The 72,089-nt window shown below is 40.0% G+C and overlaps 2 protein-coding genes across 2 annotated transcripts; one reads left to right on the top strand and one right to left on the bottom strand.

The window, feature by feature from the left end:
- Positions 1 to 3,560: 3,560 nt before the first annotated feature.
- On the bottom strand, positions 3,561 to 4,367 carry LOC309796746 (protein BEX2-like). Its single transcript, XM_082610060.1, has 2 exons — positions 4,351 to 4,367; positions 3,561 to 4,026 (listed from the first exon to the last, which is right to left on the bottom strand). Exon 2 carries the CDS (start codon positions 4,019 to 4,021, stop codon positions 3,635 to 3,637), a length of 387 nt encoding a protein of 128 aa, XP_082466186.1. The 5' UTR covers positions 4,022 to 4,026; positions 4,351 to 4,367; the 3' UTR covers positions 3,561 to 3,634.
- On the top strand, positions 4,282 to 49,332 carry LOC309796258 (AFG1-like ATPase; the record flags this gene model as incomplete). Its single annotated transcript, XM_082609304.1, is given in 5 exon segments — positions 4,282 to 4,542; positions 4,779 to 5,132; positions 48,246 to 48,293; positions 48,295 to 48,573; positions 48,577 to 49,332. Coding segments are annotated over 5 exon segments (1,698 nt in total).
- Positions 49,333 to 72,089: the final 22,757 nt, after the last annotated feature.

Raw genomic sequence — 72,089 nt, forward strand, 5'->3', positions numbered from 1 at the left:
CCTTTGGTTTTGTAAATTCTGTTATTTCCTGGAACCCAAACTTTTACATTAACTCCCTAGCTTATTACATTGATTCATAATGTGTATGGTGAATTTTAGTTCTTTGACATTCAGAAGACAACTTTATTTTCCAGTTATGCATGAAATGAAATTCTCTTTAAAAAGAGATCTATTTTTAGTACCTTGACTATGCATTAATTGATATCTTTTCTGAATATATTTCGTCACTGGGACAGCTGGATATTATGGTCAGAACCCCCTTCAGCTCATTTTGCTTTACTTTTTGCCCTGTTTTTGCATGTTTCCTTCTCTCTTATGGCACATTTATGCCATCTATTTCATAGTTTTTTCCCTTAAAATCTTCTAAAATGTTCCTTGGACTTCTACCTGTTTTAACCTCAAGTCTCTTAAAGGATTTCCAAGACCTTGATTCTTATGGGCATATTATTATTATTTTCCTTCCTGGAGCATTTCCATGTTCCTGCTTTCATTGGACAATTCCCAAATGATGCTGGTTGGAATACTAGATCTTCACAACCTTTTTAGTATCACATTCACAGATAATTTCTTGTGTTATTCACAGAGATGGAAAGCCATGTTCATTATCTATCAGATTTATCCATTTAGAACTCTCAGAGGGCATCCTCATTTTCAAGATTTGAGGTCCTGGGGACCCACAAATTATATCCTCCATGTTCTTATCTTTTTTCTTTTTTGGATGCACCATGCAGCTTGTGGGATCTTAGTTCCCTGACCAGGGATTGAACCCGGCCCCAGTAGTGAAAGTGCCAAGGCCTGACCACTGGACCACAAGGGAATTCCTATCCTCCATGTATTTACATTAGTCCTCTGAATTTTGTGTTTCTTGGAAAAAAAAGACTTCTTAAAAACATACTCCATGCCTTATTCAATCAAACTAGATGATAAAATGGTTTCATATACCTGCTTGTTCATCCTGTTATCTCAGTCCTACGTTTCCTCTAACCGTAAGAGCACTTTTCTTGTAGGTATTTACTCAACCACAGGAATGATTAGTAATATGATGATTTATACCTGCATCTTTCCAACATTGCCAGGCTGACAGCCACTTTTTCTATCCAATGCTTTTCTTTCTGGAGTTAAACAGATTATTTTGGCAAATTTGATTAAATATAACTGTTTTCCAATACTTCTGCAAAATGCAGGTGTCAGAATCTCAAATGACTGTTTTGGGTTATGAAGTTGTCTGTGTAATGCCCCTTCCTGACCCTGACTCTACACTATATTTTCATTGTATAGAACAGACTAGTTTCTCTCTTAACATTTTCTAGATTTTCAGAATCTGTGGCTTCAGGTCTATGTTGGATATGAGACTCTTTTTCAAACACACACTCTTGTCAGATTCCCAGTAGAAAACTTTACATTAGGTTGTTCCTGTTATTTGCAACCTGACAAGGCCAAAATTGTTGGGCCAATTTATTTTTTGTTAACATACAGTTTGTGGTTAAAATTTCATTGTTTGTTAGTTTATATAGTTTGGGGTTAAAAAATAGGAGACCACTGGAAATTTGAACAATGACTGGATATTAAATAATTGTTTCCCATATTTGTTTGTGATTATGGTACTGTGATTATGTTTTAAAAGCATAATTATCCTTTAGAAATACATACTGTATCAGCTAACCATTCTTGTGTAACAAATTACCCCAAAATTTAGCAACTTAAAACCACACATATTTATTATCCTAGAGATTCTGTGAATCAGAAGTCTGGGTGTGGCTAATCTGTGTCTTCTGCCTCGGGGTCTTTTACAAATCTGCAATCAATTTGTTGGCCAGGGTCAGGGTCTTATCTGAAGGCTTGAGTTGGGAAGCATCTGCTTCCAAACTCACTTATGTTTTTTGGCAAGATTCACTCCCTCAAGAGCTATAGAACTGAGAGTCTTAGTTCCTCACTGCCTGTTGGCTGTAAGACTCTCAGGTTTTTGCCATATGGGCCTCTCCAACATGGCAGCTTGTTTCATCAAAGCCAGCAAGGGGGTAGGGGACAGGGAGAGAGCCTCCTAGCAAGAGAGAAGTCATAATCTTCTGTAAGGCAATTACAGAAGTGACAACACATCACTTTTGCTGTATTGATTATAAGTAAGACAGTGATTTTGCCTACATTCAATAGGAGAGAAAATTAAACCGAGGCATGAACACCATAGCCATAAGTAATTTGAAATCTACATATCTTCCTGTCAATGAGAATGTTTTAAGTGCCTCCATTGCATTTATAAACTCACTGAAGAGTTCTTTGGATCTGGATCTATTATTGGCTTTTATTTCTTTTTTGCACAAGTAATCCATATTCCTTAAGAAAAATGTAGTTCAGTACAAAGAAAAAAAATCACCCAATATCCCTCAAGAGATAACCACTGTTAACTTTTTAGTGTATACACTTTAAATTTTTATGTAGTAAATCTAAAGGTCTTTAAATTTTTCTCATCTTTTGCATTTTAATGCTTCTCTCCATTGAATTCATATATTCACCTTTATGTTCTTCTAATTATTCTTGTTCCTATTGAAGAATTGAGATCATAGTAAGTATATACACACCAGTAGCCTTTTAAATGTTAATGTGCATCAGAATCACCAGGGAAGTTTGTTAAAAACAAAAGTTCTGGAGCTCCATTCAGTAGATTTGGAGTGGGACATTTTCAAGAAACTCCTCAGGTGATTCTCACACAGGTGGCTGATCAGCATACTTTTAGAAACACTAGGACATTATTAAATAAATTCAGTGTTCCGTTAGAAATTGCAGGTAATCTCCTCTAGAGAACTGAAGTTACATATCTAAAGTTATTTTATTCAGGGATGGAATGAGACAAGAACTCAGAGCTCCTGATTCAATCATTATTAATCGTAGTTTGTTAAGTTTTTGTCAGGCAGAAATCACACCTTGACTAGCAGAAATTGCAGCCCTGAAGGGGAAGAGGGATGCTGTATTGGGTAGATCTATCTTTGGGGACTCTGCTAAATATTTGAAGGGAAAACTTGAGGGGAGGGGGTTCTTGCCTAATATGTGGGGATGGGGGCAAAAATAGGGAAACACGGCTCACACACTCCTGACCTTGTTTCACAGTCATGTAAAGCAAATATAGTTCCTAATTTATAAAGAATTCCTGGGTTTATTCATCTGGCTAAAAGATCCAAATTTAGGGACCAAGTATTTATTGTAACCCTATGGCTCTCATAAAGTCATTAAAAATAGTTTGCATATCTTCTCAAACTAAATTATAAAAGAAAACACATCAAACCATCTCACAGAATTGAGTCCCTGTATTAATCTTTTGGTACATTTAATTTCAGCAGTTTTCTCCTCATGTATTAGATAAATATGAGATTTGAAATTAAAAAGAATACATAGATTGCTTTTTAAAACTGCTTTATTAACTTCACAGTATATAATAAGCATCTTGTCATGCAATAAGTAAAATTCTTCTGCTAACAGAATCTTACAGACTGGGTCAAAAACACATTCAACTAGAAGCTGGTAATATGAGACCCACCAGAAATGAGTGGCATCAACAGGTTTACAACAAAGGTACATCATGAATATGTAAGTTTAGGAAGCAGGTGTGTCTCCCTATTAACTTCAGGGAGAACATCAGGATTTAAGGCATAAGGCAAAACTCATCATGATGGTCATGGTGAGGGGGGTCAGTGCTAACTGCCCGCAGACTATGACTCGATTGCTTTTCCCTCAGCTTTTCCATCAGCTGCCTCACCTCCTCCCCAATCCTTTCCATATTCTCCTCTCTCATCCTTGCCTGTGGCTCTTCAAGCCTCTGAGTCATGTTCCATCTATACTGCAGGATGGGCTGCCTAACATGGAACCACCTATGATTTCCTCCAGGTACACAATATTCACTGGATCCCGAAAGTAGGGCCAAAGGCTCTCCTTTATTAGCAACTTGCTCGTTTTCATCCTTTTTATCATTTTCCTCGTTGGCATTTTCCATGTTGATATTTTTCATCACTTGTTCCTCTTTGGACGCCATTGCTCCTAGGAGACAAAAGACAAGAAAAAGGGCTGCATTTTTCGTGGATAGATCAGCACCAAGGACAGAGGCCTGGATAGCATGGGTTATTATTATTTTTTAATTTCATTTTCCCACGTGAAGGCTTCATGAGCCCTCTAGGGGGCCCCCAGTCCGAGCCCTCCCCCGCTCAGTTATTTCCCTCCCTCCTCCCAAACCCACCATTTTCCCTACAGATCCCTCCCCCAGGCCTCTTCAAACAACAAAGTGGAGGACGGGGCATGGGGAAGTGGGGGGGGGAGTATGACGGGGCTCTGCACCCACCCACACACACCGTCCCCCGCACCGACCTGGGCCTATCCTTAATGTCTCCTCCTCCTCCCGATCTCGCTGCAAGTGCGTCGCCGCAACACTTGACACTTAGATCCGCAGACCTGCAGAAGGCAGGGATGGAGGGAGCGAGTACTGTCGCCAAGCTCTCGGCGCCGAACCACCGCCCCTCACCGCCCACGCCCCGCCGCCACCCCCGACCTGCGTCCACCGCCCCCTTCCCGGGTTCACCATTGCCCTGCAGGAACTCAGGGATAATTTCCCATTGCTCTTAAGTTGCTTTGCGGCCTGGAACCCTGCTGCCCCTGCAACCCTCACCCCAAGGGGCCCCTATTTCTGTTCCCAAGAAAGCAAGGGTGTGGAGAGAGCTCACCGGGACCCGCCGCGGTGATCCCCTGCGCTGAACCCATGCACCGGCCTCTGGGGTTGGCTGGCCGCTGCCGCCCAGGCGTCAGCGCGTGGGCCCCAGGGCCCTTACCTGCTCCGCTTCCCCCGGGCCCGATGCCAGCCCGCCGTGCGCAGGGCAGCGGGGAGCTGGTACCCAGACACGAGTGACGACTGCACCGAAGGCTGCGTCGCTCTGCAGCTCGCGGTCACGTGTGGGCTTCGCGTCACCGTGGACCTCGCCCTCAGATCCTCCTTCCCACCCACCCGGGCCGACGCTGAGTTCAACAGGACCCTCCCCTCCACCTCCGCACGCAAGATCTCCCCCTACACGCAGCTGTGCGCTAGGTCCGGTTCCTCAGCTTGGTCCTTTCCGATCCGAGGGCACACAGGTTGCCTCACTGCCCTTATGTTTGGGGTTTGACCTTCTCTGGTTACCAGGGAGAGTCTGCATCTCCCTTCCCACCACTCCAAGGTCTTGGTATTGACTTTGGCCCTTTCTGCTTTTTTCTCCTGTTCTCACTAGCTGTATATTATTTGCTTCCTAGTAATTTCTCTTTATTTCCTTCTTAAAAATCAGTATGCCTCTAAAAAACCTGAAAATTAGAAATTTTCGTTTTTTGAAAGACATGCTTCAAGCTGGGGAAGTAAAAAAAAAAAAAGAAAACTCATTGTTTATGTTCTCTTGCACCACACAGAAAGTATTTTCTTTGGGCTCCACACAACTTCATTTTTAGAATATTCTAGCTTGTTTCAGAATTTTATGGAATTAAAAAAATGGGGGAAATCTTTCTAAACACAGTCGCGATGTTTTGAAAATTATCTGTGAAGTTAATATTCACGGAGAAGTCTGATTGTCAAATATTGGCTATGTTATGTAAATAATCTACCTTTATATTCCTTCTGGGACAGATTTCAAGTTTTATTAATAAACATTTATATTTTATTCTACTATAATAAACATTCATTAAATATGGAAAGGCATTTGCTGGCAACTGAAGTGGTCTGCTTAAATTTAATGGCTATTATTATAGTTGGTTTTGAAGACCTAAGCAAAGGGAAGACCTATGAGGCTGATGCAGGTTGAGGGATGCAGAGATAATCGGATCACCCCTGCCCTATCGAGAGGTTGGGAAGGGGCTGGTCTTCCTGCTGCCACATTCCAGAGCCTCTTATTTCCTACGTTCAGGCTCCTGATTGTTTCTTACTCCAAAAATATAGATGGACAGGTGACCAAGGTCTTGACCTGAGTAAATTCCTTTGGTTCCTTCCCTCCATTTCTTCTCCAAAATCCTACCTAGTGACTTATCTCCCAGATAGATGAGGGGTTTATTCTCATACTCAAAACCAGATGGGGCTCTTCTACACCTCTGTGGTGGGGGATTACAAGAATTGTAGAAAAGTAATTGCTTCAGAAAGAGCCTCCCAGGTCTTCCTGCTCTCTCGTTTTCTTCACGTTGTCCATGTGGAAACCTCTTTGGGACCTTTCTGCTATCTCTCACATGGCTTGGGAAGTGCAGAGAGTTGAGATCCTCACCCTTACCTCCTCACCTCCAGTACACTCAGGAAGAACCCAGCCTTGCTGCAGGGTCACTATCTGCCAGTCCATACCCACCCTGATACTCCCTCACTTATGCCAGGATCCAAGGAACATTCTCTGCTGACAATCCTGAGTAACCTTATATTAGGCTTGCAAACATGGAAGTCTGTGGAACACCTTAAATGTTATTCAAAATTATCTGTATGGGGGTGATTATATATTCACATTTTTGTGGGAAGAGAGGCTATAATTTTTAGAAGATTCTCAAAAGAGGCTGTGGTTCTTTGCCCCTAAAAAAGGTTAAAAGTGTCTATATATGCCGTCTCACTAACTCTAGTCATTTATTCTCACCTAAGACTGCTTCTTTTCCCTTTGTTTTCTGCCTTAGTATCCACCCATTGACCAACTCAGAACCAGGCCATCATCCTTGAATCCTTCTTCATTGTCTCTCATATTCAATTAATAACCAAATCGGGCTAAGACTCTATTTATGTCTTTTAATAACAGCATCATGGAGCTCTAATCCACATATCATACGATATCCATTTAAAGTGTACACTTACATGATGTTTACTTTATTCACAGGTATGTACAACCATCACCATAGTCAATTTTAGAACATTTTCATCACCTCAAAAAAAAACTCAGAAAGCACTCTTTAACTATCACTCTCCTATCCTCCCATCCTCTCCAGGTCAAAGCAAGCATACAAAGCAAACGTACTTTCTATCTCTGTAGATTTCCCCATTCTGAACATTTCATATAAATGAAACCATATACAATATGTGTTCTTTTGGGGCTCACTTTTTGATTTAGCATAATGTTTTCATACTTCATGACAACAATATGATTAATCATTTGAGGAACTGCCAAACTCTTTTCCACAGTGTTGACCCTTTTACATACCTACCCATACTGTATGAGAGTTCTGAATTTGCCACAACCTCACCATTTGTTATTATATGAAATTTTGATTCTACTCATATTAGTGGGCATGAATTGTTGACTGAAAAACAGTTCACAGCATGATAACTGTCAGTTCAGTTTTATTTGGGGACTTACTGAGGACTGTAGCCTGAGAGACAGCCTCTCAGATAGCTCTGAGGAACTGCTCCAAAGAGGTCAGGGGAGAGGTCAGTGTATATATACATAATTTTGGTGAATGGAGTATGTGCAATCAAGCACACATCTCAGTAGAAGGTTGCTGCTAGTCATGGGAAGGTTGCTGCTACTCACGAGGACCAGATGTCTCTGTTAATGATTTTAAGTGCTTTTCTAGGTATGAGAAGATGCAAAAACTTGGGTTCATAAAATTTTCTTCTGAAAATATTTAATTATCTGATGGATTTGAATGCCTGTTCTGCCAGATTTCCCAGAGCACAGAGTGCCTCATTCGTGATCTCTGCCCTGATCTCCTTTCAGGGTGTGTTAAAAGTCTATAACTTCAGTGGGTAAGTGACTTCATTCTTATAGAACCAGGTGGCAATTGCCGTATTTTTGTAGTCAGGCCCCCCCCAATGCTCCCTCCCCCGCTCCATGGTCATAAAATTGACCATGTTTTGGGAGGCATTTCATGACCATTTTGTCCCACAGTACTAGGAATGTTCATTCCTAGGTCAGGCTAAGATTTCATTGATAGACCATTCAATGTGGTATTACTGGACTAGGCCCCGTTAACAGTAGCCAAAAGTCTTTGGACCATCTGACTTACTAGTTTGATATGGTCCAAGAAATGATTCCCTCTTATTGCTTCCTCCCATATCTAGAGTTACACTATTACAATCAATTGATCTTATAGAACTATGTATTTGGTGAACCGTTTCAAGTCACCTAGTCATCATTTTATCAGAGGCACAGTCATACATTTGGTAATATAAGAAGCAACAATCTTGTAAAATGGGCAGAATACAAGTAATATAGATAGTAACATTAGTAAGGTCATAAGTCAGAATTTAAGCCAAGAACTTCCATTAGGTGCAGCCCAGTATATCCCCAGGTCATCTGATTTAGTCTGTTCTGTACCAATCCTTGTCTTTAAGGGAAATGATATATTGGCATTGTTCATAAGGCACCTAGCCCAATTTCCTAGTGTTATTAAACTTATTATCCTTAGTATGGTTTAATTGTTCCCAACACAAGGGAGGTCTTTAAACTTAAATGACTGTGGTCTGGTGTTAACCATATAAATCAATCCCATAACAGGGAGCTTATATTCTTTGACTGAAATTTAGCTCTTTGCTCTGATTGAGCTTAAGTAACTTTAAAAGAAAATTCGTATTTATTATTATAGTCAGAGCAAGTAGATTGATTGTCCAAGTGAGGGCCTCCCATCTAGTAATATCAATAGTAGCCTGAACAAAACTGTAACTTCTTTCTTCTAGAATAAATTTCCTAAGGGCCATCCAATTAGAGCCTTGGAAAGGAGAAGTCCACCAAGGTAACCCAGAAGTACTGAATGTAGGTAATTGAACATAAACCCAACAATTGGATTGGTTTCTTTTTTTTTTTTTTTTTGAAACTTACATATGATTGAACCCAAGAAAGAAATACATTTGGTTCATAAGCAAAAGTGTGAGCAGTTATCAAAGTAATTGGTATACAGGCCTGGTCTGGCATCTTGGGTCAGCTGGCTACTTCAGATGTCATCTTCTTCTCACTTTGGTCTCTTAGTTTCTCCTCTGTTTGAGTGTTGTTTTAAGGTGAATTTGAGGTCAACAGCCTTCTCTATAGACCAGTCCAGTGCAAGGGCCTTTTCTAAGTGGGAAATATGAATCCAAGAGTTAATTCCCTTCAGTTTTGCTGCACATGAGCTAGTTAAGAGCACTTGATAAGTTTCTTTCAATCTAGGTTGGAGCTAGTCCTTTAAATGATGTCTTTTCCAGTATGCATAACCTCCTGGTTGCAGGTCATGGAGCAGCTGATCTCCATCCAAAGATAGTCTAAGCTTCAGAAACAAGCTTAGACTATTTGCAGTAGCTAAAATATGGAAGCAACCTAAATGTCTAGGCAGATGAATGGATAAAGAAGATGTGGGGTGTGTGTGTGTGTGTGTGTGTGTGTGTGTGTATACACACAATGGAATAGACTCAGTGGTAAAAAAGAATGAAATAATGCCATTTGCAGCAACATGGATGGACCTAGAGATAATCATACTAAGTGAAGTAAGTCAGACAGAGAAAGACAAATATCATATGATATCACTTATATGTGAAATCTAAAAAAATGATAGAAATGAACTTACTTATAAAACAGAAATCGACTCTCAGACATAGAAAACAAACTTACGGTTACCAACGGGGCAGGGGGGCAGGGATAAATTAGGAATTTGGGATTAATAGATACACACTACTATATATAAAATAGATAAACAACAAGGACCTACTGTATAGCATAGGGAACTATAGTCAATATTTTGTAATAACCTATAATGGAAAAGAATCTGAAAAATAATATATATATAATGTATATATTATATATATATATATATAAAACTGAATCACTTTGCTGTACACCTGAAACATTGTAAATGAACTGTACTTCAATTAAAAATGTATAAATAGAAAAAAGAAACAAACTTAGAATGTCCTTTTAATAATTCAATTAAACTTTACAATAATGTAACATAGTAATGAGGAATAATGAGTGAGTAATAAGGAAGTGAGTCAGACAAACAACATTAGAATTTAATATCCACAGAGGTGTACTGCTGAAACATAAATTTTTTCTCTCTACAATTACCTGCATTTCCACCAAATATAAATATAGCCAAATTAAGATGAATTTGTTTGCAAATAATTCTGGTTTCAATACACTTGGCCTGACTACTTACATAAGTGTAGTTGATCATACAGGCTCTTTAAAAACTGTCTTTCCATCAGATTCTGCCTGCAATATCTATAGATTTGGGTGAATTCCTCTCTTCCTGAGATTCCAAAAATATCTTGAGATTCTTGCACCTGTCGGGAGGTGTACTGCTTTACTTACCTGATAAGGCAGCTGGGAACCTAAGAGTTTCCAATCTATGGAGGGATCAGGTAGAGAGAAAAGATAAATTTTTAAATTCTGCTTACAAAAGAATAATTTACCAAATTGCTGTAAGTCGTAATTAGCTTGAGGGGAAGTGTTTCTTAATAGCTGGAAAACACAGATTAAAAGCCATTAACATTTCAGACAGAAAGCATAAAAATTATAACAATATTCATAGTTCAGTCTTATGTAACTAATCCTTGATCTCTTGTTAACAGTTTTATAAAGCCATCAGGGTTTCCATTAGAATTCCTTAATGTTTTATCCAGTTCAGCGGTATGATTTGAAAGTTATCAGAAACCTGTACTTGTCAAAAAGTCCTTTCTATGAATCTTCCTGAAGATGAAGCATTTTTGCAAAGACATCAAAGTAAAACTATAACTGTCTATGAATGACAAAAGACTTAAGAAGGCATGGTTAAAGAACTGATTACAGTGCAATTGACAAAGAAACTCAGTTACTGTTGTGACATACATTTTAAAATAATAACTAGATTATGACCAATAACATTTTATCAGGCCATATTTAATTTTTAGAAATTCCATATAATTTCTAGAATATTTAAAATAACATTTACCCATACCATACAACATCGAAAGGTTTCTTACTCATTTGACAGTGCTTCCCATGTAATTCAACATATCAAATGAACCTAATTAGTTTAATATCTCTCATTGGGATGTTTCATGGGCCCTTTGAAGCATTCCAAAGTTAGCTAGAGGGCCAAGGAACTTCATTGGAATTTGATTTGGGAAGTTTGTCAAAAAATATCAAAAGGCTTTCAAACACTTGGTCAAATAGGATCATATGCCACTGTGAAACAATACTTATTCACTTAACCAAAGTGACAATAAAAATATTTCAAAGGCAAATACAGAAAGTTGTAGCAGATTACCAGTTAAAGGTAAAGAAACTTTATAATCTGTTATCAAAAGCAGATCAATAGTTAAAGAAAACTATGCCCTCTTAACAGAGAGAGAAACCAAATTCAGGTTTGCACCACTTTACCTTTAATATTAGAACTCAATTAAATTTATTCTAATCTTAGTCAGTTCTGACTGCACATAGAATACCATTATAAATATTTTTTTTCTTTCCCAGGAACCTTCTACAAATTTCTATGTCCATATTAATTTGACCCTTATTTTCTTTCTTATTTAGAAATAACCAGCATCGAGACAAAATTACTTTCTTTCCCTTAACAAAATGTAATTTCAGGGGCTTCCCTGGCGGTGCAGTGGTTGAGAGTCTGCCTGCCGATGCAGGGGACACGGGATCGTGCCCTGGTCCAGGATATGCCGCGGAGTGGCTGGGCCCGTGAGCCATGGCCGCTGGGCCTGCGCATCCGGAGCCTGTGCTCCGCAACGGGAGAGGCCACAACAGTGAGAGGCCCGCGTACCGCAAAAAAAAAAAAAAATGCAATTTCATTCCTCATACCTTCTTTTTTTTAGATTTATTTTACTTGTTTGTTTGTTTATTTATTTATTTATTTTTGGCTATGTTGGGTCTTCGTTGCTGCGTGCAGACTTTCTCTAGTTGTGGCAAGTGGGGGCTACCCTTCATTGTGGTATGGGGGCTTCTCATTGTGATGGCTTCTCTTGTTGCAGACCATGGTCTCTAGGCGCGTGGGCTTCAGTAGTTGTGGCACATGGGCTTCAGCAGTTGTGGCTCACAGGCTCTAGAATGTAGGCTCCGTAGATGTGGCGCGTGGGCTTAGTTGCTCCGCAGCATGTGAGATCTTCCCGGACCAGGGCTCGAACCCGTGTCCCCTGCATTGACAGGTGGATTCTTAACCACTGCGCCACCAGGGAAGCCCCTCATACTTTCTTATACTGAAAACACACATCCTACTTTCCTTGTATACTGAAATATTTCCCTTATTATTTCTAGTAGCTTTAATTATAGATTTAAATTAGAATTCTCAGTTCTTAAAAACCTTAATTTCTAATAAAAAGTAAGAAGTAAGCAGTTGTGAACTGTCTTTTACATTAGCATTCTGTAGATTGGCAAACATATAAATACCAATAATAATTTCTAAAATTATGTGCTTTCTTATAGAAAATGTCTCAGTGCGGCACCAAACATATTCATCTTCAGTTTCTCTGTAAAAGGAAGACAAAATTCAGTAATTAATGTTTCAGTATATTACTTTATTTGGGAATGACTTTTAGTTATTCAATAAAATTTCACCATTTAACTTAATTTAGCAAAACTCTAAAGTTTCAAGTTACCAAAGTCTGGAGCGATTATTTTACAGTAGATATTCTTAAACCATAATTATTCCTAAAACGTTTACCTAAAAGTGCTTTCATTTACATTTAATTTATTTATAAAAATTTCATCATACCAAGTTATTTTTCTTGCTGACAAATTTGCAGCAGATATAATAAGATCTTATTTGATGTCTAGTAAACCTAGGTACAATTAAAGTATTATACTTAATATTGATGACTCTAAAGACAAGTCTGTATTAATTAAACCAACTAACTTAAACTAGCTTTATTATCAAATATTAACTTAATACTGAGTCTTTCCTTGTTCATGTGAACCTGAAATTTATTTGGGTTGGTTTTAATACCATCCAAAAGTAAAGATATACTTATGCACACATAGACATATAGACAGGCAAAACCAGAGATCTCAGCTTCATTTTAAAACTTAGTCATGAATCAAGTATTACAATATAAAACTCACTAGTTTACAGTAGGAATAAATTTTTAAATTAAATCTTAAAAGTCTTCCCCCCCCCTTTTCTTCCCTCAGTCTCAGGAATTAGAGATGGTCTAGATAAGACAGTGCTCCTGAGAGCCCTGATAGAACATTTACATCTCAAGGCACAGGGAGAGAAAAGCAACTTCCCCTAGAAGGATTTGTTCCATTAGGGTCAGAATTCTAAAAAGGTGTTTGTTTTATCAAGCTGGCTTTCTCAAACTTAACTGTGTATGCAATAAATGACCCCCATATGGCCATTTTCAGGGCATGATTTCCTTTAATTCCAAATTAAGTAAGTACTTGTAATTAAGTTTTGTACTTACATAAACCTGGTTGGGGTGTTAGTTGGAAGCTGGCTTTATGATGCCCCTCATTTCTCTGCTTGAGAGACTCTGTTTCCCATTTTAAAATTGAATTTGTTGAGAATAAAATTTACTAATGAAATTGTTTAGTGGTCCCATGTGCTGCTTGTGAGCTTAACTCCTCTGGGTGTCACCCTAGAGTCATTTCAGCTCTGTTACATGTCTCCATTTCTCCCTCCAGCAGTCTAAAACCACCATGGGTGCTTGGATCACTGAATGGCCAATTCTTACATCTGATCACCGGATGAGCAACTCTTTTAATTAATGAGAGAGTTTCCCTATGGGATCACTACATGGTATGAGGACTCTGCCTCCACCACTCCCATAAATTTCTCAGTTGCCTGAGAAAGCTGTAACTGACCAGGAGGAGTCTTGTCCCTCTTCTTCGGAGCAAATCTCTCATGCAATATCTTCATTTTAATCCTGACAAATTCTGTTAAGGTAGCTGAATTGAGGAAAGATGTCAGGTCAGCCTCCTATCTAAACACTCATCCCAGACTGCTCAGTGTCTTTCAACTGAGCAAATCCCAGTATCTTTCACCTGGGGGGCCAAGTACATGTTGTATACCACCAAATAAAACTCAAGATCATCAACCAGCAATTGGGAGATCCAAGAACCAGAAGACACCCAAATTAGTCTGGACTCTGAGCAGGTAAATGGGCACAGAAGGCCTTGCTAGTACCAAGGCTCCAGATCCTCGTAGACTTCATGTGAAGGAGAGAAGTCTGCTCTGGGTCCCTTTGTTGGTCACCAAAACTGTCCAATGAAAAAAATGCACAATGTGAGAGCTGTAAGTTCAGTTTTATTTGGGGACTTAGGATTATAGCCTGGGAGATAGCCTCTCAGATAACTCTGAGGAACTGCTCCAAAGAGAGGTCAGTGTGTGTGTGTGTGTGTGTGTGTGTGTGTGTGTGTGTGTGTGTATTTATTTATATTTATATATAATTTCAGTGAAGGGAGTATGTGCAATCAAGCACACATCTCAGTAGAAAGTATCTGCTACTCATGAGGAGGTTGCTGCTATTCACAAGGAGCAGATGCTTCTAATAATGATTTTAGTGATTTTCTAGGTATGAGAAGATGCAAGAAATTGGATTCATAAAATTTTCTCTTGAAAATAGCTATCTGAAAGCCTGTTCTGCCAGTTTGCCCAGAGCACAGAGTGCTTCATTCCTTATCTCCACCTTGAACTCCTTTCAGGGTATGTTAAAGGTCAGTGACTGCAGTGGCTTAGTGACTTCATTCTTATAAAACCAGATGGTGAGTGACATGTTTTTGTTATTGAAAGTGATATCTCATGATGGTTTTGATTTGCATTTCCCAGATAAAAAATGATGTTGAGCATCTTTTCATGTTATAATTCTGCTCTTATTCCAATCTGTCGGTCTTTCCCCATATATCCAAGCAATTCTTCAATACCAGTTGTGTGTCCTACAGTTCAACTCAATTCTGACACTATCTATGTAGAGATGGTATCAGATTCCACAGGTTAAGGATTCAGTCCCACTAGGCAGCCCTCCTCTTCAGATGCCAGCCTCAGTTCTAGGTTGTTACCTGTGCTTCTGACCGACTGTCTATAACTGAGAGGTTCCCAGAACCCTTTCTTTAGGTTCAATTAATTTGATAGAAGGCTCACAGAACTCAGGAAACCAGTTTACTCATTAGATTACCAGTTTATTACAAATGATATTAAAGGATACAAATTAACAGTCAAATGAAGACATACATAAGTCCATGTCCCCAAAAAGATCTGTCTCTGTGGAGTTTGCAACCTGGCATGGTGACACATGGAAACATTCTGGTTTACCAACCTGGAAGCTCTCTGAACCCAGTACTTTTGGGTTTTTATGAGGCTTTATTACATCAGCATGATTGATTAACTCATTGGCCATTGATGATTGATTCAACCTCCAGCCCCTCTCCCCTCCATGGAAATCAGGGGGTGGGACTGAAAGTTTCAACCCTCTAATCAAAGTTGGTTCCCCTGGCAACAAGATCCCCCATATTTAGGAAATATCCCAAAGTCATCTCATTAACTTAAACAAAATTGTGGTTGAAAAGGGCTTGTTATGAACAAGACACCCATTTTGTTTTTATGGTTCTGAAGTGATTTCAGTAACTGAGGACAAAAGACCAATATTAGAGCAAAAGATGCTCCTATTGCTTTTCTCTCTTATGAAACTCCACGGGTTTGGGGAGCTCTGTTCCAGGAACAAGGATGAAGAACAAATATATATTTCTCATTATAAATCACAGTATCACACATGTACTTATCAGCCACTTGTATATCTTCCTTGGAGGAATATTTGTTTGGATCCTTTGCCCAGATATTTTTCATGCCTGTAGCTTAAAAGTTTCCATTTCCCCACATCCTCCACAACCCAAGCATTATCAATCTTTTACATCTTTGCCAATCTGATAGATTATAATTAAAATTTTATTTTATTTTTATTTCTTTGTTAATGTACTTGAGAATATTTTCTCATGATTATGACATTCATTTTCATTTGTAACTTGACTCTTTTGTGTTTTTTGCTCATTTTTTAAGTGGTGTGATTTGCTTTGGCCATTGGGATATAAAACAGTCACATGTTGAGTAAGGAAAAATGCACAACCTAAAAGTTACAAGTTAAGTTTTATTCAGGGATCTTACTGAGGATTATAACCTGGGAGACAGCCTCTCAGATGGCTCTGAGGGACTGTTCTGAAGAAGTAAGGGAAGAGCCAGGATATAGAGGAGATTTTGCTGGAAACAATAACATGTAGTAGAACATCAGAAAATAACTGCTAATTGCAAAGAAAAGACATCTCAAGTTAATGATTTTAGCAATTTTCTATGTATGGGAAGATGCAAGGATCTGGGTTCACTGAAATTATTCCTTAAATATCTAGGGCCAATATCCAAAGCACAGAATGCTTCCTGTTTTTCTCCATCCCTGAATTCTCACAGTCAGTGGGAAGCTGCAGTGGCTAATGGTTTGATACTTGTATAACTGGGATGGTGGGCTACATTCTTTGTTTACTGGAATGGCAGACAACATTCCCTGTCCACACACATTTACTTGGATCATATATTTTACCTTTTTTCTGATATTTTATGTTTTCTGAATCTCTTTCTTTTTTCTTGTTCATTTTCCTCTTCCCTGACTTTTGCTTTATTTTTAAAATTTTATTTATTTTATTTATTTATTTTTGGGTGCATTGGGTCTTTGTTGCTGCACACGGGCTTTCTCTAGCTGTGGTGAGTGGGGGCTACTCTTTGTTGTGGTGTGCATGCTTCTCATTGCGGTGGTTTCTCTTGTTGCAGAGCACAGGCCCTAGGCACATGGGCTTCAGTAGTTGTGGCTCATGGGCTCTAGAGCGCAGGCTCAGTAGTTGTGGCACACGGGCTTAGTTGCTCCATTGCATGTGGGATCTTCCCAGACCAGGGATTGAACCCGTGTCCCCTGCATTGGCAGGTGGATTCTTAACCACTGCACCACCAGGGATGTCCTGACTTTTGCTTTATTAATCAAGTTTTGTATTAGTTTTTGTTACTCTAGTTTCTATTTTTTTTCTTTTTTGAGAAGTGGGAAATACTGCAGTTCATTAGATGTCTAACTTTTCCAAAAATTTAGAATTTACTTTACAATACAATTAAGTACAATATTTCAAGAAGATGATTCATTTAAAATTATTTAATGCTGGTCTTGTTTATTCACAAAAACTCTTACTAGATTAATAAATTATAAAATAGACTGTCAGTGAGGAAGAAAACTTCTTTACCCTTCTAGGTTCTTCTGGATGATCTAACAATTAAATTTACATGAGACAGATGTCATGAGATAAAATTAATCAATAGTAAATCTAAGAAAGAAATGGAAAATTTTATTCAAGCCTGAGGATTATAACTCAGAAGACAGTCTCTCAGAGAGCTCTGAGAACTGTTCTGAAGAGATAAAGGGGGAGGCTAGTATATATGTGATTTTGGCAAAGGGGATACATGCAATCAAACACACAGCTCAGTAGAAGATTGCTGCTAGTCACGAGAAACAGACATCTTAGTTGTCTGATCAGTCTGTTCTGCACCACTTGCTATCCTTAAAGGAAATGATATATTGGCATTGTACATAAAGTTCAGCAAAGATGTCTACACATACAAGGTGAGTGGTGAGTCATTGTGACCCCTTACAGGATTGAGAAAAGAATGTTATCTTCTAAGGAGTTACATGGCTGTCTCCAGAAGTAGAAAAAATGATCTTTATGGTTGAGCAGGTTATTTCTGCCATTGGGGAGGTCTGGTTAATGCATAAAGCAGGTGCACACTAGAAGGAAAGGAGGAAGCCAAAGGACAGAGAAAATGTTTTACGTTTAAGATATTCCCAGATAAGAAAAAACTGAGAGTTCATTACCATTAGATCTGCCCTACAAGAAATGTTTATGGGAGTCATTCAAGTTGAAATGAAAGGATGCAAGACAGTAACTCAAATCCATACAAAAATATAAAGTTCTCTAAGAAAGGTAAAAACATGTGAAAATAGAAAACCAGTATGATAATAATTTGGAGTCAAAAATTCAGTTTTTTATTCTTCTACAGAATTTAGAAGACAAAAGCATAAAAACTAATAATAAATCTATGTTAATGGGTACACAATAAAAAAGAAGTAATTCGTGATATCAGTAATGTAAATTGGGGGAGACAGAGTTGGAAAGTTGTAGAGTTTTGTATGAATTGAAGCTAAGTTGGTATTGGTTTAAAATAGATTGTTAAACTTTGGATGTTTTATGTAATCTTAATGATAACCACAGAGTATATCTACAGAATATACAAAAAAAAGGAAATTAGAAGGGAATCCAAATGTGTCACTACAAAAATAATCAACTAAACATAAAGGAAGGCAATCATGGAGAAAATGAGGGACAAAAAAACTATGAGACACACAGAAGACAATCAACAAAGTGGCAACAGAAGTTCTTCCTTATCAGTAATTGTTCTAAATGTAAATGGATCAATCTTCACAATCAAAAGACATATATGGGTAGAATGGATTTAAAAAACATGATCCAAAAATATGCTGTCTACAAGAGATTCACTTTAAATATAAAGACGTATATAGGTTGTCTTTCTGACTGAAACCATAATGAATGTATTTGTATGTAAATCTCTGGGTGTACCTGATTATCTCCTTAGGATAAATTCTTTTTTTTAATTTTTATTTTATATCGGAGCATAGTTGATTAACAATGTTGTGTTAGTTTCAGGGGTACAGCAAAGTAATACAGTTATACATATACATGTATCTATTCTTTTTCAAATTCTTTTCCCATTTAGGTTGTTACAGAATATTGAACAGGGTTCCCTATGCTATAAAGTAGGTCCTTGTTAGAAAGGCAAAAAACTGGAAACAACATAAATGTTCACTATGGGGGGGCTGGTTAAATGATGGTACATCTAGACAAGGGCTGCCATATACTTATGAAAATTATTGTTTTAGAAGAATATTTAATGACACAGGAAAATGCTTTACATTGTATGTTAAGTGAAAAAATCAGGATGCAAAACTGAATATACATTATGAAGCCAGTTTAACAAAAAGTAGAGTCTTTCTTTTTATCTAAAATAAACAACAAAATGTTCATGGTTTAAAAAAAGATGTATATAGGTTGAAAGTGAAAGGATGGTAAAAGATATTCTGTGCAAATATTAACCAAAAGAGAAGAGAAGTGGCTATACTAATATCAGATAAAATAGTTTTAATTCTAAAACCATTACAAGAGGCAAAGAATGATTTATATAATGATAAAACTGTCACCAAGATAATATAAACACATATATGCCAATCATGACTGCTCCTAAATATATGAAGCAGACATTGATAGAATTGAGCAGATAAATAAACTGTATTCCAATACTAGAAAGAGCTTTCAATGCCCCATTCTCATTAATTGATAGACTAACCAGACAGAAGGTCAGTAAGGAAATTGAGGACATGAAAAACACTATAGACTAATTGGACCTATCAGACATATACAGAACACTCCATCCAACAACAGGAGAATACCCATTTTTTTCAAGTGCTCATGGAATATTATCCAGGATAGACTATGTTAGGTCACAAAGAAAATCTTAATAAACTTTAAAGAAATCATACAAAGTATCATTTCTGATCACAATGGAATGAAAATAGAAATCAATAGAAGGAAAACTGGAAATCAAATAGCATTCTTAAATAACTAATAAGTCAAAGAAAATATTGCAAGGGAAATTGGAAAATATCTTGAGACAAATGGAAAGGAAAACCCAACATATTAAAACTTAGAGGTTACATGAAAGCAGTGCCAAGAAGGAAATCTGTAGCTGTAAACACATTTAAAAAACATTTTGAATCAACAAACTAACTTTATACCTTAAAGAACTTTGCACCTTAAAGAAAAAGGAAAACAAACTAAACACAAAGCTATCAGAAGGAAGGAAATAATAATTAGAGAAGAGATAAATAAGAGAGAGAGAGTAGAAAAACAGTTGAGAAAATTCACAAAAGCAAGAGTTGGTTCTTTGAAGATATTTTAAAAATAACAAAACTTGGGCTAGGCTGGCCCCCAAAAAGAGAGAAAACTCAAATAGCTAAAACAAGAAAAGAAAGAAAAGACATTACTATCGATTTTAAAGAAGCAAAAAGGATTATAGAAGACTACTATGAATAATTGTACCATCAAATTGGATAACCTAGATGAAATGAACAAATTGCTAGGAACACACAACCTATCAAGACTGAATCATAAACAGAAAATCTGAACTGATCTATGACTTGTAAGGAGACTGAATTACTAAAAACCTACCAACAAGAGAAAGCCTAGGTATAGATGACTTCACTGGTGGATCCAACCAAACATTTAAAGAAAAATTAATACAAATTCTTCTCAAATTTTTCCAAAATTTGGAGAGGAAACACTTCCCAACTTATTCTATAAGACTAGCATTACCCTGATTTCAAAGCCAGAGAAAGATATTAAAAGAAAACTACAGAACAATATCTCTTACGAACGTTGATGCAAAAATCCTCAACAAAATACTAGCAAAGCAAATTCAATAGGATATTAAAATAATTTTATACCACGATCAAGTGGGATTTGTTCCTGGAATGCAAGAGTTGTTCAAAATTTTAAAAAATCAAGCAATGTAATGCACCACATTAACAGAATGAAAGGAGAAAGAAAAAGATCATCTCGATTTAGAAAAATTATCTGACAAAATTCAACATCCTTTCATGATAAAAACACTCAGTAAACTAGGAATAGAAGAAAACTACCTCAACATAACAAAGGCCCTAAAAACATACAAGAAGAGCTAACATTATACTCAATGGGGAAACACTGAAAATTCTTCCTCTAAGATCAGGCACAAGACAAGGATCCCCACTTTCACCACTTGTTTTCAATAAAATACTGGATGCTCTAGCTGAAGCAATTAGGCAAGAAAGAGAAATAAAAGGCATCCATATTGGAAAAGAAGTAAAATTACCTCTGTTTTTAGATGAAATAATCTTTTAGGTAGAAAATCCTAAAGATTCTCCAAAACTCTTTTAGAATTAGTAAATTCAGCAACACTTATGGATAAAAAAAATCAGCAAACAAAATCATGTGCATTTCTATACACTAATAATAAACAATCTAAAAGGATATTTAAAAGACAGTTCCATTTATAGCAGTATCAAAAAGAATAAAATAATTAATAATAAGCGTTACCAAGGATTTGAAAGATTGGACATTGAAAACTACAAAATCTTCCTGAAAAAAAATTAAGGATACACAAATAATTGAAAAGACATTCTGTGTTCATGGATTGGAAGACTCAATACTGCTAAAATGTCAGTAATACCCAACAAGATCTATGGATTCAATACAATCGCTATCAAAATCAAAATCCCAATGATTTTGTGTTTTTTTGCAGAAATAGAAAAACCCATTCTATTTTTCATATGGCATCTCAAGAGATCCTGATTAGTCAAAACAGTCTTGAGAAGAACAAAGTTGAGGGTCTCTCACTTCCTCATTTCAAACTTAAGACAAATTTACAGTGATAAAAACAGTGTGATACTGGCAGAAGACAGGCATATAGATGAATGTAATAGAACAGGAAATCCAGAAACAAACTCTGGCATAAATGGTCAAATGTTTTTCAACAACTGTATCAAGACCATTCAATGGGAAAAGTACCGTCTTTCCACAAATATGAGGAAAATAGATATCCACATGGGAAATAATGAATTAATAGTCTTACATTAAACCACGTGCAAAAATTTAACTCAAAATGGATGAAAGACCTAAACACGAGAGTTAAAGTATAAAACTCTTAAAATAAAACATAAGAGACAAGCTTCATGACATTGGATCTGGCAATGATTTCTTGAGCATGACACCAAAGCTCAGGCAACAATGGAAAATAATAGATTAGACTACATCAAAATTAAAAATTTTGTACATCAGAAGTCACTATCAACAGACTAAAAAGGGAAAATATTTGCAAATAAGATACCAAATAAGGGATTAATATCCAGAATATATAAAGAACTACAATTCAACAACAACAAAAAACCCAATTCAAAAATGGATAAAGGACTTATATAGACATTTCTCCAAAGAAGATATACAAATAGTAATAATCATATGAAAAGAAAAGATACTCAACATTATTAATCACTTGGGAAATGCAAATCAAAACCACAATGAAATACCACCTCACACCCATTAGAATGACCACTATAAAAAACAAAACAAAATAAAACAATCAAAAACCCAGAAAATAACAAATGGTGACAAGGATGTGGAGAAATTGAAACCCTACTACGTGGCTAATGGGAATGTAAAATGATGTATCTGTGGAACACAGTATAGCAACTCCTCAAAAAATTAAGTGTAGAGCTACCATATGATACATCAATTCCACTTCTGGCTATATACACAAAAGAATCTGTCAGATATTTGTACACCTATGTTCATAGCATTATTAGTCACAATAGCCTAAAAGTGAAAATAGCCAAGATGTCCATTTGATAGATTAATGTATAAGTAAAATGTGGTGTGTATATATATATATATATATATATATATATATATATATATATACACACACATATATATATATGTATATGTATATATATATATATACACATGCACACAAAATGGAACATTATTCATCCTTAAAATAGAAAGATATTGTGATACAAGCTACAATATGGATGACCTTTGAAGAAATTTTTCTGAGTGAAATAAGATAGTCACAAAGGACAAATATCATATGATTCAATTTATATGAGGTACCTACATTGGTCAGATAAGTAGAGACAGAAAGTGGAATGATGGTTGCCAGAATCTGGGGGAGGGGAGAAGGGAGAGTTATTATTTAATGTGTACAGAGTTTCAGTTTGGAAAGATAAAAATGTTCTAGAGCTGGAAAGCAGTGATGGTTACACAACAATGTGAATATTCTTAATGCCACTGAACTGTATGCTTAAAATGGTTAAAATGGTAAGATTTTGTATTGTGTATATTTCACCACAATTTTTAAAACCTGAAATACTTAGGTGTAAATTTTACAAAACATGTACAAGGCTTGTATGCTGAAAATTACAAAATAATTATAAAGGAAATAAAAATGATCTAAATAAATGGAGAGACATACTGTGCTAATAGGCTAGAAGACACAACATAATAAAGACACCAGGTGGTGGGAAGAAAATTCTATGAATAAGACAGAAACTTCTAACACCAGATGTGGATGGGTGTAGCTCATAACATGTGATGTGAATTGAGTTTGCTGGCCAACATTTGAGGTCTGTGGGTTTTTCCTTACCAGGTATTCATACGTGGTTTAATTCTGCTGACTACAGTTTATTTCACCTAGCATTCCTCACATGGCATTTTGAAAGCAAGCTTGTTAAAAAACACACTTTGAGAGTAACACACTCATAGATAAAAACTGTAAGCTAATTTCTAGCCTAGAAATTTCAGTTTCCATCATAGAGGATAACATTAAACAAGAGAACACCCCAAAGATGATCTAGAAAGGCGGTAGGTATCTCTTTTTTTTTACATCTTTATTGGAGTTTAATTTCTTTACAGTGGTGTGTTAGTTTTGCTATATAACAAAGTGAATCAGCTATACATATACATATATCCCCATATCTCCTCCATCTTGCGTCTCCCTCACACCCTCCCTATCCCACACCTATACGTGGTCACAAAGCACCGAGCTGATCTCCCTGTGCTATGTGGCTGCTTCCCACTAGCTATCTATTTTACATTTGGTAGTATATATATGTACATGCTACTTGCTCACTTCGTTCCAGCTTACCATTCCCCCTCCCTGTGTCCTCGATCCCATTCTTTATGTCTGTGTCTTTATTCCTGTCCTGCCCCTAGGTTCTTCAGAACCTTTTTTTCCTTTTTAGATTCCATATATATGTGTTAGCATACGGTATTTGTTTTCCTCTTTCTGACTTACTTCACTCTGTATGACAGACTCTAGGTCCATCCACCTCAATACAAATAACTCAGTTTCATTCCTTCTTATGGCTGAGTAATGTTCCATTGTATATACGTGCCACATCTTTATCCATTCATTTGTCGATGGACACTTAGGTTGCTTCCATGTCCTGGCTATTGTAAATAGATCTGCAATGAACATTGTGTTCCATGACTCTTTTAGAATTATGGTTTTCTCAGGGTATATGCCCAGGAGTGTGATTGCTGGGTCATATGGTAGTTCTATTTTTAGGTTTTTAGGGAACCTCCATACTGTTCTTGATAGTGGCTGTAACAATTTACATTCCCACCAACAGTGCAAGAGGGTTCCCTTTTCTCCACACCCTCTCCAGCATTTATTGTGTATACATTTTTTGATGATGGACGTTCTGACTGGTGTGAGGTGATACCTTATTGTAGTTTTGATTTTCATTTCTCTAATAATTAGTGATGTTGAGCATCCTTTCATGTGTTTGCTGGTAATCTGTATATCTTCTTTGGAGAAAAGTCTATGTCTTCTGCTCATTTTTGGATTGGGTTTTTTGTTTTTTTGACATTGAACTGCATGGACTGCTTGTAAATTTTAGAGATTAATCCTTTGTCAGTTGCTGCATTTGAAAATATTTTCTCCCATGCTGAGAGTTGTCTTTTCATCTTTTTACATTTTCCTTTGCTGTGCAAAAGCTTTTAAGTTTCATTAGGTCTCATTTGTTTATTTTTGTTTTTATTCCATTTCTCTAGGAGATTGGTCAAAAAGGATCTTGCTGTGATGTATGCCATAGAGTATTCTGCCTATGTTTTCCTCTAAGAGTTTTATAGTGTCTGCCCTTAAATTTAGGTCTTTAATCCATTTTGAGTTTATTTTTGTGTATGGTGTTAGGGAGTGTTCTAATTTCATTATTTTACATGTAGCTATGCAGTTTTCCCAGCACCACTTATTGCAGAGGCTGTCTTGTCTCCACTGTATATTCTTGCCTCCTTTATCAAAGATAAGGTGAGCATATGTGCATGGGTTTATCTCTTGGCTTTCTATCCTGTTCCATTGATCTATATTTCTGTTTCTGTGACAGTACCATACTGTCTTGATTACTGTAACTTTGAAGTATAGTCTGAAGTCCAGGAGCCTGATTCCTCCAGCTCCATATTTCTTTCTCAAGATTGCTTAGTTTATTTGGGGTCTTTTGTGTTTCCATGCAAATCGTGAAATTTTTTGTTCTAGTTCTGTGAAAAATGCCATTGGTAGACTGATCAGGATTGCACTGAATCTGTAGATTGCTTTGGGGAGTATAGTTATTTTCACAATGTTGATTCTTCCAATCCAAGAACATGGTGTATGTCTCCATCTGTTTGTATCATCTTTAATTTCTTTCATCAGTCTTATAGTTTTCGGCATAAAGGTCTTTTTTCTCACTATGTAGGTTTATTCCTAGTTATGTTATTCTTTATGTTGCAATGGTAAATGGGAGTGTTTCCTTAGTTTCTCTTTCAGAGATTTCATCATTAGTGTATAGGAATGCAAGAGATTTCTGTGCATTAATTTTGTATCCTGCTACTTTACCAAATTCATTGATTAGCTGTAGTAGTTTTCTGGTGGCATCTTTAGGATTTTCTATGTATAGTAGCATGTCATCTGCAAACAGTGACAGATTTACTTCTTCTTTTCCAATTTGTATTCCTTTTATTTATTTTTCTTCTTTTATTGCTGTGGCTAAAACTTCCAAAACTATGTTGAATAAGACTGGTGAGAGTGGGCACACTTGTCTTCTTCCTGATCTTAGTGGAAATGGTTTCAGGTTTTCACCATTGAGAATGATGTTGGCTGTGGGTTTCTCATATTTGGCTTTTATTATATTGATGTAGGTTCCCTCTATGCCCACTTTCTGGAGAGTTTTTATCATAAGCTGGTGTTGAATTTTGTCAAAAGCTTCTTCTGTATCTATTGAGATGGCCATATGGTTTTTATCCTTCAATTTGTTAGTATGGTGTATCACATTGATTGATTTGCATATATTGAAGAATCCTTGCATTCCTGGGATAAACCCCACTTGATCACGATGTATAATTCTTTTTTTTTTTTTTTTTTTTTTCTTTTTGCGGTATGCGGGCCTCTCACTGTTGTGGCCTCTCCCGTTGCGGAGCACAGGCTCCGGACGCGCAGGCCCAGCGGCCATGGCTCACGGGCCCAGCCGCTCCGCGGCATATGGGATCCTCCCAGACCGGGGCACGAACCCGTATCCCCTGCATCGGCAGGCGGACTCTCAACCACTGCGCCACCAGGGAGGCCCGATGTATAATTCTTTTAATGTGCTGTCGGATTCTGTTTGCTACTATTTTGTTGAGGATTTTTGCATCTGTGTTCATCAGTGGTATTGGCCTGTAGTTTTCTTTTTTGTGATATCTTTGTCTGGTTTTGGTATCAGGGTGATCGTGGCCTCATAGAATGAATTTGCGAGTGTTCCTCCCTCTGCCATATTTTGGAGTTTGAGAAGGATAGGTGTTAGCTCTTCTCTAAATGTTTGATAGAATTCACCTGTGAATCCATCAGGCCCAATATATGTACCAAATATATGTAACAAATATATATATATAACAAATATATATACAAATATATATATAACAAAATATATATATAACAATATATATGTAACAAATATATGTTTGTTGGAAGATTTTTACTAACAGTTTCAATTTCAGTGCTTGTGATTAATCTGTTCATATTTTCTATTTCTTCCTGGTTCAGTCTTGGAGCATTGTGCTTTTCTAAGAATTTGTCCATTTCTTCCAGGTTGTCCATTTTATCGGCATATAGTTGCTTGTAGTAGTCCCTCATGATCCTTTTATTTCTGCAGTGTCAGTTGTTACTTCTCCTTTTTCATTTCTAATTCTGTTGATTTGAGTCTTCTCCCATTTTTCCTGATAAGTCTGGCTAATGGTTTATCAATTTCCTTTATCTTCTCAAAGAACCAGCCTTTAGTTTTATTGATCTTTTCTATTGTTTTCTTCATTTGTTTTTCATTTATTTCTGATCTGATCTTTATGATTTCTTTCTTTCTGCTAAATTTGGAGGTTTTTTGTTCTTCTTTCTCTAATTGCTTTAGGTGTAAGGTTAGGTTGTTTATTTGAGATGTTTCTTCTTTCTTGAGGTATGATTATATTGCTATAACCTTCCCTCTTAGAACTGCTTTTGCTGCATCCCATAGGTTTTGGGTCATCGCGTTTTCATTGTCATTTGTTTCTAGGTATTTTTGACTTCCTCTTTGATTTCCTAAGTGATCTCTTAGTTATTTAGTAGCTTCCATGTGTTTGTATTTTTTACAGTTTTTGTCCTGTAATTGATACCTAGTCTCATAGTGTTGTTGTCAGAAAAGATGCTTGATATGATTTCAATTTTCTTAAATTACCAAGGCTTTATTTGTGACTCAAGGAGTGATCTATCCTGGAGAATGTTCCATTTGCACTTGAGAAGAAAGTGTATTCTGTTGATTTTGGATGGAATATACTGTAAATATTGATTAAGTCCATTTGGTCTAATTGTCATTTAAAGCTTGTGTTTCCTTATTTATCTTCTGTTTGGATGATCTTTCCATTGGCTTACGTGGGGTGTTAAGGTCCCCTACTATTATTGTGTTACTGTTGATTTCCCCTTTAATGGCTGTTAGCATTTGCCTTATGTATTGAGGTACTCCTATATTGGGTACATAGACATTTACAATTGTTATATCTTCTGCGATTGATCCCTTGATCATTATATTGTGTTCTTCCTTGCCTCTTGTAATAGCCTTTATTTTAAAGTCTATTTTGTCTGATATGAGTATTCCTCCTCTAGCTTTCTTTTGTTTTCCATTTGCGTGGAATATCTTTTTCCATCCCCTCACTTTCAGTCTGTATGAGTCCCTAGATCAGAAGTGGGTCTCTTGCAGACAGCATATTTATGGATCTTGATTTTGTACCCATTCTGCATCTTTTGGTTGGAACATTTAATGCATTTATATTTAAGGTAATTATTGATATGTATGTTCCTATTACCATTTTCTAAATTGTTTTGGGTTTGTGGGTTTTATTTATTTATTTAATTTATTTATTTTTGGCTGCGTTGGGTCTTTGTTGCTGCATATGGGCTTTCTCTAGTTGTGGCGAGAGGCGGTCCCCCTTCATGGTGGTGCACAGCCTTCTCTTTGCGGTGGCTTCTCTTGTTGTGGAGCATGGGCTCTAGGCACACTTGGGTTTCAGTAGTTGTGTCACATGGGCTCAGTTGTTGTGGCTCTCACACTCTAGAGTGCTGGCTCATTAGATGTGGTACACAGGCTTAGTTGCTCCACGGCATGTGGGATCTTCCCAGACCAGGGCTCGAACCTGTGTTCCCTGCATTGGCAGGCGGATTCTTAACCACTGCACCACCAGGGAAGCCCCTTGGGTTTGTTTTTATAGGTCTTTTCTTTCTCTTGTGTTTCCTGCCTAGAGAAGTTCCTTTAGGTTTTGTTATAAAGCTGTTTTCTATGGTGCTGAATTCTCTTAACTTTTGCTTGTCTGTAAAGCTTTTGATTTCTCCATCGAATCTGAATGAGATCCTTGCTGGATAGAGTAATCTTGGTTGTAGGTTTTTCCCTTTCATCTATGTCCTGCCACTCCCTTCTGGCCTAGAAAGTTTCTGCTGAAAGATCAGCTGTTAGCCTCATGCGAATTCCCGTGTATGTTATTTGTTGCTTTTCCCTTGCTGCTTTTAATAGTTTTTCTTTGCTTTTAATTTTTGTTAGTTTGATTAATATGTGTCTTGGCGTGTTTTTCCTTGGGTTTATGTTGTATGGGACTCCCTGCACTTCCTGGACTTGATTGAGTATTTCCTTTCCCATGTTGGGGAAGTTTTTGACTATATTCTCTTCAAATATTTTCTCAGACCCTTTCTTTTTTTCTTCTTCTCCTGGGATGCCTATAATGCTAATGTTGGTGCCCTTAATGTTGTCCCAGAGGTCTCTAGACTGTCCTCCATTCTTTTCATTCTTTTTTCTTTATTCTGCTCTGCGGCAGTTATTTCCACCATTCTATCTTCCAGCTCACTTATCCATTCTTCTGCCTCAGTTATTCTGCTATTGATTCCTTCTAGAATATATTTTTCATTTATTGTGTTGTTCATTACTGTTTGTTTGCTCTTCAGTTCTTCTAGTTCCTTGTTAAACGTTTCTTGTATTTTCTCTATTTTATTTCTGAGATTTTGGATCATCTTTATTATCATTACTCTGATTTTTTTTCCAGATAGATTGCCTGTTTCCTCTTCATTTATTTGGTTTTGTGGGTTTTTAATCTTGCTCCTTTGTCTGAAAGATATTTCTCTGTCTTCTCTTTTTGTCTAATTTACAGTATTTGAGGTCTCCTTTCCCTAGGCTGAAGAGATGTAGTTCCTCATGCTTCTGTTCTCTGCCCCCGGTGGTGGAGTTGGCCCAGTGTGTTCTGTAGGCTTCCTGATGGGAGGGCCTGGTGCCTGTGTTCTGGTGGGTGGAGCTAAGACTTTTCCCTCTGATGAGCAGGCCCCATATCAGGTGGTGTGTTTTGGGGTGTCTGTGAGCTTAGTATGACTTTAGGTAGTCTGTGTGCTGATGGGTGGGTTTATGTTCCTATTTCTCTTGTTGTTTGGTGTGAAGTGTCCAGCGCTGGGAGCTGCAGGCAGTTGGGTGGAGCTGGGTCTTGGATTCAGAGAGAGACCTCCATGAGAGCTCTCGGTGATTATTCTTCCCTTGGGCCAGAAATTCTCTAGTATTCCAGCGTCCTGGACTTCGTGCTCCCACCCCAGAGCCTCAGGGCCAACTTCCGGTCGAGGAACCAAGACCCCGCAAGTCACTCGTCCTGGCAGTAAAGGGGATTTTTTTTAAAAAAGTAATAAAATCCCAGACAAATGTTAAAAAGTAGAATCAAACAAACAAAACAGAAACAAGTAAATACATGCACACACACACAAAAGAAACATAAACAGAACAAAATAAAACAAAAAGCAAGAGAACAACCACACAAACAAAAGAACTGAAGAACGAAATCACACAATTAAAAAGAAAAGTAAAAAAAAAAAAAAAAAAAAAAAAAACTGAAACCGAAGCACAGTACCAACTGATATGGGAAGCAAAGAAAAAACAAACTGACAAAAATTATTTCAAAAAATTAAAAGAAGAGAAAGGGGAGAAAAGACAGAACAATAAAAAGCAATGTAGAAATAGAAACATAAAAATATATATATATAAAAGAACGAAAAAAAGACAGAAAAAAACCCCAGAGAAATGGTAAAAACAAAATCAAACAAACAAAAAGAGGAACAAGGAAACACACACATGCAAAAGAAACAAAAACAGAACCAAATAAGACAAAAAGTGAGAGAACCACCAGACAAACAGAACCCCCAAACGAAATCAAACAATTTGAATCAGAACTCAGAAAAACACAAAACCTAAAAACGAAACCATAGCAGTGTGCCAATTGAAGAATAAAGCAAGGAAACAGAACAATCTGATAAAACTGATTTTTAAAAAAATAAAATAAAATGAAAAGGGAAAAAACACAGAACAACAGAATAGGAAAGTAGAAATGGAAATATATAAAAAAATTAAAATATGTTATAAAACACGAAAATCTCAAAAGACTGAATAAAAACATTTTTTAAAATACTAAAACAGGGACTTCCCTGGTGGCAGAGTGGTTAAGAATCTGCCTGCCAATGCAGACGACATGGGTTAGAGCCCATGTCCAGGAAGATCCCACACACCGCGGAACAACTAAACCCAGGTGCCACAACTAATGAGCCTGCGCTCTAGAGCCCGTGAGCCAAAACTACTGAGCCTGCATGCTACAACTACTAAAGCTCACACACCTAGAGTATGTGCTTCATAACAAGAGAAGCCACAGCAATGAGAAACCCACGCACCACAATGAAGAGTAGCCCCTGCTCGCTATAAATAGAGAAAGCCCACATGCAGCAATGAAGACCCAATGCAGCCAAAAGTAAATAAATAAATAAGTAAACAAAAACTAAAACAAACAAAAAAAGTGCTTATATAAATTAAGTATACTTTTTTCAGAAGTATAGAAACTAACTGAAATATTTTTCAAATTCAAGTGATCTAGGTTAATCTTTAGTAAATAAAAAGCTAAATTTGTTGGTTTAATTAAAATAAACACATCAGAGTTATCATTATTAAATATAATGCCAGTATACAACTTTCGTTTTATCTGGGTATAGTAGTCATAAGTTCAAGTTATCTGTTACAGAATTTGTTGGCAAGAAAAATAAATTAAGATTCTTTAAAACATGACAACAGGTCCAAAATGGAGTCACTTATGGTAAGCCCCGCCAAAACAAGACTTCATTGCTGTTTTGGCTTCCCCAGAAATGGAAACTTATGCCAGTCAATCAGGAATTGCCTGATCAGCACTTGTTTGGTAATCTGCCTAATAGATCTCTTCTGTCCTCTGAAGAAAAGTAATCTGGCAATAACCAATCTACTTTGTTGCCTATATAACCTCCTTATTCCTACTCTCTTCCATGTATAAGTCATTTTCTACAGCTCTTCAGAGCTACTTTCTATCTGCTAGATTGGATGCTGCCCAATTCATAAATCATTGAATAAAGCCAATAAGATCTTTAAAATATATTCAGTTGAATTTTGTTTTTTAACAAGATGATGGTTAGCTGTTTAATGCCTCATGAAATTTTCATGAGTAATCTAAACATAATTGTTAAGAACAAGTAAATTAAATAGAGGTAAGTAAGATAAAAGTTTACAAATGAACATTTCAATAATAACTATGCTTTATGGTATGTCTACTTAAAAATAGTCTCCAAAATCTTTTTGGTAACTTGAAACCTTGAAGTGACTAAATTAAGTTAAATGATGAATATTCATTGGATATCTAGATAATTTCCATATAAGATAATATACTGAAACATTGGTTACTGAACATAGGCTTATCTACTTTTTATTACAGAGGAACTAAAGATGTTTGGGTCAATTAGTCAACATATTTTATGGCAAATTAAAAAAATTTACTTTGAGGAAGAATATACTTCTAGAAATTATGAAATGTATCTATAAATTTGCTAATCCACAGAATGGTAATGTAACAGGCAGTCCACGATTACTTCTTGGTTTTCACTAGAAATTAAGAATTCTAAGGGTTAAGAATTCTTATCAGTGTATGTAATTAAAACTTTCAAAGTAATAAGGGCAAAAGAAAACAACTGTGTATGGAAAGTGGGTAAGGATATTAGAATGTATTTTTTTGAATAAGGAAAGGTATGAAGGACATGTTTTTTTCCTGAGGGAAAAGGAGAGAATTTTGTCCTAAAGTAGACTGGCTGGTTGTTCCAGAATGAAAGAGAAGAGAAAATACAGGACAAAACCTGAATGTATAGAAGGTTTGTGGAAAAGGAATCTTGAGAACAGAATTGTATGTGTGGTCAAGCTTGTTAGATTGGAATGAATTTATTTTTGTTTTTAAAGAATGAGTCTTAATATCAACATTACCTTGGTGTAAAATCAGAATTTGGTTTTCTCTCTGTTAAAAAAAAAAAAAACAATTTCTTGGACTATTGGTCTTATCTTGATAAGCTGTTGGGAAAGGTTTTTCTTTACCTTTTGGAAGTCTGCCTGGTCAACAAAGATTTTATGTCATACCAAAATGATTTCCTGTGCTTCTTGTTGTCTTTATCAGGTACTTGGGAAAACTGAGTCTTCTCAATATTAAAAGTGTTAAGTTTTCTTCACAACTATGTCACCTTCTGTATTTGCCTTTAAAATCTTCTATTGTCCCTTTGGTTAAATAAATAATTAATTATTTCATAATGATCTATGATCCTATTTAATCAAATGCTCAAACCTTTTGACATTTTTGACAACTTCCCAAAACCAAATTATGAATAGAATCTTTTTAACCTTAAATTATATTTGAGATTTCCCAGAGGGCTTCTGGAAAAATCTCCAAGGTTTTGTCTCTCACCTGGTAAGATGTTAAAATAATTAGGTTTATTGGATATGGTGAAATACGTGGGAAGCATTGTCAAATAAGTGATACTAAACCTTCTTAGGTTATATTTGTATGGATATGTTTTTAATATGTGTTCCAGAAATTGTATGAAAGTCCTAGAAATCTAATATGTCCTGGTATAATGTTATCAGTCATAACTCTGGTTACTATCTTGACATGTTTTATGTCACATAAATAACCAAATTTCATAGTCAATTTCATTATAATAAACTCTCATCAGATATTTAATCATGGGCATTTAAAAATTTTTTTGTCATTTACAGACAGTTGTTGTTTTACTCTGATGCTTTTGCAAAAGTGATTCATCTTCAGAGAGATTCATGGAAAAAACTCTGAATAGTACTATAGAATACAGGTTTCTGAAAATTTTAAGAACGTACTACTGATTGGGTAAGAATTTCCAGAGCTCTAATGGAAAAACTAGATTCAAGCAGAACAAGAATTAATAACATGGGTTGAATGAACTGATGGGGATGATTATAATTTTTATGACTTTTTATATGAAACACTGCTGCTTCTTTAATGTTTTTATTTACAGGTTTAAAGAAGCCTTTTTCTTTTAAGCTGTCTATGATGTATAGCAATTTGATAAAGTATACCTTTGTAAACAGAATTGAAACATTTCATTTTTCTCCGTATATGATTCCTCCAGAATTGGGAAATTTGTTGAGTGTAATTATTTTCATGGCAATTTAGTTGTTTGTATAAATTCAGTAAGAATCTGTTTTTAGAATACAATTTGAAACATTGTTTATATTATGGCTTTGACAGAATATCATAATTCAGAATATGCATAGAATATAGACCACACAACTTTAAGGAACTGAGGCTGACTTTATGGAGCCAGTAAAGCCTCTTGGAAAACCAGCCTGTTACCTTGCTTGGTGGGTTCCCAGAAGCTTTCCCAGGTAAGTAAGGAAGGTCTCTTCCTGCAGGCCTGGAAACCTCAAGAAATTGAGGAGACTTCAAGAAGAAAGGAATTAACCCAGATCTATAGGTATTATAGGCAAAGTTTGATGGCAAGTCTTAGGCTTGGCTTCTTAGCCTCAAGAGGCTTTTAAATGTCCAATTGAGATTCCTTATGAAAAGTTCCAGCAAAGAAAAATTTAAAATAGCCTCTGTGGTCAGTCACTACTCTTGCTACAGTTATGTAAACATCAGGCCGAGTTTAATGAAACTAGACCTATTTTGCAAACAAATTGGTCTTACTGTGATTATCTTTAATAGAAGTGAGAGAGTGGTTGTAGAGAGAAGAAGATGTTTAGTAAAAAAGTATAAGACATCCTTGTGGATATCAGGTTCTATTCATGTTCATTATCTTTGAGGTTTTGTTATCTACCTGTAAATTGGACTGGATCCTGAATTCTTCCAGTTTCCTCAGATACTGGCTACAACTCTCCAAACTAACACCTCCCATTTTCTCCCACCCTTCTGACCTGAGTCAATAAGAACAAAGACTTCCTTTCAGCCTTCTTGAAGGGGACCATACCATGTCCCTCTCACTATCCAGATAGCAGCCAAACTGCAGGCACTTGAATCTTGACCCAAGATTCAAGAGTCAAGTTTCAGGAATCACTTCCAGACTCTTGAAACTGCATAAGGGCTGGAGATCTAAACTTAAAATTGACTAGGGATGTTCCTCAGCATCTTGAGGCATCTGGAGATGGACAGCTCTCCCAATATCACAGATCAAGATCCTCATCTCCAATATGAAACTTTTAATTCTTTTGCCTTTTTGGTACTTTCTTTTTCTCTCTGTTAATGCATGGGAAGACAATGCCTCTTAACTCTGGCAACTACTGCTGAATACAAAAAAAGGCCATAGTTATACAACAGAGTCCCTAGACTTTTCTTGCTAAGATGGCTTTAGATAAGAGATTTCCTTTAGATTACTTCCTGGCTGAACAAGGAGCAGTCTGTGCCATAACAAATACCTATTGTGGTACGTGGATAAACACCTCTGGTATTGTAGCCAATACGAGGAATTAACAAACAAGACACTTAGCTAAAACAAGTTGATGCCTTTCCAGGTACATTCTTTGATTTATTTGATGCCAACTGGTTTGGTTCATGGGGGCCCTAGCTAAAGAGTAGACATTACTCTCTTGGTATTATCCTCCTGATAGTCATCATTGTAGTCTCCCTGGTGCTCTGTGTTCTCTCAAAGGTCTTAAATGCATGTTCACAGCCATCAGATGGTCTCACTGTGCTTGAAGAAACAGGAACAAGATGAACAATGAGATAAATAGCAAAAGTAATTCTTCTATGGACCTGATATCATAATCTACAAGTTTTCATGGTGAGACAGGAACAATTTTGATGGTGACTGAGAGTGACACTAATACCAAAAGGTGGAATTGTTAAAGTAATTAAACAAGGGGGCCATTAGAGGTGGCCCTAATGCCATGATGGCCTATGTAAGCAAACCAAAATCTGAGCCTGTAAATGCCTCAAGGTTACAAAATCAAAAACTAAGGACAACCAATCACAAGCAGCCAAGTGAGCTTTAAGCTGTTGCCAGCCAAATAATTTCTTTTCTTTGATTCCGTACCTTCCCTAAGTAAGTCACTCTCCTGGCTCCTGTCAGTGGAGCACTCCTATTCACTTCCCATTTGGTGCTCAATTAGAATCAATCTTTGTTCATTTAAATTTGTAAAAATGTTAATATGACTCAGTTTATCTTTTAACAGAACTCAAGAGAAGAAGAATAGTCTATTATATTTACCCAGATATTTACCATCCTGTTCCTTTTCCTCTGCAAGTATAGTCATACTTCTGTCTAAAAATAAAATTTCATCTTTCTTATAGTGTTATACCCTGCCTTTCTTCACCAGCAACACAAATTAAATGTAATTCAGTGTCAATAAACATCCATTTGCACCATAATTTCAGTGCTTACAAGAATACTAATGGCCCATAAAAACATGAAAGTATTAAAATTCGCCAACATTTGTTTTGGGTCAAGTAACATTTATTCTCAGAATTACAGTGTGACTTTTTTCCATCCTTATTTTACAGATGAAGATAGTAAAGAACTGGGAGGTTAAGTACTTTGCCTAAGTTAGCATACTTAGAAAGTGACACATCATGGATTTGAACCCAAATAGCATGGCTCCAGAGCCCATGAATATTTAGGGTGATAGAACTTGAGGCACAGAAGCACACAGATTAACTATCAAGTTTCAGCCACATAAACCCAAACTGAGACACACTTACACATACAAATGCATTATCAAAAATTGTGCTCAGCTTCTTCCCTCCATTTTAAATGGGTATCCTTTGAATATATTTCCACAACACTAAAATCTCAAGTAACTTATTTATCTGTAAAAAGTATTTTCTATTTTCAAATTTTTCTCTTAATAAATGTTCCTGTTTACCATATAGAAATGTATATTTATAATATGAAATTACCCTGACTCTCCCTTCTGCTTGATACCTGTCCTCTGACCCAAAGGTGTCCACTCTCAATAGATTGGTGCATTTTCTCCAGATGTGTTTGTCTGTAGGTGAAACATTATCATAATCAGAGATACACAAAAATATTTATTCATACATGTTTTCTTTTTCAGTATAGAATCCCATTATTCATATTCTGCAACTTGCCTTTTTTTCATTGAAAATAACAGCTCTTCATGTTTTCATGTAGTTTGTTAGCTAATGTGTCTTCAAATGTTACTTGGTATATATATTGTTCTTTACATGAATACTCCATTTATATTTCTACTATCCATTGCTGTGAAGGGTAGCAGAACATGCCACCCAAGATATGCTTCTGTGGTGTAAGGAATATTTTGAGCTGATTATTTTAAGAAACAGCAGACACAAGAAAATCTCTAAAAACAGAGTAGAAGTTACCCTTTTGTAAGGAACATTTACATTTATAACAGAAATCTCCACTAGTAAGTGTCTCCCTCTCTGTTCTTCCCTCTGAAGGAGGACTTGAAATCACATGAAACTCTTGTCAATGGAGAAGGCACCAACTTTAATCGGCATAACAAAACTTACCCTTGTTAACCTTGCTTTTCTTGGTAACCTCGAATAACTGGCCTCTCCTCCCACCCCCAACATCTTTCGTTGCCTTTGGCTGAAGATTGTTTTTAAGGTGGTGGCATGGGCCATCTCAAGGAGTTATTCAGTTTCCCTGGGTACCTCCCATGTGTACATGACGTATATATATTAACAAACATTTGTTTTTCTCTTGTTAATGTCTTTTATTACAGGGGGTCTCAGCCAAGAACTCTGAAGGGTAAAGGGAAAATTATTTTTACTCTCCTACCATTTTGGCAATCATGAAGGGCTCCACTGGGGCACCTCACTTGCTCTGGAGTCTACAGATGGGATCCTGAAAAACTGGCAGAAGCTGGCTAAGGGTAAGAATTCTTACCAAAGTCAGCTCTCCTGGATCTCTGTCTGTAGTGTCCAGTCAAGAGGGGAAGGTTAAAATCTTACAGTGTCTCTTCATTTCCAAATTCCAATTGGCAGAAGAAAAACATTTGTAAGTTTTAATTCTTTGAATTGTGACTGGTGAATTTGGTTTTAGGTACCCATTGGCTATTGATCCTTTTCCTCCCAGGGACAGCTATCACTTTCCTGTTTGTCTTGTATGTTCTGAGAACTTGGCTTGGCTTTCTGCCTGCCCATGGCACATAGGTTGTCATTTCTTGTGTGTGCAGGTGGCTCGAACGTCAGGATGTAGGCCCCAAGAATATAGTCAGCCAGAAATGTGGGTTGCACCCCATTTGCAGCTAGTGTCCTACTGACTGTTGCCTACTCTTAGGGGGCATATCGATAATTACTTTGAATGTAAATGGATTAAATGCTCCAACCAAAAGACAGACTGGCTGAATGGATATGAAAACAAGACTCGTGGGCTTCCCTGGTGGCGCAGTGGTTGAGAGTCCGCCTGCCAATGTGGGGGACATGGGTTCGTGCCCCGGTCCGGGAAGATCCCACATGCCATGGAGGGGCTACACCAGTGAGCCATAGCCGCTGAGCCTGCACGTCCGGAGCCTGTGCTCCACAACGGGAGAGGCCACAACAGTGAGAGGCCCACGTACCGCCAAAAAAAAAAAAAATGAGACTCATATACATGTTGTCTACAAGAGACCCACTTCAGACCTAGGGACACATGCAGACTGAAGGTGAAGGGATGGAAAAAATATATACCATGCAAATGGAAATCAAAATAACGCTGGAGTAGCAATACTCATATCAGATAAAATAGACTTTAAAATAAAGACTGTTACAAGAGATAAGGAAGGACACTATGTAATCAAGGGATCGATCCAAGAAGAAGACATAACAATTGTAAATATTTATGCACCCAACATAGGAGCACCTTGATACATAAGGCAAATGCTAACAGCTATAAAAGAAGAAATCGACCATAATACAATAGTAGTGGGGACTTTAACACCCCACTTACACCAATGGACAGATCATCCAGACAGAAAATCAATAAGGAAACACAAGCTTTCAATGACACAGTAGACCAGATAAATTTAATTGATATTTATAGGACATTCCACCCACAAGCAGCAGAATACATTTTCTTCTCAAGTGCACATGGAACATTCTCCAGGATAGATCACATCTTGGGTCACAGAACAAGCCTCGGAAAATTTAAGAAAATTGAAATCATGTCAAACATCTTTTCTGACCACAATGCTATGAGAATAGAAATCAATTACAGGAAAAATATATATAAAAAACACAAACACATGGAGGCTAAACAATATGCTACTAAATAAGAGATCACTGAAGAAATCAAAGAGGAAATTTTAAAAATACATAGAAACAAATGACAAAGAAAAAGAAGGAAAATTTAAACAATAATTATCCTAGGCCTTTGATAATAGGCAAATATGCACCAAAACTCATTCTTAGAGAAAATTTACATCTTTTCTCAGTGCCTTTGAGATGTAGACTTTCAACTCTGTCTTCTTTAGGACCTGAGAGCATCTCTTTTAAATGCAAACTTCAAGGAGGTGATTCTTGTCAGAAGTTAAAGAAATAAAAAAGGAGCTACTTGGAAACTAGACAAATGAAAAAATCTTAAAAGTCTTCTCTACAAATAGTGGCAAAAAGCTTTAGCCATCTGAGCAGATAACCTTAACTTTTCCATCTGCCAGAAACAATTTGAATCCAAGTGTTCTATTATAAATTAGTGAGTTTTAAACTATTGTACCTACATCATTGCTAAATTTTAAAATGCAAGCTATATCTTTATTTGTCTGTATGTCTATGTGTATGTTAGAGATGTGTGATACTTCTCTACCTCCAAATGGTAAAAGATTTGTAAAAGATCTCTATTTGATTGGCTTAAAGAAAAATAGGGCTTCCCTGGTGGCTCAGTGGTTGAGAGTCTGCCTGCCGATGCAGGGGATATGGGTTCGTGCCCCGGTCTGGGAAGATCCCACATGCCGCGTAGCGGCTAGGCCCGTGAGCCATGGCCGCTGAGCCTGCACATCCGGAGCCTGTGCTCTGCAACAGGAGAGGCCACAACAGTGAGAGGCCCACGTACCGCAAAAAAAAAAAAAAGAGAGAAAAGGAAGTGCTTATATAAATTAAGTATCGCTAAACTCTAAGAAATAAAATAGAAAGTAACACAAATGTTTTTCAAGTTCACATGATGTGAGATAATCTAAAGTAAATAAAAACTAGTTTGTTTGTTGGATTAATTAAGACAGACATGTCTTCAGAGTTATCAACATTAAATATAATGCAGATAAAACTTTTGTTCTACCTAGATGTACTAGTCATAAGTTCATGTTATGTCTTACAATATTTGCCAGCAAGAAAAATAACAAGATTATGGCTAGCTGCTTAATGTCTTGTTAAAATTTCATGAGTGATCTCAACATAATTGTTAAGAGCAAGTGAATTAAGTAAATGTACATAAGATAAAAGTGTATAAAAGAACTTTCAAACAGTAATTATTTTTTTAAAAATATTTAATTTATTTTTGGCTGTGTCAGGTCTCAGTTGTGGTTCATGGGATCTTTCATTGTGGTGCACAGGCTGTTCATTGCAGCATGTGAGCTTCTCTCTAGTTGTGGTGTGTTGACCCCAGAGCATGTGGGCTCAGTAGTTGGGGTGCGCAGACTCTCTAGTTGTGGTGCATGGGCTCCAGAGTGCGTGGGCTCTGTAGTTGTGGAGTAATTATGTTTTATAATGTCTCCTTAAAAATAGTTTCCCAAATTACTAACTTTTAGTAATTTCCAACCTTATAATTTAGCTGAGTTAAATTATAGATATTCTTGTAATATCTAGATCATTTCAAAATAATACACTGAAACATTAATTGCTACACATACATCTAGGTTTACCTACTTTTGTCCCCTTATTAAAAAGGAACAAAAGATATTTGGTCTTGTTAGCAAAAATGGCTTGTGCCACATTGAAAGTTTGTACTATGAGGAAGCACATGCTTTTAAAAATTATCAGGTGTATTCATAAATTTGCCAATCTACAAACTGTTGGTATGGAACAGAGAGTTCACAATTGCTTACTTCCTAGTTTTCACTATAGTTTATGGTTTGTAAGCATTAAGAATTCTAATTAATACATATAATTAAAACTGCTAAAATTACTATGGGAAATTCTTTGATCTCTGTATGTAAGAAAAGTAGGATGTTTGGGGATAAGAAAAGGTGTGAGGTATGGAGATGCATTTTTGGTAAAGGAAAAGGTCATTTTGTCCTACAGTAGAATGACTTGTTTCAGAATGAGAAAGAGGAGAATACAGGACACACTAAATGGATATAGAAAGTAGAGGAGAGAGGAAGAGAAATTTACTTTGTATGGTCAAGCTGGCTAAAATTGAATGAATTTATTATAAAGGTTTAATTTTTTACTTTATTTTTTGGATGTATTTTTTTAACTTTTTATTTTATATTGGTGTGTAACTCATTAAAAATGTTGTGATAGTTTCAGGTGCACAGCAAAGCGACTCGGCCATACATATGCATGTATCCATTCTCCCCGAAACTCCCCTCCCATCCAGGCTGCCACATAACATTGAGCAGAGTTCCCTGTGCTATACAGTACACCCTTGTTGGTGATCCATTTTAGATAAAGCAGTGTGTACATGTCAATCCCAAACTCCCTAACTATCCCTTCCCTCCACCCTTCCCTCCTGGTAACTGTAAGTCTGTTCTCTAAGTCTTTGAACCTGTTTCTGTTTTGGAAATAAGTTCGTTTGTATCATTTCTTTTTAGATTCCCCATATAAGCGATATCATGCAATATTTCTCTTTCCTGTCTGACTTACTTCACTCGGTATGACAGTCTCTAGGTCCATCCACATTGCTGCAAATGGCATTATTTCATTCTTTTTTTACGGCTGAGTAATATTCCATTGTATATATGTACCACAACTTCTCTATCCATTCCTGTGTCGATGGACATTTAGGTTGCTTCCATGTCTTGGCTATTGTAAACAGTGCTGCAATGAATATTGGGGTGCATGCATCCTTTTGGACCATGTTTTTCTCTAGATGAATACCCAGGGGTAGGATTGAAAGATCATATGGTAGCTCTATTTTTAGTTTTTAAGGACCCTCCATACTGTTCTCCATAGTGGCTGTACCAATTTACATTCCCACCAACAGTGTAGGAGGGTTCCCTTCTCTCCACACCCTCTCCAGCATTTATTGTTTGTAGACTTTTTGGTGATGGCCCTTCTGACTGGTGTGAGGTGATATCTCATCGTAGTTTTGATTTGCATTTCTCTAATAATTAGCAATGTTGAACATCTTTTCATGTGTTTGTTGGCAATCTGTATGTCTTCTTTGAAGAAATGTCTATTTAGGTGTTCTGCCCATTTTTGATTGGGTTGTTTGTTTTGATGATATTAAGCCGCATGAGCTATTTGTATATTTTGGAGACTAATCCCTTGTCAATCACATCATTTGCAAACATTTTCTCCCAATCTGTGGGTTGTCTTTTCCTTTTATTTATGGTTTCCTTTGCTGTGCAAAAGCCTTTGAGTTTAATTAGGTCCCATTTGTTTATTTTTCTTTTTATTTCCATTACTCTGGGAGACGGATTGAAAAAGATTGCTGCAATTTATATCAGTGTTCTGCCTATGTTTTCCTCTAGGAGTTTTATAGTGTCCAGTCTCATATTTAAGTCTTTAATCCATTTTGACCTCACTTTTGTGTATGGTGATAAAGAATGATATAATTTTATTTTTTTTACATGTAGCTGTTCAGTTTTCCCAGCAACATTTGCTGAAGAGGCTGTCTTTCCAACATCATATAGTCTTGCCTCCGTTGTCATAGATTAATTGACCATAGGTGCATGGGTTTATTTCTGGGCTTTCTATCCTGTTCCATTGATCTATATTTCTATTTTCGTGCCAGTACCATACTGTTTTGATGACTATAACTCTGTAGTATAGTCTGAAGTCAGGGAGCCTGATTCCTCCAGCTCCATTTTTCTTTCTCAAGATTGCTTTGGCTATTCAGGGTCTTTTGTGTCTCCATACAAATTTTAAGATTTTTTATTCTAGTTCTGTGAAAAAATGCCATTGGTAATTTGATAGGGATTGCGTTGAATCCGTAGATTGCCTTGGGTAGTGTAGTCATTTTGACACTATTGATTCTTCAAATCCAGGAACATGGTGTATCCTTCCATCTGTTTGTCTCTTCTTCGATTTTTCCATCAGCATTTTATAGTTTTTGGAGTACAGGTCTTTTGTCTCCTCAGGTAGGTTTATTCCTAGGTATTTTATTCTTTTTGATATGATGGTAAATGGGACTGTTTCTTGAATTTCACTTTCTGATCTTTCATTGTTAGTGTATAGAAATGCCACAGTTTTCTGTGTATTCATTTTGTAGCCTGCAACTTTACCAGATTCATTGATGAGCTCTAGTAGTTTTCTGGTAGCATCTTTAGGATTTTCTCTATATAGTATCATCTGCAAACTGTGACAGTTTTACTTCTTCTTTTCCAATTTGGATTCCTTTTATTTCTTTTTCTTCTCTGATTGCCATAGCTAGGACTTCCAAAAACTGTGTTGAATAAAAGTTGTGAGAGTGGACATCCTTGTCTTGTTCCCGATCACAGTGGAAATGCTTTCAGCTTTTCACTATCGAGTATGATGTTAACTGTAGGTTTGTTATATAAGGCCTTTATTGTGTTGAGCTATGTTCCCTCTGTGCCAACTTTCTGGAGAGTTTTTATCATAAATGGGTGCTGAATTTTGCCAAAAGCTTTTTCTGCATCTATTTAAATGATCATGTGGTTTTTATTCTTCAATTTGTCGATATGGTGTATCACATTGATTGATTTGTTTATATTGAAAAATCCATGCATCCCTGTGATAAATCCCACTTGATCATGGTGTATGAACCTTTTAATGTATTGTTGGATTCAAATTGCTAGTATTGTGTTGAGGATTTTTGCATCTATGTTCATCAGTGATATTGGCCAGTAATTTTCTTTTTTATGGTATCTCTGTCTGGTTTTGGTATCAGGGTTATGGTGACCTCATTTGAATGAGTTTGGCAGTGTTCCTTCCTCTGCAATTTTCTGGAACAGTTTGAGAAGGATAGGTGTTAGCTCTTCTCTAAATGTTTGATAGAATTCGCCTGTGAAGCCATGTGGTCCTGGGCTTTTGTTTGTTGGAAGATTTTTTATCACAGTCTCAATTTCAGTGCTTGTGATTGGTCTGTTCATATTTTCTATTTGTTCCTGGTTTAGTCTTGGGAGACTGTACCTTACTAAGAATTTGTGCATTTCTTCCAGGTTGTCCATTTTATTGGCATAGAGTTGCTTATAGTAATCTCTCATGATCCTTCATATTTCTGTGGTGTCAGTTGTAACTTCTCCTTTTTCATTTCTAATTTTATTGATTTGAGTCCTCTCCCTTTTTTTCTTGATGAGTCTGGCTAAAGGTTTATCAATTTTTTAATCTTTTCAAAGAACCAGCTTTTAGTTTCATTGACCTTTGCTGTTGTCTTCTTTGTCTCTATTTCATTTATTTCTGATCTGATCTTTATGATTTCTTTCCTTCTACTAACTTTAGGTTTTGTTTGTTCTTCTTTCTCTAGTTGCTTTAGGTGTAAGGTTAGGTTGTTTTCTGAGATTTTTCTTGTTTCCTGAGGTAAGATTGTATTGCTATAAACTTTCCTCTTAGAACGGCCTTTGCTGAATCCCATAGGTTTTGGACCATTGTGCTTTCATTTTCATTTGTCTCTAGGTATTTTTTTTATTTTCTCTTTGATTTCTTCAGTGAACCATTGCTTGTTTAGTAGCATATTGTTTAGCCTCCACGTGTTGTGTTTTCTATAGTTTTTTTCTTGTACTTTATTTCTAATCTCATAGCACTGTGGCTGGAAAATATGCTTGATATATTTTCAATTTTCTTAAATATACCAGTGCTTGCTTTGTGGCCCAGCATGTCATCAGTCCTGGAGAATGTTCCACATGCCCTTGAGAAGAATGTGTATTCTGCTGCTTTGGGATGAAATGCTCTATAAATATCAATTAAGTCCATCTGGTCTAATGTGTCATTTAAGACCTGTATTTCCTTATTGATTTTCTGTCTGGATGATCTGTCCATTGATGAAAGTGGGGTATTAAAGTCTCCCACTTTTATTGTGTTACTGTTGATTTCTCCCTTTATTGCTGTTAATATTCCCCTTAAATATTGAGGTGCTCCTATGTTGGATGCATATATATTTACAATTGTTATATTTTCTTCTTGGATTGATCTCTTGATCATTATGTAGTGGCCTTCTTTGTCTCTTATAACAGTCTTTATTTTAAAGTCTACTTTTTTCTGATATGAGTATTGCCACTCCAGCTTTCTTTTGATTTCATTTTGCATGGCATATCTTCTTCCATCCTGTCACTTTCAGTCTGTATGTGTCCCTAGGTCTGAGGTGGGTCTCTTGTAGACAGCATACATATGGGTCTTGTTTTTGTATCCGTTAAACCAGTCTGTGTCTTTTGGTTGGTGCATTTAATCCATTTACATTTAAGGTAATTATTGATATGTGTGTTCCTATTGCCATTTTCTTAATTGTTTTGGGTTTGTTTTTGTAGGTCTTTTTTCTTCCCTTCCTCTTTTGCTCTCTTCTCTTGTGATTTGATGACCATCTTTAGTGTTGTGTTTGGGTTACTTTTTCTTTTTTGTTTGTGTATCTATTGTAGTTTTTGCGTTTGCTGTTTGCACGAGGTTTTGATATAGCTGTCTATATATGTACAGGGTTGTTTTAAGTTGCTAGTCTCTTTCCCATATACAGGAGTTCCTTTAGCATTTGTTGCAAAGCTGGTCTGGTGGTGCTGAATTCTCTTTGCTTTTGCTTGTCTGTAAAGCTTGTGGTTTCTCCAGTAAATCTGAATTAGAGCCTTGCTGGGTAGAGTATCTTGGCTGTAGGTTCTTCCCTTTCATCGCTTTAAACATATTGTGCCATTCCCTTCTGGCTTGCAGAGTTTCTGCTGAGAAATCAGCTGATAACCTTATGGGCATTCCCTTGTATGTTATTTGTCATTTTTCCTTTGTTGCTTTTAGTATTGTTTCTTTGTCTTTAATTTTTGTCAGTTTGATCACTATGTGTCTTGGCATGTTCCTCCTTGGGGTTTTCCTGCCTGGAACTCTTCACTTCCTGGACTTGGTTGACTGTTTCCTTTCACATGTTAGGGAATTTTTCAGCTATTATCTCTTCTAATATTTTCTTGGGTCCTTTCTCTCTCCTCCTTCTGTGACCCCTGTAATGCGCATGTTGGTGTGTTTAACGTTGTCCCAGAGGTCTCTTAGGCTGTCCTCATTTCTTTTTTCTTTATTCTATTCCATGGCAGTGATTTCCACCATTCTGTCTTCCAGGTTACTTATCCGTTCTTCTGCCTCAGTTATTCTGTTATTAATTCCTTCTAGTGTATTTTTAATTTCAGTTATTGTACTGTTCATCTCTGTTTGTTCTTTAGTTGTTCTAGGTCTTTTTCAAACATTTCTTGCATCTTCTCCATCCTTGCCTCCATTCTTTTTCCAAGATCCTGGATCACCTTCACTTTCATTATTCTGAATTCTTTTTCTGGAAGGTTTCCTATCTCCACTTCATTTAGTTCTTTTTCTGCGGTTTTATCTTGTTCCTTCATCTGGGACATATTCCTCACCTTTTCATTTTGTCTAACTTTCTGTGGTTGTGGTTTTCATTCTGCAGGATTGTATTACTTCTTGCTTCTTCTGTCTGCCCTCTGGTGGATGAGGCTATCTAAGAGGCTTGTGCAAGCTTCCTGATGAGTGGAACTGGTGGTGGGTAGGCAGGGCATGCTCAGTAAGACTTTAATCGACTTGTCTGCTGATGGGAGGGGTGTGTTCCCTCCATGTTGGTGTTTGGCCTGAGGCGACTGCGCACTGGAGCCAGCAAGCTGTTTGGTGGGGCTGATGCGGGCCTCTGGCAGGGTTCACACCAAAGAGTACTTCCCAGAACTGGTGCTGCCAGTGTCCTTGTCCCCATGGTGAGCCAAAGCCACCCCCCACCTATGCAGGAGACCCTCCAACACTAGCAGGTAGGTTTGGTTCAGTCTCCTGTGGGGTCACTGCTCCTTTCCCCTGGGTCCTGGTGTGCATAAGACATTGTATGTGCCCTCCAAGAGTGGAGTCTCTTGTTTCCCCCAGTCCTGTAGAAGTCCTGTGATCACATCCTGCTGGCCTTCAATGTCCAGTTCTCTGGGGTTTCATCCTCCTGTTGCCGAGGCCCCCCAGGTTTGGAAGCCTGACACGTGGCTCAGAACCTTCACTCCAGTGGGAGAACTTCTGTCATATAATGGTTCTCCAGTTTGTGAGTCGCCCACCCAGCAATTATGGGATTTGGTTTTATCATGATTGTGCCCCTCCTACCATCTCATTGTGGGTTCTCCTTTGTCTTTGGATGTGGGGTATCTTTATTTGTGGGTTCCAGCGTCTTCCTCTCAATGGTTATTCAGAAGATAGTTGTGATTCTGGTGCTCTGGCAAGAAGGGGTGAGCACACATCCTTCTACTCCCCCATCTTGAGCCAATCTTCCATAAATGTTTAAATAATAAGCTTTAATATCAATAGTATATTTATGTTAAAATAAAACTTAATTTTCTTTCATCTGCTATGAAGACAGGGTTTCTTTGACTGTAGGTCTGCTCTTGATAAGAGATTGGGAAAGGTTTCTCTGTACCTTTTAAATAATCTGCCTAGAAAGGTGATCGTTTTTCTCTTTCCAAAATAATTTCCTGTGCTTCATGTTGTGTTTATCATGTCTTTAATTACATAAGAAAACTGTCTTCTCAGTATTAAAATAGCTAAGTTTTGCTCACAACTATGTAACCTGCTGTATTTGCTTTTAAATTCTTTTATTGTCACTTTGGTTAAATAGATAATTAAGTATTGTTCCATAATGATCTGTGATCCTATTTAGTCAAATGTCCCTTTCTCTTAAACTATCTATAACCCCATGTTATCTTGGGGATCTCAAGAAGAGACAAAAAGAGCAAAAATCATTAGAAAACCTTGGTGTCTACTATTCAATGATAAGTACTCTTAAGAGGTGAGTGTATATTTGTTTTCAGAAATTTTGTTATGCAAATATAACCTGCATTTTTAAGATGAACAATGAGATGATACCCTACATACGGTTTTGTAAACAGCTTTTTTTCGACAAACATCATATTATGGAGGTCAAGTCAAGCCAATCAGTATAAGCCCACATAATAATAAAATGGCCTTAAGCACTAATGGTCAATTTAGGTATGATAATAATAAGAATGGTTAATATTATTACTGACTTCCTCTGGCCCTACAGTGTTGTAAATGCTAAACCTATATTTGGTCATTTAATTCCCACCACGTCCTGTGAGGAGAAGCTATTGTTTCTGAACTGTAACCATCGGGGAACTGAGGCACAGTGATGGCAGTGCTAGCCTGTCACAAGATTAAGATATGAACCAATTCTGGGTGGCAGCTGAGCCCCACATCTAACTAGTGTACACTAGTGCTTCTCATCTGATAAGACCCTCAACCTTACTGTTCATCAGGGCACAGCGAAATAAAACTAACGTCCTATGTTTTTTTCTCAGTTAGCTGGGCAAAAGTTTAAACAACAGATCTTAATCAGTGTGGTTTGGAATTTGGAGACCTGTGTCCTGTTATATTGTGGAAGGGGCTCCTCCAACATTCTGTCTCCCTTCCTGTGCCTCAGGGATGTTCCCCTACTAAAGTGGAAAACTTTCCTGTGCTTGGAGCAGAAAATGTTTATGTTTCTCCAGGCTTTTTAATATTTTGTATAATTGCAAGGGCAATAGGAATTTGTTACAGTTAAAAATAGATAACATACAAAGGGAAATAAAATAATAATACCTCAAAGCCCACCATCTGAAGAAAAGCCCTTCTAGGCGCTTAGCACCGAGCCGACTGAGAGGAAGATGTGTTGGGTGCAGCTCTCGCCGCTTCGGTCACCGCCCCTGGAAACCCCTTTTGTAAAGCCTATACAGTTCAGACCCCCGAGAGTGTGTCTCCAACTGCTGCTACAGAGGTTTATTCAAAAGCTTTAGCTGTTTGCCATGGACCACTGGACCTCTATGACTTTCTGATCAAAGCTCGTGAGCTAAAGGACGATGGACATCAAAGAAGAGTTGTACAGTGTTTGCAGGAATTACATGAGGACCTTAAAGGATACAGTATAGAGGCAGAAGACATTTTTTTTCCCTAAGGTACAGGGAAAACAATGGTGATGGACGTGTTTTATGCTTATGTGGAAATGAAGAGGAAAAAACGGGTTCATTTTCATGGTTTCATGCTAGATGTTCACAAAAGAATACACTGCCTTAAACAGAGTTTGCCAAAAAGGAAACCAGGACTCATGGCTAAATCATACGATCCAATAGCTCCTATAGCTGAAGAAATCAGTGAAGAAGCATGTCTCTTATGTTTTGATGAATTTCAGGTCACTGACATTGCTGATGCCATGATTCTGAAACAGCTTTTTGAAAATCTGTTCAAAAATGGGGTCATCGTTGTGGCAACATCCAACAGGCCACCAGATGTTCTCTATAAAAATGGACCCCAAAGAGCTAACTTTGTACCATTCATAGCTGTCCTGAAAGTCTCTGAGGCAATGAGAGAGTGGAATGCATGTATGTGGGCAATGCTGTATTTCTTTCTGGAATACTGTAACATGGTCCAGCTAGATTCTGGGATAGATTATCGGAAAAGGGAACTTCCTGATGCAGGAGAAATCTACTATCTCACAAGTGAAGCTGATGTGGAGGCTGTCATGGATAAGTTGTTTGATGAGCTGGCTCAGAAACAAAGTGATTTAACTAGACCAAGGATTCTAAAAGTGCAAGGCAGAGAGCTGCGGCTGAATAAAGCCCGTGGAACCATTGCCAACTGCACATTTGAAGAGCTATGTGAGAGAGATCCCATCCAGGATACCACATTACCTTTAGTCATCATTCCTCCTTAGATTCCTCTTAGTTGTGACAATTTCTCAGACTTTCCTTCTTTTTGATGACCCTGACAGTTTTGAGGAATACTGGTCAGTTATTTTGTAGTCTGTCCCTCAAATGGGATTTGTCTGATGTTTTTCTCATGATTTGACTGGAATTGTAGGCTTTGGGAAGAAGACCACAGAGGTCAAGTGCTATTTTCATCAGATCATATCAAGGGCACATATGATCAATATGACTTAACACTGTTGATGTTAACCTTGATCACACTTGTCTGAGGTAGTGTTTGTCTCCACTATAAAGTTACTCTTTCCCCCCTCTTTCCATAGTGAACTCTTTGGAAGGAAGTTCTTGCTGAGTTTTTATGCTTATGTGGAAATGAAGAGGAAAAAACGGGTTCCACAATTATCTAACAAGGCTGTTAAAATACTTTCCCCTTTTCCAACTACATATTTGTTTGAGGCTAGATTTTCTTATATGACTCAACTAAAGCAACATATAACAATAGTCTGACTGTAGAAGCAGGTATGAGAATTCCACTATCTCCTATTACGCCAGACATTAAAGAGATTTGCCCAAAGTATAAAGCAATTCTACTCTTCTTACTATTTTCATTTTTTTTTTGCGGTACACGGGCCTCTCACTGCTGTGGCCTCTCCCACTGTGGAGCACAGGCTCCGGACATGGAGGCTCAGCAGCCATGACCCACGGGCCCAGCCACTCCGCGGCATTTGGGATGCTCCAGGACCGGGGCATGAACCCATGTCCCCTGCATCGGCAGGTGGACTCCCAACCACTGCGCCACCAGGGAAGCCTCCTTACTATTTTCATTTTAGAAATATAATTATTTTCATAAAAATGTTATTTCTGTTCATTTTATGGGTTGAATATAATGGTTTTATCATTGTTATTTTAAATAAATTAATAAATATTTTATTTAAAAAAGAAAAGAAAAGCCCTTGTAATGTTTTAATCTGCATTATATTCCTCCAGAGTTATTCTTATGCAGGTATTATATATTTATACATGTATGCATACATTTATATATTTACATACAAATCATAAGATCTCATCTTACACTTAATTTTATAACTTGTCTCACTGTAGTGGGTTGAATTGGGTGCCCCCCAGTATTTCCAAATCATAACACCCCCGTACCTTAGTTGGAAATAGGGTCTTTGCAGATATAATTAAGTTAAAGATCTCAAGAGATGATTGGATTTAGGATGGTCCCTAAACCCAATGACTAATGTCCTTATAAAAGAAAGGAGGCAGATTTCGCACACACAGGGAAGAAGGCCATGTGAAGACAGAGGCAGAGACAGGAGTTATGCTGCCACAAACGAAGGGAAGCCAGGAGCCACCAGAAGCTGGAAGAGGAAAGGAAGAATTCTCCTCTGGAAGCTTCAGAGGAAGCTTGGCCCTGCCGACACCTTGATTTCAGATTTCTGGTCTCTAAAACGATGGGATAATGCATTTCTGTTGTTCTAAGCCACGACGTTCCTGTTAATTAGTAACAGCAGCCCTAGGAAACAAACACTCTCACTAACCGTATACCCCAAATGTCATTGATTGTGAATAAACACCACTCTGTATCCTATTTTTTTGTGTGTGCCTGTGGGGATAGTAATGATAAAAATATATGCGAAAAATAAATATGGCTAAATTTTTAAACTCCTAATGATTTTACTGTATTGATTCATTTAATGCTCCAGGCACCCTTATGAGGTAGATACTGTTGCTCAACCCCATTTTGTAGATGAAAAACTGAGGGACGGAGAAAACTTGGCCTAGGACTACACAGAGAACAGGACAGCTTGGGTTTGTACCTCACGCTCCAGAGCCTGGGAAACTGTCAAAGATTTGTTGTTAAGTAACAGAAGAAGTCTGCATAGCATGTATAATTTAGGAGGTCATTAAGGCAATTTTCGTGTATTAACTATTTATACAAATAGCTGGACCTAGTGACCTTGGTGAGAGCACGTTCACTGCAGGATTCAATAGTGCAGTGAGATAAGAGGTTAGTGGGAAGTGAAGAATGTTAACTGGGAATGCAGAAAATGCTTTCTGGAATGTTGATTTTGAAGGACGGGGGAGAAAGGGAGAGAGAGACAGACACACACACACACACACACACACACACAGAAACAGAGACAGACACAGAGAGAGAGAAGGCCTGTGACTGAATGGGGAAAAGGGATCCAAAGAGGGATTTTCTTTTACATCTTCAGTTCCTTGAAAGTATAAAAGTTAATATTGCAGGAGTCATGCCATGTCAGATTTAACCTTTGAAAGAAATTTCCCATATTTCCCTCTTATTTCCACTTTAGAGTTAATGGGATGCCTCCAATGAACAGTATGGGTTTTTGAGCTCAATATATATTGAGCTATGAGTGATAGGAAGAATGGATAATTGTGAGTCAAAGAAATGGTAGTAATTTATGGATTTTTGCCTCTCAGGAAGGCAGCACATGGCTGAAATCCTGGTGTGACATGATCTGAGGACCCCTGCACAGTTGACTTGGACACAAGTCTAGAATTTTCCTATAAACATATTAACATACAGAGCAGTCCAGGAGCAGCAGTTAGACAAACACCGCAACTCGCTGCCCTGGTGCCATCTCTCACTGAGCTCACCAGGTGAATCAAAGGCAAGCCTGTCTTCCCAGCATGGGGAACTGGGTTAGGGTCTGCTCAGAGGCACAATGTGGGGCAGCTCTTAGGAGCTTCTGAGTCTCGCATGAAACTAGAGATCCTTCTGTCTTTAAAACTTTAAACTCAAGGCATACCAGAGAGAGCTTTGCTTCCTTCATAAAGATATCTACATTCTCATTAGGAGAAAGAATGAAAAATGCCTTTCCACAGTGCCTGCCTTAGCCCTAAGGCTGAGCCAGGCCCTGCTACTGAGTCTTGACTTTTAAAGAGCCCTTGAAGTCCCACAGTATGCCATATACTTTGGGCAGGTTTTCTCAGTTTCTCCTTGGGATGGTTGTGTGACAAAAGGATCCTGAGTCCCATTTCACAGACAACAAAGCTGAGGCTCATAGAACTGACAGCACCTCTTCAGATAAGTGGCAGGATTCAAATGAAGTTACATCCCTTGCCCTAAGGAAAGGACACAGAGCAGCCTCTCTTTGAGAAAATGGGCTTCCAAGGCTTGAGAAGTGAGCCTCTTACACTCCCCTGATATTGTGGCCCCATGGGTGCTCACCCAAAAACCCCTCTTGACGATGAAGATGAGAGTGCACATATGTGTGCACATACATTCTTCACGTTATAAACATTCATTACATTCAATTTTATAGAAGAACAAAGTAGATTTTAAAATTGAATTGACACTGTGTGTATGTGTGTGTGTGTGTTTCTATATGTCCTATGGCTTGTACAGTCCAAGTCACAATCTTTTTCTTCATATCAGACCAGAGCTTGATTCCTATCTCAGATTTAGATATGGCAGGAAAATGGTAGATACAGAGAAATTGCCACCAGCAAGTGAACAATTCCGGAAAACACTGGCTAAAACCATTAACCCAGAGCCCAAACTTCTTCCTCACTCTCCTTTGCCAAGCTCCCTGGTCAGAGCCTCAGAGCAGCAATCCTGGATCTGGCCAGCAGGTGGCTTCCACCTCCATTTTTCTTTTACAAAGAAAATGAGCGCATGACGCCAACAATAAGAAGATCTTGGAATGTTTTGTTTACTAAGACACTAATTATGTTTGTGAAATTTATATGTATTACTAGAGCAGTCCCATCTGCTGTTGACCGGAAAAGAACATCGAGTTCATTGAGGTATCTCCTTCCCTCCTAAGTGTAGTTTGAAGTGTCCACACTGCAGATGGGGGGTCCCTCCCAGAGAGTAGGGTGTTCACCCTCCAGCCCCACCCAGCCCGTAGAGTCTGTCCAGAACTTTTCCCACTCCGTGTCTGTCATACCGTGTCCATGACACTGGACACAGCCGCCAAGACCCCGCTCTGGAGCCCCATTCTCTCTTCCACCTCCCACCAGTCCTGCAAAGCCCTTCAACAGCGGACCATTGCCAACACGCTACTGCCACCTGCTATTTCGTCTTCGTATTCAAGACCCGGAGTGTATGTTTTTACCCTCTGCTTTTACACCGAACAGGTTTTTCAGACAAAACTAGAAGCATTCTATACATAGGTTCATGGGCTGGGTTTTGAGGAAGAGGATGGTATTTTTTTGCTCTTTGAATGAAAGTCTTTGTGGAGAAGTTTGACCATCGAGGTACGAAGGTGCCACCTCGTGACAGTGGACTGAACTGAAGCATGAACATCGCTGAGCCAGAAGGTGGGAGGGAAAGGCCTAAATCCAGAGAGCTTTCTGGAAGTCTGCGTGGAAAAGGGGCACACTCCGGCTACAGGGATACTGAGGTATCTAGACAGAAAGTGCAGCTTCTTTCTATGCTGAATGGAAAGCTCTATGTGATTTCCACAGAAAGACCATTTTTATTTTTTATGTTTTAACAAAGTGTTTTTGTAAGGACCTCTGGATAAAGGGGTATACACCTATATAAGCAAATCTGGATCCCTGTCATTTATGATCATTGTAACCCACCTTGGCACTTATTGTGACCATATTTCCATGTAAATGAATTTCTGTGATAATATTTTCAGTTACTTGGCAATAAAATTTCACTTTTTTTTATATTGATCTCTTGTTGCATCACATGGATGCTCCAGAATTCACTTTTCTAGTACCAGTGATGTAAATATAGTTCCTTTACCACGTTTTCTATTACAAACTATAGTGTGCCTAACATTCTTGTTCATATACATGCAGATATCTTAGTAAGCATTTTTATAAGTTCCTGAAGTGTTCTTTCAAAACAATGAAAAAACTATTTTATTTGAACAAACTCTATTTTATATTCCTAACAATACTATATGAAAATTCCTGTTTCTGCACACTTTAGAAATAATGTGAATCACTGCTAATCTGATAGGCCACAAATCCTCTCTTCTTGTTGTCACTATAACTCGTTTTTGCTGCCTGACTAGAATTCCATCCTATGGATGTGACATAATGGAGTCTCACAACCTCGTGTCATTTGGAATTCAGTGTTCCTTATATTCCCCATTGTCAAGGCTGTGTGGATGGCATTTAACTGTGCTGAAGGGCACAGCTCAGGATTCATGTGGCTATTTGCACATGAGCTGAATGTGTCCTCTTTGAGCACACATTGCACTCTCTGGTGAGAGTCCTAGGATTCAAAACGCAGCCTGGTCGATGCATGAATATATATGGTGTGAGTGTGTCAGTGTATGGGTGCATGTGTGTGTGTGTGTGCACTGACAACCACATTTCCTTCTGTTTCGTTCAGCCCCTTCATGGCCTTGCTTCTCATTCGTTCTCCCTTCCTAAATCCAGGCTCAGGAATGAAGGTAGGGAATTATCAGGATGGCAATCCTTATAACCAACTCCTATCACCATCCTTTACTACGTCCATCCTGAATGTAATTTGCTTGGTATGGTGGTACAAAAGAAGACCAGACCAACATCATATTTTATTTTTATTTTTAATTTCTTTTATTTTAAACAGCTTTCTTTGGGTAAAATTTACAGGCAATAACGTTCACACATTTTAAGGGTACAGTGTGATGATTTTTAGTAAATGCACGCAACCATCACCATAACTGAATTTTAGGCATTTCTGTAGTTCCCAAAACTTCCATAATGCTTGAAAACACTGAAGCCCCGTACCTATATTTAGTACCAGGCAAGCACTGATTTGCCGTCTGTCTCTATGGATTTGCCTATTTTGAACATTCCCTATAAATTGAATCATATAGTATTTGGTCTTTTATGTTTGACTCTGTTCACTTAGCATAATGGTATCAAGGATCATATATGTTGTACATGTATCAGTGCTTCATTCATTTCATGGCTGAATAATAGTTTGTTGTATGGCTAGGCCAAATTTTACTTGTGCATTTATCAACTGATAGGCATTTGAGTTGTTTCCACTTTTTGGCTGTTATGAGTAACGGTACTATGAATATTTTTCCCCGAGTTTTTATGTAGACGTGTTTTTATTTCTCTTGAGTATGTAACTAGAAGTGGAACTGCTGGGCCATACGGCGCCTCAACACGTGAGACAACATTACAATTTCAGATGATTTCATTCCATAATTGGAAATACCTTGAGAAAAAAAATAGAGAGACAGGTGAGACAGTCTCTAGTGAGACGACCCTAATAAACATGCTTATCCTGCTGTAGACCTATTTGTAAAATCCCTTTCAATGATGCAAAAGTATGAGACATGTGGGGGACATTTTCAACTTCATTTGAAAGCCTACTGTCTATAGCACACACTTCCCCATTATCTGACTTGGTCTCCATGGAAGGTGTTTTACAATTCTAGATTTCAGGTAACTGACAGTATCAGTTTGCAATGTAATCCTTGTCTGTAGACAAGCAACTTAATTGTATCCTGGCTAGGGAAACCTCTGTCTCCATTTGACCATGCATTTCAACACTCATGATGTATAAATGTGACAAATGTGTGGTTGTTGACTTTGGCAAGATCAATTTCAGTGGAGGAGTGGAGGGACGTCCCCATTAGATGAGAGATGAAGACTGAGTTGGAGGGGAGGTCGGGGGATGTGAATTGAGTATCAAGAGTTCATTGTAGATCTTTGGTTGCAGAGTGCAGAATATATATGTAAAGAGGTCAGTAACCAGAGATGTGGACAGAGGTCCACAGCATTAAATGATGTTCTATAATCACCATTTATAAGATACTTGAGCAGCTTGAAATCTTAATGAGAAGGATCTGTCTCTTCTTAGATTTAACATCTGAATTTACCACACCAGCCTTCCCACACTTTATTTCCTTGTTTCCTTCCATTCAGGAGAAGCCTAAAACTTACTGAAGGGCTAGTGCAGAGTTTCTTCTTAATGTCTGTTAAACGTATGAACAGATGATTAGGTGGATGCACGACATGTCAAAGATGTGCTAAGAATTTAAGGATTTTTATCCCTGAGTGCGGAGCTCCTCGTGCAGATGACTGAACCCATGGTGGTGGGTGGCTGAGAGGATGCAGCTTCTCAGGACTCTGCAACTGACAGCTGCAAGATGGGAGCCCTGAACTTCAGTGTTCAGAAGCACATATAGGCAGACTGCCACACCTTATGTCCTGGAGGGATCCATCCCTGACCTGAGCAGGTGAGTTCACAGACAGGCTTGCCTTGCATCTGGGGGAACGAGACTACTGTCTGCTCAGAAGCTTGCTGTGGTCCAACTCTTGTGCCATTTCGAAAGACTCCAGAACGAGCAGATCCAGCTCCTCTCTAAACTTGAACTCAACATATATCACAAAGAGATATTCTCAGTCTCTTTCTAGGGATACATGTTGTGCTTAGCAGCCCCCAGAGGACACACACACACACACACACACACACACACACACACACACACACACAGCCTGGAGCCTTCATGCAGGCAGTAGCCCTAGGAAAACTTGCTGGCTTATAAGGCCGTCACTCATGGTTTGGTAGGTTGCAGAGGTCACTGGAACTTTTTGTATTAATAACTAATGCAAATGATGATTAGCAGAATAGTCTGCACACTAGGGATACTTTTAAATAACCTTACTATCCAATTAAATCTGATGACAATAAGACAATTTCTATGTTCCTGTTTTTCAAGTGTAACAATAAACTACTGAGAATTTCTAGTGTGGGTGTGCATATGGGGACTCCTACAAAGACTGATATTGCTGGTGGGGATTTCACTTAGTACGACTTTTTCACAGGTTGATTTATCAATATGCATTAATGAATCCAGGAAGTTTTGACCTTCTTGCATTTGGAGCCTGTTCCTTCAATTATTCATCCTCAGCATAACACCTGTCCCTCTATTATACTGTGCGTATTCCTTATGTTGTCTGGGAATTCACTTTCAAACACTAATGACCTAATCACATTCACTTGTCTCCACAGAATAGGAAAATGAAGTACAACTTGCATAAATACAAGCAGGACTATCAGCCTGGCATCAGAAGTGAAGGTAGATTTCAGAAGTGACACAGATCAGCAGGAAAGCAAGACTTATTTGAATACGGTGTCATGTGCGGCTGAGCATCATGCAGTCTGCACTTGGACATACAGGGTGTCAGTCTCTGCTTTTCCTCTTAAGAGAAGGATGACCCCCAACCAAGTAGCGTAACCTCTGTACATTACTGTTTCTCCAGCTACAACATGATGTAAAGATATGTTATTCTCTACCTCCCAGGAATGTTGTGGAAAATGCATGAGAGAGAAAAAATGCATGCATTCACAGTAGATAAGTCCCTATGATTTTCTGGGTCAGAGGTCCTGCCCTAATATATAACTTTTCAGTTCCAACCATCCAAAGACTATTCACAAATGGCCGTTCAAGTACAAAGTAATGCAAGGACTTATGCCTATTGAATTCATTCAACACAGAGTATGATAATATCTGAAGTGTAGATTGGAAAGTAATTACTTAGAAATAATAGCTTCTTCCATCCCATCTAAGGTCTCAAAAGTGCTTTCCCAGATGGTATCTCATTAGCCTCTACATCTGAGAGGTTTTATCCCAAAAAATGGCCAGCATGGGGGAAACGATTTAGCCAAGAACCTATGATGTGCCTGAACCCCAGTGATTTACTGTAGTGTTCTTCTGCAAAGCCCATTCTTGCTGGGTTACAGTACATGTTATTCTTTTTTTTTATTATTGAAGTATAGTTGATTTACAATGTTGTGTCAATTTCTGCTGTACAGCAAAGTGATTCACTTATGCATATATATTCCTTTGGACTTTCTTTTCCATTATGGTTTATTAGAGGATATTGAATATAGTTTCCTGTGCTATACAGTAGGACCTTGTCGTTTATCCATTCTATGTATAATACTTTACATCGGATAATTCCAAACTCCCAATTCGTCCCTTCAACACCCCCTCTCCCCCTTGGCAACCACAAGTGTGTTCTCTGTCTGAGAGTCTGTTTCTGTTTCATAGATAAGTTCGTTTGAGTACTCATGTTATTCTTAAGAAATTAACATAATTATTAAAAGTGGAATGGGAAAGGATATGAAATAATGTGAAATGGACCAATGGTTTTCTTTCACACACCCACTGGAAATGCTGGAGTCAGGTTTCCTTTCTCCTAAATTATCTGAGAAATGACTCCAGCACAGAGGAATGACACTGAAGTGAATACGTAATGAAAACTTATACATTTCCCTTCCATTTAATATTTCCACATTATTGTCTTATAATCATGTGGTTTGGATTGTATCAAGGGAATCTCCTTTAAAGAATGGTCAGGTATGAAATAAGACTATTCATCCCTATTCAGTACTATATGTATCATCTGCCCGATTGACCTTTTGCTCCTCACAGTAATTGTCTAATATGGATTGAATTGTTTCCATTTTACAAGTGAGGAAAGGCAAATTCAGAGATACTGTGACACAGCTATTATAAAATTTCCCAACTGCTTTTCACATCCCTTTTTTTTGCAGCCTCTAATGATCATTGCCTAGAGCTACGTTTCATAAAAGGTTGCAAAAGAATGATGTACAAATTCTTTAATTGCTTCTGCATGTATCGGCGGAAATTCTTTTATAAAAGAATTCTTCCCTCAACAACTATGCGTAGGTATAACATGCACAGGAAAGGCAAGGTGTATATACAGTTCATTGGCAGTATTTCCACTTTCAAAAATTAGGTGTTTCCCTAGGACTCTCAAAGGTGAGCACTGAGTTGGTTTTGTTGGCTTTTTTTTTAGAGTTGTCATAGATGTCTCCATATTTGACGTGTTTTAGTGCATGATAGTCATTAATGTTTTTGATGTTCAAATTGTTCTATCTTTGGCCAATGGGAGGCACTGAGGTTATGAGTCTTCTTTTTTTTTTTTTGGTACGTGGGCGTCTCACCTGTGTGGCCTCTCCTGTTGCAGAGCACAGGCTCCGGACGCGCAGGCTCAGCGGCCATGGCTCACGGGCCCAGCCGCTCCGCGGCATGTGGGATCTTCCCGGACCGGGGCACGAACCCGTGTCCCCTGCATCGCCAGGCGGGCTCTCAACCAGTGTTCCACCAGGGTAGCCCCAGAAGCAATTTCTTATTGAGCCCAAGGAAGAAGAATTAGCACAGAAGAGCAAAGAATAGGCACAGTTCAGCTAGACAGAAGTCATCAAACATATGTCCAGTTCCAGAGCCATCCACTGACCACAGGACCTGGGTTGAGTCTCTTCCCCTGTGTCGGCCTGAGTCCTAACATAGAAGTACACTCGATATAGAAACAGGGGTTAGGGGTGGGAGGTTTTCGGTCAGAAGACCAGGATTTGATACTGGGAACCATTACTGTCTGGTTGACTTATCTCGAGCAAGTAATTTATCTAATATGTGTGCTATACTTGTTGCTATCTTTTATTACTATTGTGGGTTTATTCTTTCAGTTTTATGAGTATTATTATTTTCCTTACCACCCAGCCAAGTGTGAATGGTAGGAGTGGTGATTAGCACAAAGTTGGGGACGAACCCAACTGAGGGTGGAGAATATAGGAAGTGAAGACAGAGAATGGAGGTGAAGAAAGCAGACAAGGCCTGGGCTCTCTCTGGGTGCCAGGCCCTGGGCCCACCCTTTCATGACCCAGGGAAGGTTCTTACCCAACAGCACTCCTGCGTCTCAGCTGCAGACAGTGGTGACCTGGGGGCTGCCAGGGAAGTGCCCAGATGAAGGACTATAGCCTTATTAGCTCCCTCCACACTGAAGACCACCAGAGCTGCCTCTCCATTGCCATCTCCCTCCTCTTTGTTTCTGGGTATCGGAAAAGGTACCACGTGGAAACCTCCACACCTGACCCTTGGAGGGCTTTCCTCATACAAAAGATACTCTACCTTCCTCAGTCCTCAAAGGTTGTCCTGCACAACTTACATTCCCACCAACAGTGCAAGAGGGTCATGACCCAGCAATTCCACTACTGGGCATATACCCCGAGAACACCATAATTCAAAAAGAGTCAGGTACCACAATGTTCATTGCAGCTCTATTTACAATAGCCAGGACGTGGAAGCAACCTAAGTGGCCACTGACAAATGAATGGATAAAGAAGACGTGACACATATATACAATGGAATATTTACTCAGCCATAAAAAGAAATGAAATTGAGTTATTTGTAGTGAGGTGGATGGACCTAGAGTCTGTCCTACAGAGTGAAGTAAGTCAGAAAGAGAAAAACAAATACTGTATGCTAACACATGTATATGGAATCTAAAAACCAAAAACGGTTCTGAAGAACCTAGGGGCAGGACAGGAATAAAGACGCAGATGTAGAGAATGGACTTGAGGACATGGGGAAGGGAAGGGTAAGCTGGGACGAAGTGAGAGAATGGCATGGACTTATATACACTACCAAGTGTAAAACAGACAGCTAGTGGGAAGCAGCCGCATAGCACAGGGAGATCAGCTCGGTGCTTGGTGACCACATAGAGGGGTGGGTTAGGGAGGGTGGGAGGGAGACTGCAAGAGGGCGGCGATATGGGGAGACAAATACACATATACCGCATTCACTCTGTTATACAACAGAAACTAACACAATGATGTAAAGCAATTATACTGCAATATAGATGTTAAAAAAATAATTGTCCTGCACACTAAGGAATGCGGACTCTGAGGTAAAGAAGGAAGTGCCTGCCTCTCAGAGGTATGTCATCTCCACGTTTTTACCTGACATATTGTACTTTTATCACTAATGACTTTATACATTTCCTATACACAGCCCATCGATACGCACACACAAAGACACACACACACGGAGATATGCTGTCAATTCCATTTGGTTCTACTTTATCTCCCCCATGAAACTGAGCACAATGAATGCTTTTCCAAGTTAATGAAAGCATGTGCACATGTATGTGTACTATCCTATTCCTCAATAGGGGTTTTGAGGGAGTACCCCTTGGGCCTGTTATATCAGGGGAGAACAAATTGACCATTTCCCCAGCCCTAGAAGCCCATTGTCTAAAAGGGAGGCTGCTCCACTGTCCTCTAGAGAGAGCGAGGGATGGAACCTCATTCCCAAACTCCCACTTACCTGAATAGATGACAGAAGCTATATGAGGAGGAGCTTTGTCATGTGTGAAATGGGACTCATCTTTAACACAGAGCTGTCCTGAGGGGTGAATGAGAAAACCTGGGGCTAAGGCAGGCATTGTGGAAAGGTGTTTCTCATTGTTTCTCCTAATGAGAATATAGATATCTTTATGAAGGAAGCAAATCTCTCTCTGGTATGCCTTGAGTTCAAAGTTTTAAAGACAGAAGGATCTGTAGCTTCTTGGGAGACTCAGAAGCTCCTAAGAGCTGCCCAACATCGTGCCTCTGAGCAGACCCTAACCCAGTTCCCCACGCTGGGAAGACAGGCTTGCCTGTGATTCACCTGATGAGCTTAGTGAGAGATGGCACCAGGGCAGCAAGCTGTCGTGTTTGCCTAACTGCTGCTCCTGGACTGCTCCGCCTGTTAATACGTTTATGGGAAAATTCTAGACCTGTCTCCCATTCAACAGTGCAGGGGTCCTCAGATCATGTGTCATCCAGCCACGTCACACCACAGTTTCAACCATCTGCTGCCTCCCTGTGAGACCAAAACCTAAAAAGTACTACCATTTCATTGAAATACAATTGTCCCTTCTTTCATTCACTGATAACTAAATATATATTGGGCTTAAAATTTATACTATTCCATTTGAGGTGTCTCATTAGCTCTGTAGTAGAAATAAGAAGGAAAATTAATATATGGGCAAATTTAAGAGTGAAAAATGAGCTGAGATGGCTCCTTCCCATTAGCTGTTAACTTGCTCAAGCTTCAAGGCACTGAAGATTAAATAATCCCTCTTTGGACCCCTCTTCCCCATTCAGCCACAAGCCTCTCTTTCTCTTTGTCTCTGTCTCTCTATTTCCTTCTCTCTCTCTCTCATGATGAGATCTCATTTTCTGTAGATAAATATAGAAATATATAAACGTGCATAATAAATATGTAAACACCTACATAAGCAAACTTACAGGAAGATATGATGAAGATGAAAACATTCAACAGTTACCTCTGGGTAGTATGTTTTGGGCTAACGATTTTTTCCCCCTCCACATATACTGTGACATATACAGTGGAATGAACCTCATGCACACTCCTGAACACCCAACTCTCTGTTAATACAGAAGCAGCATCCATGAAATTAATAAAAATAATACAAGGCTGCTCAAAATAACTAGGTAGCTTTATATGTACCACGAATGAAATGTTCAGATTAAAAATGACTGAAATAAACAAGGAAAACAAATTACCTTTAAGTTCCCATTAATCCCTCCTCTACTCGTCCCAGCTCCCTCCTATCCCCATGCAAACCCAGCACTCACTTCTGAGACCACTAGAGGTTCATCTCAGATGGGGTGGAGGATGCCTCCATGATGTCCTGCTGCAGCTGGGAGAGGGTGTGCATGGAGCTGGAGGTGGGTGTAGGCACTGGGATGCAGAACACTTCTGGGTCTCACTGGGGTTGGCATCCCTCACAAACAGCTCGTCATTCACGATGCACAGACTGAAGGAAAAATGGGCCCTCAGACAACTGATGGATGGACACCCTCACCCCCAATACTGACTCTGCTCCCAGTGGCACTCAGCAACCAGATTCCTTCCACATCCCTCCTGTGTCTGTCTCCCAGGTTCCTTGACTGGTACCTCTGCCCCTCCCCACAGAGCCCACGTTTGGAGAGGCTGTCTACCACCTTCACTCGATTTATAGCTTTATCCCCAACCCATGGGCAATTTCGCATTTACCCTTTACCACAGCCCAAGGGCTGGACGCTCTGATCCCCATTCTCGGAAGAAGACACCGAGTCACACAGAGGTCATGTGACTTGACCAAGATCACACAGCGAGTGAGTGTTGTGTCAAGGAGAGAACCCATAGGCCGATTCCAGAGCCCACGCTCTTCTTAACCACTAGGCTAGACTGCTCCTGGGATCTCCCTGCTGGCTTTCCACAGTACCGAGTAAACCTAAGGTCTGTGCCATCACATTCCCACGCCCTTGAGCCCAGGGAAGGATGGGCATTCCCACGCACAACAGGGCTCTCACCTGCAGTAGCTGGCAGGGGTAGCAACGAAGGTCCGGGTGAAGGCACGCACACAGCCCTGACAACTTCCTTCAACAGCAAACAACAGTACCCCTTAGAGTAGCACATGCTGTACATGCTCACACGGTGGTCCCCAGTCAGGGTGTGACTGGACACTCATGCTGAGAGGGCAGTTGTTCACGGGGGCCAGGGTGTTGGGAATGGGCAGGGCCACTATAGGAGCAGTCTGCGCCCAGTGACAACAGGGCCCCTGACAACCACTACACAAATTCACGGGATGCATTTTTCACAGCTGCCCAAGAGGTGGATACTACTACCGCATTGTGCAAATGAGGAAACTGAGAGGTTTAGTAACGGCCCATGTTCTCAGAGTAAGTATCCAGGTAGAGAGCCACCAAACTCCACAGCCTATGTCCCCAAAGTCCAGGGTGTGCAGGTCAGACAGGCATGGACACAGCTCAGACCTGGATTGTCTGTGGGAAGACTGAGGGCTGGAGAACACAGTGGGGAAGGGGAGGGGAGGGGAGGGGAGGGGAGGTGGGGGAGGGTAGGTGGGGAGGGAAGGGGGGAGTGGAGGGAAGGGAAGGGAAGGGAAAGGAAGGGGTCCAGGAAGCTGGGTGGGTCTGGGAGTGAGCCTGGCCAGGGGGAGGCAGCAATGAGACATCAGGGGTGGGGGTCTACACACACTTACGTTCCTCGAACACCCCGCTGACGGAGAAGCAGAGCATTGTTTCCTGAAAGGGAAGAGCCCAGGCGCCCAGTCACCACCTCCACCTCCTACTCACCTGTGGCTTCCTGGGCCTGCCTGAGGGAGGAAGCAGGCGCTCACCGTCTGGAACCAAATGTCCACCACGAAGGAGCTGAAGTCATGCTGAGTCTTGGGCAACCCACAGAGGGTGTGCACAATGACACGTTTTGTGTGCTTCAGCAGCTGAACCCGCAGGTCTGTGAGGGGAGGGCAAGCGAGCGAAGGTCAGGGGCTGCCACGCCCTGGGCCCTATGATTGACCCCTTCACCGCCCTTTCCCACCCAGTCTTCCCATCGCACACTCACGGGGGTCCTTGAGCTTCTTCATATTCCTGCTGTCCTTGAAGTATTCGCACAAGCTGCTTCTAGGAGACAAAGAGCAACAGTGGGTGGTGGGTGTTTGCAGGAGCGGGCCTGTGTCTGCTGGGGAGCCACACGGCCCAGGAGCAGAGCCTGTGCTGTGATACTCACGCAGCTGTGTCCTCGGGGTGGAAGGGAATGGTCAGGGAGAAGCAGGCCTCCTCGTGATAAGCACCCGCGAGACGCTGTCTGTCTCCATAGTCATGGATCAAGTAGCACCTAAGGGAGGGCAGTGAAGACATTGCATCTCTGTGGTCTGGACCTCAAATGAGACTTGAAAACTCCCCTGAGCAGACCTGTGCTTAGGTGGCCTCACCTCTCCTAGCCCTCCACCCCTTGCTCCGCTTGTCAGAGGTACTTACTGCTGTAGGAATTGCAGGACTAGGCTCTTCAGCTAATCAGATCCAAGGGAGCTGTGCTGGAATCAAATGGCACTTGAGACTATGCAGTAGATAAAGCCTCCCTGCAACACCCCAAATGTTGTTTGATCCACTTCCTCACCTTGCAGGGCTTTACTATGTAGGGAGTGTCAACGTCAAGGGTAACTGGTGACTGTAACTCCTGGCCATCCTGGAGAAGGGAAGAGGAAGTCAGGAGTGGAGATCAGGTGAGTGGCCCTGGATGATCTGGGAAAAGGATGGGCCCAGGAGGGTGAGGGTCAGAGGTCAGGTGCGAAAGGGCCCTGGAAATTCCATGGGAAAGCTTACAGTGGATGTCTTCATCATGAGGTCCTGGAAGTCTCTAGTGTTATATTCAATGTGTGTGTGCGTGTGTGTGTGTGTGTGTGTGTGTGTATTTATGGGTATTTTTCCAGCAAGTATATCCATGTCATTTTCAGGAGTCCCTGTCCCCCAAAATGGTTAAGATTTTGATGCTAATATGTGATCTAGGTAAGACCCAACGGGCTTGAGGGCAGGTGCAGAGGCCACCAACATTCGTAAGATACAATGATTTACATAGGCACTTACCAGACGTAACAACTTCGGGAAATATTCTCTGATGGCCCTGTCCAAAACCAAAAAAAGAGAAGAAGTGGTTGATAGTTCAAGGTTGCAATGCTTCCTTTGAGGTAAAAGTAATACCATAAAGAGAGGTCAGTGTGTTCTGGCCAATCCAGCAGCACCCTTTGCCCACATCTGCTCCTGATTTTAAGGGTTTTCGGTCCACTTGCCTGTTGAGCACTGAGCATCTGTCATCCTACTGTCCGAAAGGCATTGTCTCCTCATCTCTCTCAGTACCTTCACTTTAGTATTCCTTCCCTCCCTCCCTCTCCTTCGCCTTGGTGGCTCCCACCCAGACTACTCAGACTCCCTTCTCCAGTGCCACAGGGACCAGCATTTCAAACCCATGCTGCAGGGCTTGCTTCTCCTCCCTTCCTTCCTCCAGGGCCCCACTGAAGGCTGTGGGGAGAAGAGGGCATGGAGTGGGAGCCCGGGGCCCTGCCACCTCACCGGGAGTCCAGCACTCTGGCAAGACCCGGACAGCCCCCCGGGATGGCCCAGGATGCTTGGCCAGGGAGGTGAGTGAGGTGGGGCTCAGGGAGGGAGATGGAGGGGATGAGGACAGAAAGGGAGTGAAGGTAGGAGGGGAGAGATTAGAGAGACCTAGGGGCACAGAGACAAGGGAGAGAGAGAAAACAAAGGGAAGGGAAAGAAGCTCTCCCGTGGTGGGGGTCAGGGAAGAAGAGAGAAGAAAGGGGAAACGGCACACCCATTGCGGCTCTTCACCTGCCCCAGAATCGCCCAGACACACCAGGTAGGGATGGAAACTATGCACATATTGGGCTGGGGGCCCACTGGATACTGGCTGAAACTTTGTCACCTGAGTGAGCATAGCCAGACTTGGGCATGGGAAAATGAGCAGCCATGGGGGCAGATCTTCCCCAGATGGAGGAAAGCGTCAGGTACCAGCTCTGTATGGGGCTGAGGATCCGTGGCCCCCTCTGATGACCACCGTCTTCTCTCCCGATGACCCCTGCACCTGTCTGAGTTGGTTCTTTATCTGAGGAATCATACCTGTCTCAGGCTGCCCAGGGCTCCTGTGAAGGACCAGGCGGGATGCTGTGACGTGTGCAGGGAGGGATGGCAAGTGCCCCTGAGAGGCCTGTCCTTCTGTCTCCCCTACCACCTCTGCCCTCTGCCTTCCACTCCTGCCTCAGGAAGCCCTCTGATCACTGGCGGGAGCCGACATCTGGCCCCTTGACTCAAGGAGCCCTGCTTTTTCCCAAGCTGGACCCCAAGGAGGGTCCAATTCCTGGCACTAGGCCAGCAGAATGGATGTCATGACAGCAGCCACCCACAGCCTCAGCCCTCAGCATGGCGCAGGAAAGCCCCCATGTCAACCTGGGAGAGGAGGGTGGACCCCTTTGGAGGCAGGGGAAGAGGGCCCCACTCAGAACGGGGGAGGCACACCCCAGCTCAGCACGAAGAAGGAAGGCTTCGCTCAGCAAGAGGCCCGGGACTGGAGGGCCCTTCTCAGTCCAGGGCGCCAGCATCTGGATCAAGGCTGGTCGCTCCTGGTCCTGGTGAGGAGGAGAAGCCCTGCTTCCTGGGGCACACTCTTGGGAGGCCTTGGTGCAATGTAGCTGGGCGTAGAGAGCTGGAAACAGACCCCAGAGCGCCTGCAGAGATGAGCAGGTCAGGGGAAGGAAACTCCTCACCGGTGATAGACACAGAGAGAGCAGAAGGTGGGGCCTATGATCCTCCCAGAAGACCAGGGCGGCCACCTCTGGCATAGGGGCACTTTCACAGATAGTCTAGGCTCCCATGGGTGAAGGTCACCAAGAAGGGTGACAAGGTGTTCACACTGACCTTACATAGGTGGACTGGTCTGGGAAGGTGCCACACAACGGGTTCCCTTGCAGCCACAGCTCTTCAAGCTTCAGCCCTTGCATCTTGCTCAACTCCCACACAGACTTCAGCTGAGAAATATGGGGTGGAAGTGGGAAATGGAATCCCATGAAAGGGGACATCCAAATCCCTGCACCCCCAGACCCCTCCCTCCCCCACAGATCCCTTTACCTGACTCCTGTCATCACTCTCATGGCCACTAACAGGCCCCCTCTGCTCTCAACCCAACTTTGACCTGGCTCCCTCTTCTCACCTCATTTTCAGAGACATTCAGGATCTTGACCGTGGGGGCCACCTGTATAATGTCAGACAGGCCATCCAGCTGGTACAGTTTGTTGCTGCTCAAGTTCAAGGACAACAGCTTTGGGGCAAGAAGACGTAGAGTGAAGGTTACTATCGAGGACCTTGGAGACAAATCTGCCCTGCACCCCAGCTCTTCCACCCCCTACCCTAATACCAGCACTGGGCCTACGGCCTCACCTCAGGGAAACTCTTTTCAATGACATGCAGGGTGGCAGCCATGCAGCTTCTTCGATTCAGAATTATATCAATATCATGGCCTACCAAGTCTTCAGGAAGGAGAGGGGAGGGAATCAGATGGCTGAGTGGGGTCTGGGGCCAGCACCAGCCCCTCCCCACGTTACCATCCCTAAGTCACCCTCCAGGAAGACCCCTCTGCCCTCGCCTGCCCTAGAATTACTGCTGTCAGCCATACCTGGGTCAAAGCGGAGCCTCTGCAGGTCAAGAGCTTGCTGGGAGACATCAAATCATTTGCGCAAGGTCAGCTGTGGAGAAAGAGATGGAGACAGCTGCTCTGAGGCTGTGGTGATGGCAGGGAAATCGGGGGTGAGGGGGACGGGGCACTGGAGGAAGGAGAGGTGGGTCTGAGCGCTGGCACACAACACGCCTTGAATCTGCATTACCTTTAGCTGCTCCATTTCTTCTGGCTTCAACTTATCCCGCACAGAGTAGGGAACAGCGGAGGGGCCGACAAAGACAGGTATCTGCAGGAAGCAGAGGTGGGGTAAGCACCAGGAACTCTAGTTCCAAAGAAGACAACCAGCCCCTGGCCTGTCCTCCTTCCTCAGGATGAGGTACACGTCACGCCCTCGACACACACCTTTCGTCTCTCCTCGTCACAAATCTTGTAGCTGACATCCATCAATGCACGGGCAGTGCTAGCTTCCTGGACAAAGAACTGAGCCCCATTTTGCAAAAAGTGGAACTACAGGGAGTGAATGCAACAGCAATAGTATCAGAAGCCAACAGACCCTGCTGAACCAGGTCTCCCTCTCTCCCCCTTCCCTGTGCCCACGCGTCTGGCTCCGGCATCCTCTCTTACGTCCACTGGAGTGAAGGGGACACTGCAATGGCTCTGGATTGAGTTCATTAGCCATGTCTTGTCATACTTCATCCCACAAGGAATCTGAGGATGAAAAGAAGGGATGGGAGAGAGGACAGACAGCAGGGTATTTAGGCTGCAGGACGAACCTTTTCCTGTTCTTTTCCGGCCTTCTACTGAGCTTGAAAGGGCTTCTAAAGAAGGGACCACTGGCACGATTTCTTATGGGTGTGCATAACATGGATTTCCTAAATACCCTTTATCTCCAGTCAAACTCTCTTCCACATAATGAAGGTGACAGAGGTGATCTTCCTTTTATAAATTTCCAGGAGATCCTACCCAGTGCAGATACTGCTTGCCCCTCAGACAAGGTCTCCAGAGGCTCGACCCTCCATCTCCCACACTCAGCTTGCCAAGCTGAGACCTCCAATGTGGAGTTGCTCCATATCCTTGGCAGTAGTTTCCATCTTTGCTTTGAGACAGGCTTCTCCGTTCTCCTCACGGTCAGCCTGTTCCCTTTACATTGCTTCTCTGAATCTGCCCTTAGGTGAACAAGACTTTTAACTCCTGGTAATAAAAGGGACAGATTACAAACTGTCCCCAGTGAAATAAACCATCATCTCTACATGAGACCAACACAACTGCCCCTGGCTTTTCTCTCCTGCACATTCCATACATTATTCAGGATACTCACTGTGACCCTGAACCAGCTCCCTGGGGTTCCATCATGTGTGTTCTCCCCCATTTCTCTCTCCACAGGTGTTCTCTTTCTCCACACAGTCTTATGCATGTGGCCTTCACTGTGCCATCTCACTCTCTTCTTGTTGCCTTGGATGGCACAGGGAGAGCTGCAGGGGGGATGTGGAGAGAAGGAGGGTGAGGGGCCCTAAGTGCTAAGGAAGTCTTCTGTACACCCTCGTCTCTTTGACACCAGCACTACAATTATCTTTGCTCAACCATTATTTCACTTCTAGCATGCTTCAGTTTTGCAGTGAGAGAAGAAAAACAAGTCCACGGAGACTGAGAGAGGTGCATAGTCCCAGGGGCTGCTGTGTACAAACCCTGCTGCCTGGCCACTTACTGTCTTACTTCGGGGTCCTCCTGGACATCCCTCTTCACCACGTTTCCAGCATCCTCCTGGAGGTGTGAGGGTTGAGGCTCACACTCATCGTGTTCGTAATGAGGGCTCCTCTCGCCAGAATTACCTGGGAAAGAACTCCAACCTTTCTTTCTTCCTTGAGGTGGTCTACCACCATCACTGTATTCTGAAAAGAGGAACAAAAATACAAGTTTGCAGACACATCTGTGGTCCACTTACCACGTACCATGTCTTAGGCTAACAGCATGGTAGGGCAGGCAAAGTGCCAACCTGGCCTAAGGGATCAACCCCACAAACCTCAGAAAGGACACTCTTCTGCCTGTCCAGAGAGGACAGCCTTATCCGACAGATGGCACTATCAGGGGAAGAATCGAGGAGGAGCAGGATGAGGAAGAGGAGGACAAGGAGGAGAAAGAGGGAGGAGAAAGAGGAGGGAGGAGAGGACAACTGCGGTGAAACTTTTAAAACAGTGGAGCAGGACTGATAAAGAACTGAGGTGTATGCGTCCATGGGTTAGACTGGACGGCAGTCATATATATACCAGGAAGGCACCCGAATCTTGCCTTCTCTCAGGACTTTCCAGCAACCGCACCAATACCTCTCTTGTGCTTGACAAATCCAATGAGCCACCAAACCGATTCCACTAACAACCAGCAAGCTGGCTGGACTTACTTTGCCAGTGCACTAGGAGCTTTAATGTCAGGTGGCACTGATGTAACAGCCTCTTGAATTGTCTCCCTTTCTCCAGCCTTGCCCTGAACAATACTCTGTTTGAAAGAGCCAGAGTGAGCTCTCTATTGGGCCAGCCTGAAATGCCTTTCAGCTCCGCTGGCAACTCTTCCTAAATTCAGCCCTTCTAACACACTCTGGGTGATTTCAATTCTTCTTTTTTTAAATAAATTTATTTCTGTATTTATGGTTGCCTTGGGTCTTTGATGCTGCACACAGGGTTTCTCTACTTGCGGCTAGCAGGGGCTACTCTTCGTTGTGGTGCACGGGCTTCTGCTTGCAGCGGCTTCTCTTGTTGCGGAGCTTGGGCTCTAGGTGCGCGGGCTTCAGTAGTGGTGGCACGCGGGCTCAGTAGCTGTGGCTCGAGGGCTCTAGAGCACAGGCTCAGTAGTTGAGGCACACGGGCTTAGTTGCTCTGCGGCATGTGGGATCTTCCTGATCAGGGCTTGAACCTGTGTCTTCGGCACTGGCAGGCAGATTCTTAACCACTGCACCACCAGGAAAGTCCCTCAGTTCTTTTTGAATTTACTGAGGCTTGTATGATGGTCAAGGAGATGGTCTAACTTGGTGAATGTTACAGAGACCCTCGGGGAAAAACCTGTACTCTGCTGTTGGTGGGCGGACTGTTCTATTTATGTCATGCTGATCTCTTTAGTTTACTGTGGTATTCAGGTCTCCTATATGCTTGCTGATTTCCTCTTTAGTAATTCTGTCACTTGCTAAGAGGGAGGTGGGTGTGGGAGGCCCCCACTATAATTACAGATCTGGCTCTTTCTCCTTTCAGCTCCACCAGCTTCTGCTCCGTGTACTTTGAGGCTCTGTTGTTTGGTGCATACGCATTTAGGATCTTTATGTCTCCCGGGTGTCCTGATCCTTTCATCATTCCGTAAGGCCTCTCTTTGGCTCTTGTTCATTTTCTTTACTCAGACATCTACTGTACTGGATACTGAAGCTACAGGCATGCTTAGAAAGTGTCCTGGGTATACCTCACCTTGTATTCACTCCCAGGAGTAGTGTTGCTGTTCACCCCTCCGCCCACAAATTCTCCCCTCCAACATATCTCATTCACCATGGGAAAAGATTTGGAAGATTTTTGGCCCCTGCAGAAATAAGGTCGTGTCAATTCTCTTCCGCATAGATTGATTCACTAAGGTTATTTTATTTTTAACACATTCCACTGAAACAGTGAACCAGCAGATAATCATACTAGTGGCTTGTGGGGAAGGAGGATTATGGTAATTACACTGTTAGAAACCAGCTTCCCTTGGGTTGTAATGCTTAACGTTCTCTAGGTTTGTGTGCTGTGCCTTTTGTACGCTAACTATTCCATTTTGTCTCAGGGCACGCTTATGAGTAAAGATCCGTCCACTGCTGATCACTCCACGATGGAGTGATTACGACCAGGCCTCAGATGAACTCCACTGGGAAAGGGTTGCTTTCCCTGTGCGGCCCGATGTCAGGGCAATCCTGCTACTAACAACCTTGGGACTTTCCCTGTGTGGCACTGGAAGGGAAAGTAAACACAGATACT

Source organism: Mesoplodon mirus (genome assembly GCF_964341445.2).
Source record: "Mesoplodon mirus genome assembly, chromosome: X".
NCBI classification, from domain to species: domain Eukaryota; kingdom Metazoa; phylum Chordata; class Mammalia; order Artiodactyla; family Ziphiidae; genus Mesoplodon; species Mesoplodon mirus.

Bases quoted from the DNA above. Each gene is read 5' to 3' on its own strand.
- LOC309796746 (XM_082610060.1), bottom strand. From the start codon at position 4,021: ATGGCGTCCAAAGAGGAACAAGTGATGAAAAATATCAACATGGAAAAT.